Here is a 72,089-nt window from a genome sequence, read left to right as displayed (position 1 = left end):
GCTCGCTAGGGAGAAATATGGGCAGGGTGCGCGCCGTCTTCCCACGCCCGCAAGGGGGGGGGGGGAGCAGGGAGATCTCCGAGCGATAGGAGAGGGAGGGGTTCAAAGGGGATGGGCTAGTGTGCATCCCTTCTACTTCAACTGCGGCTGCTCAGCGCAGCCGTGCGCCTCATACTTTAGAGGCAATCTACGCTGGGTTCAAAGGCTAGCCGACCTGAGGTAGCTGATCGCTTCGTGTACGCTGTGCTCTCACGCACCTAGATCTCATAGAATCGACAGGCAACACGAAAGAGAATTCGCTCAATGCTGCTAATATTCTACATCATGCCAGTGTTTTGACAGCGAGTGCCCACGGTCATCGAGTGAGATGTGTCCGTGTTTGCGTGTCTGCGCTTGGCAACCTGCTTGTTAATTTCGACACTATGCGAATGTTTGCAGCAATTTATGCAGTTGATAAAACGACTGCCCTTACTTCGTATAGCTCTAGCAATCAATGCTTCGCCTGTCCAGCGAAACTGGAACTTTTAAAAAGAGTGGCAGAATTTCCATCATTGCTATCACATCGGGCACACCAACTTTTTTATGTTTAATGTTGAATTGAAAAGTATACAAGAGTTTCTTCAACGTCACCCATGCCGGCGGGTTATCAGCTCAATTTATTGCGCGCTAGTAAGTGATTCTCTTTATTTTGTTATATTTGAGCCAGACCATTCTTCTGCTATCTGCGTATGCAAGGTGCATGCTTTATACTGCCTGCTAGCTCGTCATCTCCTCCTCTCTGTATTTGTTTTCGTCTGCAAGCATAATAACAATAATAATGATAATAATGGGAAGAAGAATGCGAATCATATTTATATGTGTGTATTCATACATAATTAGATTTCTGCATTATTCGTACAAACATGTAATTTAGTTGCCACACTTCTGTAAGTACACAAAACAATCGCTTTTCTCGACCTCCACGCCCCCTCTAAGGGCTTTTCTTTTTTTACTACTCAGTATTTGTTGTGAAAAATACCGCGCTCTCTTAGGCAGATCGCTGTGATATTACTGCTCATTAATATTGCAGATCTCTAGATGACGCATTGTTTAGATGATAGGAGGAAACATCGACCCGACTCCCGAACGAGTCATGTCATGAAAAATAAGGACACTAGCAATGTCTGGCTGGTTTTACATTCATCATCATCATCATCAGCCTGGTTACGCCCACTGCAGGGCAAAGGCCTCTCCCATATTTCTCCAACAACCCCGGTCATGTACTAATTGGGGCCATGCCGTCCCTGCAAATTTCTTAATCTCATCCGCCCACCTAACTTTCTGCCGTCCCCTGCTACGCTTCCCTTCCCTTGGAATCCAGTCCGTAACCCTTAATGACCATCGGTTATCTTCCCTCCTCATTACATGTCCTGCCTATGCCCATTTCTTTTTCTTGATTTCAACTAAGATGTCATTAACTCGCGTTTGTTCCCTCACCCAATCTGCTCTTTTCTTATGCCTTAACGTTACACCTATCATTCTTCTTTCCATAACTCATTGCGTCGTCCTCAATTTGATCAGAACCCTTTTCGTAAGCCTCCAGGTTTCTGCCCCGTAGGTGAGTACTGGTAAGACACAGCTATTATACACTTTTCTTTTGAGGGATAATGGCAACCTGCTGTTCATGATCTGAGAATGCCTGCCAAACGCACCCCAGCCCATTCTTATTCTTCTGATTATTTCTGTCTCATGATCCGGATCCGCAGTCACTACCTGCCCTAAGTAGATGTATTCCCTTACGACTTCCAGTGCCTTGCTGCCTATTGTAAACTGCTGTTCTCTTCCGAGACTCTTAAACATTACTTTAGTTTTCTGCAGATTAATTTTTAGACCCACTCTTCTGCTTTGCCTCTCCAGGTCATTGAGCATGCATTGCAGTTGGTCCCCTGAGTTACTAAGCAAGGCAATATAGGTTTTACATTAAGAGCCACGAAAGCCTCATTTATCAGCAGTTCTGCATTCGGACGTAGGCATTTACTTACGCCGTTTCACGTCGCTACTTACAGTGATCGAAGAGGTGCGTTCGCCAACCGCTTACTGCATGAGCGCCCTGGGACCATACGCCGCATGCAGCAGTCATTATGCATGCTTTCTCGACGATCATAAAGGCTGCCGTAAATTAAGCTCTCTTCGATGTGCGTGTGACACCGGGCTTTGTGCAGTATGTGACTCACCCAGTGTTATTTGGCAGTGTTTGTTTTCACGTCCATAGGTCCTCTTTGCGCGTAAGTATTTTGCGCTGTCAGAGTCCGCAAACTCAGCCACGGAAATTTACGGGACACAAGAAATTCCAAGAAATACCTGAATTTATGCTGTGCTAACTCTTGGCGCTTCCTATTTGGTGGATCCCTGAGTAATTCGGAAATGGCAGTGCTGTATTGAACTTTGAATCTGGGTCTATGTGACCAGGCTTTACAAACATTGCGAATTTTCGCAAATTTTGTGTCCCGTAATCTCCCGTGACTGACTGCACTTCAAGTGCACGGGCTTTACGGGCATCTTTCTCCGGAAAGTTCCACTCGAGCGCTTTGAACGTTAAGAGGGATTAATTCAATTGCACTACAGCTAGCACAGCTATGAAACTACGATCACAAAGGAAGCTGCGAGGCATCTTAAGACTGAGAAACACACAGCGGCGGTCTCGAATGCGCCGCGAGTGCGCAGTTCACGCTAATATCAACTGAAAAATAACATTGCTCTGGCTTTGGTTCACCTTGGACAAAACGTGAGTGCCGCGCTGTCAGTGTCTACCACTAGAGGGCACGAATAGGCAGCTCTAGACAAACACTACATATACGTAAGAACTACATCGACAAACCTTTTGCGCGCACGAATCTATGTAAGCGTCGCGAGAGGACAGGGAAGGACACGCGTAATGTTTTCTCGTTGACGTGGTCAGAGCTTCTGCTTATAAATTAAACTCTGTTCTAATATTCCGCGTGATGGTGAGGCTCGTAAATCTCGCTCGCGATTTATGCTCGTGGTGTTGGTATTAACTACGACATTAATTATGACGATTAGCCTGATTGTACCGAGTCGATTGCGCTATGGGTCCAAAATGCCGTATAGACTCGTGTAAAGACCACACTGTTCTACGCAATTTCCACGTGGTGCGGCCCTTACATGGGACCGAAATTTTTGGCCAAATTGGTGCTGGCGCAGCGGGCGACTTCGGTACACCCCAAGTCCCTGGATGTACCACTTCATCAGAGGTCAACGCGCAGCTTTGACCGTTTAGTAGCTGCAGAGGGAAGTAAGTACTCAGTGCGCGACAATTACACAATGCGACATCGGGGCACCTAACGTGATCGCTTCTCCGTTGTCTCTTTTCTTTTCCCTATTCGGGCTTGCCAAGTCGAGGGAGCGGTCATTACACGTGTTCGGTCGTTACACGCGTGCAGCCCTTACCTGATTCTGTTGAGTATTTGTGAGCAAAGCTTTCGTGGTGCTTCCCGAAAAATGCATGAATTAGGTACTTGTAAACACTCAGTCATAATTTGTGACTTAAGAGGTTAAGCCGACGATCCTCTGCATTAGTCAGGCGACGCTCATTGCGACCGTCATTTTGGGGAATGGACACAAGCTGCTCTAGTAGTAGGTCGCCTGCCCCACGGCGCGCTGTGGGGCAGGCTGTTTGTGGCGTTTATCCTGTTTCACTGTAATTCGACATGCCGACCTACGGCAGCGTACCGCTACGCAAGCAGTGTGTGTACGCGCATTAGTACCGGTGGTATGGTATGCAATTATTGTGCCACATGCAATACAGCGCTCAATGCAGGACCTTCGCTGGTGAAGAACTCAGCCTACCCCCGGCAGTGTGGACCTTCCGCCATTATTTCTCACTAAATATAGCATGCAATTGTAGCAGCTCTCGTGCAGAATACAAAGGACAAATGGGGCTAGTTTTACGTTATTCAACTCCTGACAGCACTTCAATTCACTGCGCCAAAGCGGGAAGAAAACTATGCTTTCTATTAAATCCCGTTGCGGGGAAATGAGCTTTCGTTGGTGGCACCCTCATCAAGCCCGTGTAGTGCTGGTTTCCTTTTTTTAGTACGACTCGCCTGGCATACCGGATGTGGGGATTAATATTTGAATCGATTTGAGAGAGATGCGGCGAGCAGAATACGTCTAGGCGAGAACACCACAGCAAACTCCATGAGAGCTGTGGCAGAGCATGTGTTGTGCACAAACTCTATGAAGGCCCGGGCTCTCGCACGCGCTCTAGGGTTCGCAATTCTAGCGAGCACCCAATGTTACCCTTGCATTATGTTGCGTCATGCGAAAGTTCCAAATTTGAGGTATCCGGCCTAGGCAAACTACACACCTGACTGAATATCCTCGCTGCCGGCTGAACAATAAACTTGCAAAGTTATAGTGTTGAAACTCGATTTAACGAATTGATGACCACGCTCTAATTATTCCGTTGAATCGGGAAGTTCGTAAAAATGAGAAAGAAATGTTTCGGTCCTTCGAAATCAAAAATTGTAGCGTAGAGACACGCAAAGACTACTGCGCGGCATGGCATTTATCGCTAATCCAGCAAACTGTCGCATGAACCATGACCTAACCAAAGCAACCACCGCGACTCTTACCGAGGCGGTAATGAGTCGGCTGTTTCGTGGATGGGCAAGGCGTGCAGCCTTGTCAAAATAAGGTTAGGGATGTGATCCAGATGTTTTAACGCGGTAGCTTTACAGCACGTGCTCAACGAAGAATGTATCTGTGTCAGATTTAAGAAGAAATGACCACTTTTTTTACTCAACTATTTATGAAAAAACTTCGTTAAATTCAGTTCGGTCAAGCTTGTTTCATTATTTCCGGTCTATGATAACATTAAACCCAATTGGTACCTGCCGGGGAATGTACATTTCTTAGTTAGATTGAGTGTTTCGTAAAATCGGATTTCGTTAGTTCAAGTTTTAACTGTATCGCCTCGATTCCTCCATTTCCTCTCGCTGAATGTTCAGGTGTGGTTCTTGTTTTCGAGCTGCACATTGTCCCAGATGTATATCTCAGGGATGGTGATATTTTCTGTGATTCAGTGAATTAATGCAGCGCTTACGGAATTACACATCGCGTGTAGGCGAAGCGGCTTTCGCTATATCTCACACACCAAGAGGCTGTGGGTTTAATATCCGGCCGAGCTGACTGCATCTCGACGATAATTGAATCCAAGAGCTGTTGTGTAATAGGCACTGGGTGCACCTTACAGAATCCTAAAGTGGGCGAAATTGTAACAGAGCCCAGCGGTGCAGTGACTTTGAATCCTTGTTGTTCAGTGAGACTATACAGGTACATTAAACCATATGAGTCATTCAGTTGTTGAATTATTGAAATGCGCCACCTATTGAATTTGCCCCACATTTAATGGTCAGAGATAAAATACCTCCTTGTTTATTTGGATAAACAGTCACAATGTATGCGCATATGTAGATGGAAACGCGATGCAAATATAAAGGGTTGAAGAGCGTTAAGAGTCAAGAGCAAGGAAGGACAACGTCTCGGTAGGTTGACTCATCTTTATCAAAAGGGGTCTTACTGTTTTCAGCATGTAAGTTTTACGTGATTTTGTTTTGCTTAGCATTGTGACCACAAAAAACAATCCGGTATTGATCAAGCCTTCTTGAATAGAGGTGTGTCTACCCACGCAGAAAAGCTGGAAATGATTTATGAGACGATTTGGCTGTAATATGTATGCTGTGTATGTATTTATTTGAAGGTGTTATGTGAAACTGCGGCATATGCTGTTATATTCCCGAAGGCGCTCCTGGCACGCTATGGTATGACCTCGCTGTTGTCATATTTTCCACGCTGTCGCTTGTTTGGACCAAGATGACGGAGTATGTGATGATGGAACCTGCAAGCTTCAGACATCAAAACAACAATAAAGAGTTTGAATCAAACAAGAGCATATGGTCTTGAGGAGTTCGAGCAAAAATGCAGATTTTCAGAGCGTGTACACCTCACAGCACAACATACACAGCGACAGCAGGCCTATGCTTCCTGGTGCAGCTTTTTATGCACATGGCCAGCGGCTGCCATGCCATCGCTGGCTTCAACAGAAGCCCTGACGATTCATGATCATTCGAGGTTAGCCATAGTTCCAGAAGCTGTTGGTCTAACTTGTAACAATTTCGGTGCAAGAACGGGTTACACTTCAAAAAAATTATAGTATTTTATGGTATAACACCGCGTAGATAACTACGTACACTTTGTTGCGTAATGTGAGATGGCGAGATCATACGTAATAAAACACACGCAAGTTTTCTTTTACACGATGAGGCGGTCCATAATTTGAAATGTAGTGCACATGTTTGGTACAAGTATAAAAAATCAACATGTAAAGAATAAAAAAGGAAGCCCAGTCTACTCTCAGCTCCAAATAAACAATGTCACTATAGCTAACGCTGCTTCAACATTATCCGAAGCCGAATAATAAAGCACAGTAAAAAACGAAAGTAATAAAGCATATGACAGGTCTTACCGCACTTCATCACACCTACATGCCGCGTTGCATTTCTAGTCACAAATCATTGCAAATAGAGACTTGTGTGACGTCAGTGGAAGAAATGACCCACGCAGTTTTAAACCGCTGAGTCGGCCTCTTCTGCCTTGGTTGAAGCATGCTAGTGATGCCACAATGTTTTTATCAACATAAAATGATATTATCTATAAATTCCAGTCTCTCATTATGGTACAAAAGGATAGAAAGTTGGGTGAGTTGGCACGGTACCATGATCTTGGATTGCAGCGCGAAGTGACACGGACAGAGACTAGAAGCAGACAGGACGAGGGGTAACTCTCAACTAAATTTTTATTGAAACTAACAACATATATATAGGTGACTGCAAATACCGCAGCTTATGAACACGACAACGTCTAAAGGCATCAGTGATCTGTGCTTATGGTTCCACGAGGAGCACGTCTGTTTGCACTACTCGCCTAGGGCAAAGAAACCACTGCTTGAATTTTCTTCTTGTCATTCCCAACTTGTTAAACAGGGGATAGCATACTCAGATCTTAGGCCTCTCATTGCTAAGTCATGTCCACACAATATGCAACAAAGTTTTTCACAACAGATAGATAGGCTCGAGAAGGCTGGTTATCCTGTGCGTTTGTTATCACCAACCTGGGAAAAGCTTTCGAAATGGGTAAAAAGCCCCGCTAAGAAACAAGAAAAACAGAAAAAGGAAAAAACGGTTTGCTTCAGTGCCCTTTGTACATAGGTTATCCCATGCTTTACGAAATGTGGCCAATAGATATGACGTCAATATAGTTTTCTTGCCCCCCCCCGCAAATTGTCTATCATTTGCCTTATGATAAACCGGAAACTTGAACAGGGCGGCAAAAAAAGAAAAGATGATTGCAGTGTTAGACATGTGCCCTCTTTTGTGCCTTGTAACACTGATATAGTTTATCAGATTCCACTTCAGTGCAGGAAAACTTGCATTGGACATCGCGGCAGGTGCATTAATATTAGACTAAAAGAACACAAACACTTACCAACCCTAATGCTTCACATCTAGCGTCAAATTGTTTCATTTGTGATTGTAAACCTTAGTTTGAAGACAAAAAATATTCTTTCAAAACACAAATGCCGAAGCACACGGGAAATAATCGAGGCATTTCACACCAAAAGATTAGGAGATACTTGCGCTAGCGACGCCTCATTGTCTTTGTTAGAATGCGAATTCCAGTATTTTCACAGCACGTCTCTTCACCTCAAGTAGTGTCTTTTTGTTGTTTTCTTTTTTGCCTTTCCTACCGCTTGATATGTTCAACTGATGTCTTTAGACCTTGCCATGTTCATATGCTGTAGTACTTGTAATCACCTATGTATGTGTTGTTAGTTTCAATAAAAATTTTGTTGAGAGTTAGTGCTCCTCCTGTCTGCTTCTAGTCTCTGTGCGTGTCACTTCAAGCTACAATCCAAGATCATGTTCTCATTACGGTCTTGAATCGGCATGGCGATCACAGTCTGAGTTCACCTATATCGTTGACATGAGTCTTGTAGTTCAATTTATTAGACACAAGTTAATCCACTACAGTGAATCTTTAGTTACATTGTCTTGATTACCTCCCCAACTTCAGCCTGCCGCTGACGTCATTCTCATAGAATAATACGCTGTAATGTCACTGTGGTTCGTGTTTTCTGAGGTGCCCAATTCATACATGCGAATGTTCTGCTGTGTGAAGATTGTCTTATTGGCGTCGACTTTTCATATTAAGGAGCAGCCGTCCTTGTTGGGAACGCTATCGGCATTCACATCTGGTGTTCCTGTCTAGATTCTAGCGAGAATTTTTCAGAAGAACCATAAAATGCTCTCAAAGCGAGCCGGGCTTTCCAACGACTCGTCTGTTTTGAACAATATTATTAGAAAAGAACCTTACCGACACGAGAAGGGGCATGTTAAGAGTGAAAAAATTTCCCCCAGTTAAGAACATTTCGCCTGGACGAATAGAGCTGCGCAGATAGGCAACCTGCATCCAGAAAAAAAGAAATACGGGGTCATTAGAAGTGTGAAGCAAGCAACAGCTACAGCTATTGAAAGGGACAGCGACGCTCTGTTTCTATGAGATTTTGTATTTTCCTTACATTTTTCTCGGACATTTTATGTGACGATAGTCTTCTTTGCTGCCTTGACTTGCCTGAAGGATTGTTGCCTGTGGTGGTGCGTTTAACGGGTGCACATGTATTATTACTTCTGAGTTGTCATACGCCCATCGCCTTGTTTGGTGTTTTTTCTTCGTAAGCTGTTCTGTGCGCTACTCGGACCTGTAAGGCTAATTGGTGTAATCTGCTACTCAACCCTGGGGGAAAGTACAGTTCATGGGTATGATAGAGATATATAACAATATCATGTTAAAAGCTTTGAATCATTTTTGTTCACGGTGCTTTGTCCCAAAACAATAGGTGCACCTCTGTTTCAGTTATTAATGGACACCAGATCGCCCGTAGACCCTCCTGGAGCATGCGCTAAAAAACGAGGATGTTCTGGCAGTTCCATTGTGCCTGAATGACTCGTTACATTTATTTTCCTCCCGTGTTCTTGTTATCGCACTTTGTAGGGAGCACAATTTCTCTGATCAGAACCTTTTTTAAGGTTTAGGAAAACAGACATTTCGGTAACTTGGTTAAGCTTCGTCTTAAGAGCAGCGGAGAAAAAATACGGACACGAGGAAGATGACATGACGGACGCTGACTCCAAACTGAGAAGTTTGTTGAAAATGAACACACATATTATGCCCAATCATGTAACGTGCACTCCAAGACCGCTATACAAGAACAAGCGGGATGTGTAATCATGAGCATACTCACACAGCCCAGACGTCAACATTATCGCGCACGAATATGCCTTATCTTCGTAAGTTTATCGAAGAAAACTCAATTCGCTCTACGATAATGACACGGAAGGGTGACTGATGCGCGCGTCTTCTTGCGTTGCAAGTACAGGACGCTTCTACTATTTCCCTTATAAGCTTCTTACTATCAGGGTAAATGAAAGTGCATTGCTGAAAACAGGGTACGCTGCCCCATGTGCCACGACGCGCTCCGACGTGCGACAGCGTATCATTCTTGCTGGCCCTCTCGTGCTCTCTCAAGCGCACGCTGATAGGGCTCCCCGAAAGCTACTTGCCATATCATTCTGCGTTCAAATGATTTGCCACCTTCTTTTAGCAAACACATAATCTTACCGGAAGAACGGGTGAGAAAATGTGCCGGGTAGCTGGCATGTTTCAGCCTACCCACTGGCTGGTCGAAGCTCTCTTTAGTGGTGTCTGGGGACGACTTACACAAAGCCGCCTTTAAACACGAGGCTGCGATACCTCTATTAATAAGCTTACATTGCGCTGAAGTGCAGCATGAGTGGTTTTGTTGATCTAGGGGCATACATCTAAAGAAATTGTCCAATTTCAACTTCAAGTACCGAACTGCATAGCATCCACTTTTGGCATTTCAGACGTGATTTTCAAGCTGCTTCCACTTTCTTGTCCACTAGTTCAAAAAACTGTCGCCTATATTTTTCTGTCAGCAGAGCACGAACTAAACATAGAATCTATCTTTCAAGGAATATCTTTGTTGTCTGTATTTATCTGTCATCAGTTCCACAACGTTGCTGCTGGAATTTGTATTCACCAGTCCTCTTGTTCTGTGGAATGAAGTGTGCTGTATCAGTAATAACTGCATAGATTATTGAAATGTAACAAATCGATGGTAAATTAAGACAGGCAGGCCCTACCGTCGAACTAATAGCCATCGAACCTTCTCTTATTGAAATGTAGTCATCAGTATACAAAAAGCGTCATGATGCGAACGCTTCTTTTTGGCACAGGTTAGTTCAAAACAAACTAGAGCGTTGACAGGACGAAGCAATTTTTCACGAATCAGCAGTGCGTGCGCACGTCCACTTACCTGACGGAATTCCGCAGGTGAGTCATGGAACACAGCAGCCTTCGTCAGGCTCTCCTTCAGCTTTAGTGTCTTTATAGCATGGAGAAGCAGAAAACATAACCATAAAAATACACACTAGCTTGCTCACTGACAGCACGTAGGGAATATTTACGATGTGTGCCTCAATGAAAAAACACATTCTACATTTGGAAGAATAACAAAAAGTTCAGACAACGACCGGCCGCTTTTTCGCGCCCAAGTTATCTACTATACCCAAAAATCGGATAACGCCTTTCATACCGGACAGTTCAGGTAAGATTTGGTTACAGAAAATGGAACATAATGCATATCCGAAGTCACCTGTTATCAGCACAAAACACTCTCTCAATACTAACTCTTCCTGATTGCTTATAGATTTTCGCAGGTGTCATTCCATCCTTGGCGAGGAGTTCTCTAGTATTCTTCCAATAAAGAAAGCAGTCTACATGCGTATGCAAGGGGTAAAACGAAGAAATGGTTGAAGATTGAATTTTCCCCAGAAGATCTAATTAGTTTGCTACAACAAGACAGTTTATAGACGCAGATCGAACAACAAGCAAAGGCGGGAACCTCATCATGCGAGTTAGAGCACTAACCTCGTTTGCCATCTTCTGACTCAGCCGTGCGACATCAACGAAGTCGATGGTCGCATAGCCGCAGTATGACATGGTCAGCAGGAGTTGGTCTTTAGGCACACCTTCGTCGAACACGCTGTAGACGCATATGCAAGACACAATCAAGAGGACTACAGCGGAAGCCATGATTGAGAACTGCCAGGCCGAGTTGAGCACTCTCCTCAGATGCACGATCGAGGAAAGGTTCAGCCTCACCCTATCCAACTCCGAGATGAGCGTTGTGATCTTGAAGGTCCGTTTCTCGCCTACCGCGAGAATTCTTTTGAGCGTGTCCTGCTCCTGGTGAACGTAGCTTATAAGAACCTCGCAACAGGGCCTCAGAATGACGAAATGCATCATGTCGTACGCGAAGAAGAGAAAGTTGAACAAGAGCATGGTGCCCTTGAGCACGAACTCAAGGAAGGAGCCACCCTCGACGTTGAGCAGCCTGATGGTGATGTTGGCGTTGGCAACCAGGTGCGCGAAAAAGAAAATCGCAACGAAGAATCTGTGAAGAAATGACATTTTTCATATATTCTCTCTCGCAGTGCATTAGGAATGCTTAAAGGTACACTAAAGTGAAAAATCATCACTAAAGTGAAAATCTGCATCAGTAAATTACCGTTCTACAACACCAAAAACACCCCTCTTGCAACGATAAGACGTTTGGTAAGCCAGAAATAGCGCAAGAACGAAATACGGGTGGCGACGCCTACTTGAGTTCCCGCACCTGGGGGCTGTGACGTCATGGATTTTGATGGCATCTTCTAGGGCCTACTAATTATATATAGCGGTACAGATTGACTACATTGTGTTCTAAAGGAATGAAATATTAAACATGGCAAGTTTCGGGAACCTTTATTCAGCCAACGCGGCCCAAATGCGAAAACATACTTTGGAATCCCTGACGTCACGCTGACGTTGCGGCGTTGAGATTTCGGCGCGAAATTCAAATACTGATGCTTCAACCTCCATTTTCTCATTTAATAATCAAACTATTATTTTGAAATGACTGCCTGCGGGGTTCTCAAACAATACTCCATTAGTCTAAACTGATTTATTGTTTCCCTTTAGTGTCCCTTTAATAACAAAATGGCATACTGTGAACCCATTTCCTAGACATTTTATGACATGTTTCTCTAAGCTTGCGCTTTTCGCGGGACTTCTGTCAGATCGACTTGGCGTTTTATCACTAACCTGCTTAAATTTTACAGTTGGGTCATCGGCCATAAAGTAATAAGTCTTAGCGATTCTTAGCGCTTTTTGTGTTACACAGGCTCTAATTGTGGCCCTGGAGAAAGTTTTGAGCCCTCTTCCAACAAACGGGCAAAAACCTTCTCAGTGATATTTTGTTGAACTGCAGGATGAACGCACCTCAACGTGTAGCTGAGACGACAACTCCATTGGTATTTCTTCCACTCGAACGCTGTCCTCATCTCGTGTTCCGCCGATTTCTTGAAAAACTCCAGCATGGTCCACGAGCCGAACACGGCGCTTGTGATGTTCACGACCACCTTGAACGCCACGACTGTGGGGATTACTAACACGAGGGACTTCGTGAAAGAACGAACTGTGCTGAAGAGGCGGAGGGAGTTGTGCGCGACGAAGTACAGCTCGGCCAGTGTAAACGTCAGGAGGCAGCCGACTGAGTAGAGGGTGTACCAGGACTTCCAGCTGACCACCGCATCCTTCGCGCTTCCACACTGAAGATTTCTGATGAAGAAAACGCCGGCTGCCCGGCAGAGCCAGGCATACGGCTTGATCCGTGCAGCCATGGCGCTGACCATGATGGCTTAGCGTGACAGATGAAAGAGACAGCTAGTTCGCAGCGGTTTCGATGTGAACAGTCAGTCCTCAGCAATACCCAACAGCGCTCCTCCGAGAGTGGAAAACCCCGTCGACTCTGAGCAGAAGAGGTTAACGAGAAAAGCAGTCAGGCATTAGGTGGTTAGATAAGATTGCCTGGCAGTTGACACACAGCAGGTAAACAATAAAAGTGGGCACAGAAGAAGACACGCGCAATGCTGACTTAGAAGAAAATTTTAGTTTTGAAAAACATAACACGCACGAGCTAATAAGCCCAGCAGCAAATTGTAATGTGCTGTAAAGCAAATATTGTTTAATTTCATTGAAATACTACCTACGACTTAAGTAGGGTTCCATGAAACAGAGTTGTGAGTTTTCGTGAGCATAGACAATCTGAACTTGATATCTGTTGGACTACACATCACAATTTCCTGTCGGCTCTTTTAGTGTATATGCCATGCGTTTTAAATATTTGTGCAATACTTATATTGTAAGCTCGACCTGTGCGTGTTGCTCACTCGGCCCTGCTGCCCTGTTTGCTCTTCTTGTGAGTGCACAAATAGTCAAAATTTTCTACCAACAAGCTCAAGTGATCACGTGCCATGACATAACTAAAGTTGACTTCGTTGTCCTATTTATTAGCACAGTAAGTGAGATTTGAGGAAAAGCTTAATATCGGCAGACCACCTACCTACGCTCGAATTCAGCGTTTCTATCCGTAAAACAATTTTGCTGCTAGGCGACCCATGAAATTCCTCCACGCTTTGACAAAGCCGAATTTCTTACCTTTCCAGGAATCCGCGTCCATTCAGTTTTCAGGGCGGGCTGTACAGCTGTCGACTGCTGATACTGACGGCATTGTACTGAACTTGCCATGCATTCTTTTAACCGCAAGCACAAGTCACTGGAATGTTGTTACTCCAGCCGTCAAAAAAAACGTCATATGCCACGTATATACTCCAGCGGGCTTTCGGCGAATCACCAAGTTGTTGACAAAACCAAACACACGCCATCCCGCTTCACCATGTACTAAATCAAGGACCATTTAAATTGCCTCTTCGATATCAGTTCACAGAAGTATTGATTCACAAGTTTTAACGTTGCAAAGCAACACGTAAAATGAGGTTATGTACTGCGAAAACCGTACTGACTGCTCCGAATAATTGTGTGCAAGCTCGAGTTTGTTAACTTGCTCCCAATGTTGGATTGATGACCATCTTCGCATTGTACACAAGAAAATTCGGTCTGGCATTCGAACCCCCTATCTCCTGTTCAGCAGAAGAGCAAGACAACCACTAAGACTCCGCGGCGGGATATCTGGAGTCCTTCTCGAGGTATCGACCGGCAAGCAACGATAAAGTTGAGAACTAATCACATTGTGTTAATTGATCCAAAGTTAAGTCAACTAGAAACTACAGGTAAGTGAAAAAAATGTTGATTCATGTTTGCTGCTAAGGTCTGTTTTCCTTTCGTGAAACGTCGACGCATAAACCTTACACTACTTTCACTTTATACTCACAGATATTCAAAGTATTTTACCCGCTGTGACTCACCAGATCGCTTTGTTAACACCACGATTTCCTTGTTGCAGTGGGGAGACAGGAGCCAGCTACAGGCTTCAACACACTTACTTATTTAGGCGTGTAGCGCGCCGCAAGTTGGTACTGCAACTGCATAAAGCGCCACCTTCCCTCAAACGTGCGCTTCGTGAGGTCGATATTCGGGAGAGTGAGTGGTGCGGGCGTATATAAATTATGTCGAGAACCAGGAAATGCGAGGCAGGTGGCGAATGTTGTGGCTGCATGAATTTACTTTCTTTTTGCCGGGCAGATTGCGTGTTTGCGAGGAGCAACTGAGTGCTTTTTTGTCAAACTACGTATCGCAATCTAAATAATTCGACCAATTTATCGATGTATCTAGTCTTCATCTGTTTATTCATTTCAATGTCGGCCTTGTGCGATATGTCTTACCGGCTAACATGTAATACTTCATCTAGTTGTCCCCATTTCTGATGTTTCTTTTGATCGGCCCACCGTCTACAAGTCAAAACGATTTCATTGCCTCTACTTCGAGAAGTCTATTTTTCCTGAAGTGGAACCTGCCCTTCTATCCGCCTGTTTGTCACGTGTTTCTGTAATCAATGTGGTCAATTTCCAATTTACGTCCTTACCTCTCATCCGTCTATATTTTTCAGCCTATTCTTGAAGTTACCTCTCAGGACACGAATCAATTACGACTACTTGGACATTCCTTTCTGTCACTAGCTACACGTCTATCGCGCCTATTCTGAGCGTTGTGCTGGTCTTAGCGCACAAAGTATGTATCTATTCATTGTATCCCTGTCTACAAGCAGTGTGTTTTAGGGAACAAGGCACCATTTTGGTGGTTCTTTGAACAATATGTAATAAAATAACAACGCTTGCATATCCTACTCGTGATCGCATAACGGCAAGCCCATCAATCTTCCTACTAGCCTCTCCTGATGCTACAGCGCTTGAAAAGTTATGTAGCGTAGCTATCATTGTCATGGCACAATACCACTTGATAAGCATAATTCTGATATTTCAAATGTGTAGAAACCCATGGTGTGAGAAATGAAACAGGATACGCGTTTTCTTATTTGCAGTCAACCGCAAAGTTCACGGCCGATAGTTGATCTGATAAAAGCTGAATATCTGTGCAGCCTTGGAACGAAACCCAGTATTTGAAACTTATTAACGTTTTTAGGCAACACAGTCTTTTGTTACCAACGAGCCAAGATTAAAGGAGAAGGCAGTCCCACATTACTTCAATAAGTTTCTTTCCACTCGAAGACGCTGTAATTGAAGATAAAGAACACAAAGCACGCGCGACACCACCTATAGTTTTAGCAAGCATACAGCAATGTTACTATTATCAGGACAGATGTTGCACAGGAAGATATTCTGATATTCCATTCACTGATTACTATACGTAGTCAGCGACCTTTCCATTACTGGAGAAGCGCGACGTAAAACATACCCAGTTTTTCTATTTAAACAATGATTAGCAAATTCATGCTTGCTTTTCAATAACTCCTCAACCATACAAGTACCTAATTTAACTCTAGGAATTTTGAAACTGTGGAAGCTTGTCTGGCCATTAACTCTAGAGCCCTTCTTCTTGGTGTGGGAATTTACATAACATTGCTGCTCGCCACAGTAGCACAGAAATCACTTCAATATCAGTCTTACTTCATGTACGCAAAACCAATGCACAATAACTATTATAGGATTGTATCATAGAAAAATGTAGCTGCATTATAAGTCGAGCAGGTTGCATGTCTTGAAGTCGGCACAACGTACCAATCGACTCCCATACTTTCATTCGAACACTGCATGCCTGCTTAGTCAAATTCCGGTTACTCTGGAAGGTAACCCCAAGGAAGGCCCCCGCAGGGGCGTCTGCGTATGCAGGCGTTTCGTGTGTTGCGACACAACGTACCTGAGCACACGAGGCTTGGACCCTCCCGCGACTAACCGTGTGAGGCGTAGCTGTGTCCGAGGAAAGGGGGATCCTGGGGGTTGAGCCGATGCCGGGTCTTTGGACGTTTACGGCCCCTCGGTGGAGGCAACACACCTCTTTGGCCTCACCTTCACGTAAACGGCACCCCGGACTGACCCACCCGAGGAAACTGGTAGTTGCCTTTTCCTGTCCCCATCCCCATTCTGCGTCTTTCTCTCTACCTTTCAATATTTCCTGCCTACTGTCTTCTATTTACTTCCGACTTTCCTGGCAGTGAGGGTTAGCCTTGTGTCGGTGGCCAACCTTGGGTACTCCAGATTGGGTTATAGTAGCACCGTAACACTGGCGAGTGCTTGTCGTTCTCGTAATATTTGCTCCGTCCCCATGTTGGGCTAGGTGATGGGCGGTTGGCGCTGCTGCTGAACTCAAGACCCCTATAATATGACTTCTAGTGAACCACTTTTCCATGATCGCAAGCTAAAAAGAGGGCGCACTGATGCAACCTTTCAATTATTTTTTAAGAACAATGAAGAACACTTCCCTAAGTTCCATGTTATCCACAGGGAAGCCACGATCGTACGTAAATTATTCCTCTTCTTGGCGGCGAAGTGCCTCGCAAACACGATCGGACCTGGCTACAAAACCACAAATATGTCTAATGGAGACCTGCTGCTTCAATGGAAGGATAAATCTCAATATTACAACATGAATGACTTGAAATGCATTGGTGATGTAGCAGTCGCTGCGTCGGCACACCGAACCATGAATACGAGCCATGATGTAATCTCTGAAGACGACTTCTTGGACCTTACTAACGAAGAGCGGCTTGAAGGTTTTCAGGACCAAAATTTCATCAAGGTAGAAAGAATTCTAATCCGCAGGAATAACAAACTTCGAACAAAGCACATTATGCTAACCTTTGGTACTAGTGTGCTGTCTAGTACATTGGATACAGGCTATATCGAAGTGCGTGTTAGGACGTACATCCCAAATCCTCTACGATGCTTTAAGTGCCAGAGGTATGGGGATAGATCCCAGACATGCCGAAGAAGGCAGACATGCGCGATATGAAGCTCGAATGATCATCCATCAGACACTTGTGACTCATCTCCACATTGTGTGAACTGTGATGGAAGCCATCCAGCCTACTCCAGGACGTACCCTAAATGGAAGAAAAAAAATCAGTGCACTAAAAGTTTAAAAAATATATAACATTTCACGAAACAAGGAAACGCCTTTCGTACTTAGACCACACAAGCTTTTCCGCGGTGTCGCGACGGGGGGTAGCGTCGCAATTGCCTTGGGTGTCTACCGCGGGCACTGATAGTGGTCCGGTAATCACTCCGCCTGCCCCGCTGGTGGCAGCAGCAAGAGCTGCTCCAGCATCATCGAAGCAGAGCCTGCAGACCTCGGTTCCGCAGGTCCCAAAGCTAAACCGAACTCCACGGCCTGGGACGCAAGTTTCAGCGCCTAGTTCACGATCCTCCAGCACCTCCAAGAAGGTCATGGAGGATGGTCAAAGAACCCCGGCGTCATCGACAGCGAAAGATCAGCGCTCTCAGGAGCGCGCTAGGAGAGATAAAATTCATTTAACTGCTTTTAGAAAGGGACCGGTTATCTAAACGGTTACCGCCCTTGTATACATATCTCTTTTTACCACGGGCTCTTCAACACAGACAAAAATGTTCCTCAAATGTTCCTTTTTAAACCTTGACAGTAACCTGCTGAAATGGATTGAGTGTTTTCTTACTAACCGTCATCAATTTGTTACTGCGAATAATTACGATTCATCATTGACTGAGGTTCGTTCTGGTGTGCCTCAGGGATCAGTACTAGGGCCCCTACTGTTCCTGATTTATATTAATGACCTACCTTCTTCATTGAAATCTCACATTCACTTGTTTGCTGACGATTGCGTGATATATCGTGAAATAATTACTAACGACGACACTAATGCTCTTCAGTTTGACTTGGACTACGTGATTGATTGGTGTAACACTTGGCTTATGGAACTTAATATTAATAAATGTAAAGTTATGCGCGTGCAGAGGAACACCTCAAGTACTCTTCCTACTTACTATCTAAATAAAATTCCTTTAGAACCCGTTAACTCATACAAATACTTAGGAGTTCATATAACAGCAAAACTAACCTGGAACATTCACACTGAGTACATAATAAGTAAAGCTAATAGCATGCTCGGTTACTTACGCCACAAGTTTTCCAAAGCACCATCATCCTTAAAATTACTACTTTACCAGTCATTAGTGCGCCCTAAATTAGAATACGCTGCAGCTGTGTGGGACCCATACCATGAAAACCTTATTTCTTCACTCGAGCTTGTCCAAAATAACTCAGTCCGATTCATATTTTCAAATTATAACCGTACCGCTAGCATAACATCAATGAAGGACAATCTATCTCTTCCATCACTTGCATCTCGCAGAACAATAGCACGTTTGACACTGTTTCACAAATTTTATTACCATTCCTCCCTTCACAGTAACTTCATTTCTCAGCCTCATTACCTATCGAACCGCATCGATCATCGCCATAAGGTCGGACTTCAAACAGGCAACACTAACACTTTCAGTCAATCTTTCTTTCCCAGATCATCACGACAGTGGAACCACCTTCCCTGTGAAATTGTATCTATTGTCGACAACAAACTGTTTCGTAAGGCTTTAGCTAACATTGTATAATTAGAAATTATTAACATGTTATTTCATTTACTTGCCGTACTTACAGGCGACTAAGGACGACACTGGTTAACATTGTACTAACAGGAATTACCAAGTTGCTACTTTGTTTACATTGTCTGTCGTACTTACAAATATTGTGCAAGATATTACATAGTATTGTATAATTAGTAATTACTAACACACTGCATTGTTTATTTTCCGTACTTTATTGTTATACTTCCCGTTTTCCCACTCCCCTCTGTAATGCCTTCGGGCCTTGAGGGTACCATAAATAAATAAATAAATAAATGTGGCTACACAAATTATTCAGTGGAATACCAGGGGCTAATTTCGCAATCTAGATGATGTCAAAGGTCTACTATAGGAATAACAGCCACGACTTTTCTGTGTTCAAGAAACACATTTAATGTCGACCCACAAGAAGTTCTTAAAACAGTGCATAGTTTTCCGTAAAGATCAAAATAATGGTAATTCTTCTTCAGGTCGTGTGGCAATCATAGCCGAAAAGTCAATAGCATGCCGGCACGTATAACTCCAGACTTCATTTGGAGCAGTGGCTGTCAGTGGCTAGCTTGTCCTAGGCTCTTGGGGCAGCTCGGCTCCAGGCTCTGACGCAGTAACATATGAAATATTCAATAATGTGCCTGGTGAGACCCTAAACTGTATCTTAGGTCTTTAGAATACGATTCTTGCCTCAGGTCATATACCCTCATGTTGCAAGGAGGCAATAGTCCTGTCAATACTGAAACACGGCAAACACCCTTCCTTAGTTAACAGTCACAGACCAATTGCACTCACTAGCTCTTTACTTAAGGTATTTCGAAAAATGATTAACCATCGCCTTGTTTACTTTCCGGAATATAAAGGTGTTTTGGACCCTCACCAATCTGGCTTCCGAAGAGCGAAGTCTACAACACATAATATTGTTCTCCTTGAGTCGTATATACGTGATGCACTTGTACAGAGTCAATACTGTCTATCTGTATTCTTTGATCTTGAGAAGGCATATGATACTGCCTGGTGATACGGTATTGTGCAAGACCTGTGGTTTTATGGAATTTTTAGTAGTATGCTTAACATTTTGCAAAATTACTTATCTGAAAGGAAGTTCCGCGTAAGAATTGGCAATGTACTATCGTGCACTTTTGTTCAAGAAAACAGTGTACCACAGGGAGGAGTGCTAAGTTGCACACTTTTTATGATTAAAATGAACTATCTCCGCTCTGTTATGCCATCCACGGTGTCTTATTATATCTATGTGGGCGGCATCGAAATCAGCTTTAAATCTTGCAACCTGTCCAATATGAACGCCAGATACAGTTAAGTGTTAATGGGCTTGCCAAATCGGCAGACGAAGATGGGTTTGGATTCAGTGCAGAAAAGGCTACCTGGGTGCTGTTTCCCAGACGAAGAGGAGTATGTCCTGACCCTTGCATTACGAAGAATGGTAGAAGCCTGGTAAATAGAAAAGAACAAATATGTCTGGGTGTAATCTTCGATACTAAGCTAACCTTCATGCAGCATATAAAACAGTTGAAGCTGAAATGTCTCAAAACTATGAACCTTTTAATGATTTTATCTCACCAGTCATGGCAAACAGATAGTTATTGCCTCCAATCTCGTTTTAAAAGCCTTGTGTTGTCACGCATAGAATATGGATGTATTGTTTACCGGTCAGCTTCAAAGACAACACTTAGGCTACTCGATCCTCTCTATCACTTAGGTATCCGACTAGCACTTGGTGCCTTTCGTACGAGCCCTGTCCAAAGTCCCTATCCAGAGTCGGATCAGTGGCCCCTGGATTATCAGCGTACCTATCTCGGAGTCACCTTTGCAATAAGAACCATGTCGAAAAAACAACATCCGTGCAAAGCACTCATAAGTGATCAGTCCATAAATCAGTTGTACTTAAACAGACCGCACGCCCCGCCGGTCCCGTTAGCAGTAAAACCTGTCTCGGAAAAACTCGCAGTAGTTTTCACAGGTCTGCAGGAGAGCGACTACGTTGAACCCATCCCACCTTGGGAGCAATGTCCATTCACCTGTGACTTGTCCTTTACCGAGCTTAACAAAAAGAGTTGTCCAAGTGCCCTCACCCAGCAACGTGTTTTGGCCCTTGAACACAAGCATAGGTCTATGGCATTTTGTACTGATGCTTCAAAATCTATAGCTTCGGTATCATCTGCAGCCCATGACCCAAACTTTTTCAACTCTAAAACCTCGCGTAACCTTAGCAGCATCTTTACAGCGGAAGCGTACGGGATTCTGATCACTGTTTAGTGCATAGTACAGCACAAGATACAAAACTCTATAATATACACCGGCTCCTTGAGCGTTGTAACAGCCCTCTCCTGTGGCAAAGCAAGAGCCGAAACCCTGTATTAAACCAGCTCCTTAAATACATTCACGTAGCGTATAAACAAAACCTTGCTCTTGTTGAATGCTGGGTACCAGGCCCTCTGGGATTGCAGGCAATGAAATAGCGGACAAAAATGCTGGACAAGTGGCTCATCGGAATACAATTGATGTAAGCTTGATACCTGGTGTAGACATGAAACCTGCGGTACGAAAGGCGCTCCGTAATCATTGGCGAGCTGAATGGGACAAGGAAGTTGAAAATAAGCTGCACCTATTTAAACCACAGTAAAGCAAATCTTTCCCACTGAAGCTTGACAGACACACCGAAGTCACCCTGGCACGACTAAGGATAGGACACACTTATGGCACACACAAATACCTCTTGACTACAACTGACCCACCGACGTGCACACGCTGCGGTGAGAAGCTAACCGTCCTACATGTCCTCATTCAATGTCCTGAACTTCACCGAAAGCGATTGGCTCATTTTAGGGAACTTTACTCACACCATATACCACCCCATCCCTCGATGTTCTTATCAGAGGATGCACTTTTTAACTTTCAAAGAGGGCTTAATTATCTTGCACAAGTTAACTTTCTAGACATGTCATTCCATCCTATCAGATTGTGCCTCACAGGTGAGGTACAATCTGATGCACCAAAGTATGTCTGAGCTCTCGCACTTCTTGCGTAAGCAAGAATTGTACAGCAAGGGACTCGGACAATTCAGAATAATTTAACATATGTGCCTGTAGCTAATACATTGAAGGCCTTATATTTAGTTTAGTAATTATTTAAGAATATATGCATAATATTTATCTGTCTTACGTGTAGGCCTCTATGCAGCCTTTATTTCAAGTCATAGTCTAAACTCACAATTTTGGTAAATCAAAACACATGTCCTGGCACTCTATAGCCTTAGATGCCCTTGCGCCAATAAAGTTCAATATTTAATCAATCTATGAACCCCAAGGAAAGTATGACTGCCGACATGTTCAACTCCAACCTCTAAATAGTGCAGTTCAATTTTATAGACTACTGGCCTATTTTTGAATAAAGCAGCATACATTTAGTTTTTGTAGCATTGGCCTGAGTTCTATTAACTAATACCCAGTTAATAAGTTCATGTCATAGGAATGTGTTCTAAAGAGATAGGGAGAGCTCTTCAATGAATCCGCGAGATATGTCTGGTGCCGCGCCTTGCTTGTGACTCTAGATAGGTGCGATGAAAAATTATATAGTATTTACAGTGCACGTGAGACATATAGCACATTCAGAACCCAGAATAGAAAAATACACGTAGCATAGAAAATACTGCAAGACCATTGTCTCTAAGGATGTAGCCTACGAGACAGGGATGGGGGGGGGGGGGGGGGTGCGACATACAGACTCTATTAGTATACGCATACAACCTAGTGTCGCACATTTTACGCTCTCTGATTTGGGGTGGGTAAACTTTTGCGGTGGACTATACGCAAGTTTTAAGCGTCTATGTAGCATCCTTTCTGGTCCCTCATAAGTTGGGCTAGTTTTCCATTTCCAAACATTACCAGCTCGTTCGGAAATGACCTTTGCTAACACATGTATGTAACTTTCTTTTATTTTCACTTTTGGATGCATTCTTTTCAGTCTCTTCCGCAATATGACGATCACTAAGACAGACGTCACGGTTTTTTTAGGCTAATGGATACTTCAGCACTTCCCATAGCATATACCTTCTTGCAGGAAAAAAGATCCGTCGATTGCCGTGCCGTGTTGGCGCGTTGCATGCTGATTGACGTCATTATTCGATTCGCTTACATATACATGCTGTCACGAAATTACCCTAATGAGCTGTTCTATATTAAAGGACTCCCACGTCCGCTGTTACTGCGTTCCCAAAGTTTCTTTCCATCAATCGAAGAGGCATGCGTCACACAGCGTTTGTAACATGCGTCATGTTGGGAGCCCACGTGGGCGCAGCAAGCACTAAACATGCCGTCGTGAAGATCATTAGGTTCCTCTTATGTTAGGCCTAATTCTTTCGACACCACAAAACTGTGTGCGTGATCTCGCCAAAGCAATTAAAATGATGACGCGCCAATGACGCTCACAAATTCATATCCATCATTGCTTTCAATTTTTCATCTACAGGCATTGGAACACACAGAAAAGATCGAAGTTGACCTTTCCACTTTCATTTCGACTTGTTTATCATTACTTCATTTTTTAGGAACTAGAAATAATTTGCCCTAACTGTCATTGGTGTCATCGTTAGCTTCGTATGATTTGACTAATGATAATCGGGCGCCTTGGCTTCCGTTCTTCTCGTTCATTGCATAGCGAGGGTCTTGAGACAAAGATATTCACTAAAAACTGTTTATTACCCCCTTTGGGACACGTGTTGGAAAAAACAAAATTAATAATCAATGGGGACCTTGCTAAGCTCAAGTACGATAGGCGAAAACCTATCTATGATTGCCTCTGTTGCTGTTGTCTGAACTGCTCTGCGAACGGACGCCGCCGTGGCCGCGAGCATGGGATGAAATCACAGCCATGTGGCTGCGAGGTTCGTCGCCGATGTGCGCGCACACCCACGTGCATATGCGCGTTCTCCCACGCGCCCACTCGCACAGCGCTACTTGCACGGCGCCTCCTCTCCTTGCTCCCCTCTCCGGTGCTCACCGCTTTTCTGCGTCCACCACGGATTGCGCCCGGACACTCATGAGCCACTAAAGGCTAGCGCCTTAGAACCGAACTTTAGCGAAAATGCTAAGAACAGCGTCAGTTTCCAAATATGATTTTTTTAAGTTGTCTGCGAAGTACATTGGCGTTACAGTTACGTTTCCGGAAAGCATTTCTCGGTGAGCTCGGGGCCATGTGAACTGGAACACCAATGCATTTTGAGCCGGTTTTCAAAACGGGCGGCACGAAAGCGGGGCCTGCATGAGAATTTCTACTAAGCAGACACGAGTTGCTTACTGCTGGCCTTCGGCATCACCATTGCAACACGTCGTTTAAAGTGGAGTATTAGAAAGTTAATTTGCGAAATTTTTTTAGTAAGGTATACGTGGAAACTATGGGTTGCCATGAAAATATATTGCCCCCAACTGCAGGCATTCCACGTGAGTCACACGAATTCCATTAGAGATTTTAAAATATTTCAACAGCCACAAAATGGTGTTTCTTCCCACTTGTCTATATTTAGCGCGAGTTGCGTTCACCTCACTTCGTTTCTGAAATTTGCGATAACTCACGGTATGAAAATAGCGGGATGTGAGTATGTGCGGCAATACGTTTACAAAATGTCTACTCTCGACCTGGTTGTTCCCTGAAGGTCTGGTAGTTGCTTTGGCCGTCAGGAGCGCGTTTTAGACAAGTGTCTCCTTCCCCTTATGTACGCATTGGTGCCGATAAAGAATATAATAAAAGCAGCACCCTTAGTGCGACATTAATTTCTGTTTTATGTTTGCCTCATTGCAGGTATTCAACATTAGACACATTTCTGTACAGGGGACATATTCTGCGGTGATCACTTCCGTCTTCGGCACTGCGGCCTTCGCGTGACGTAGGGCTCAACCAGCCAATCAGCTCATCAGATATTGCTCAACGAGCCAATCAGCGCGTGCGAAATGACAATAGTATCGCTGAGGCGACGTTGTCAAAATTGATCGTCGCAGAATACGTCCCCACGTTGCGAAACTTGCAATACAACAGTCCTCTGTGTGTTTGCTGTTGATTGATGCTCAATATGTGGAAGAAATGTAGTGAATTGAACATGTGTGAACGATATTGCTGCACAAAGGAAACTTCCCTTCCGAACTCACTTTTCATAAGCGCAGAAACAAAGCCTATGTGTAACATAATCAATATTCGTGAATGCATGACGATCTAATTACTCTCTCATACACGCAGACGCAATTCAAAAAACGTGCTCCAGCAGTCATCAAAATGCCGCGTAATTATCAAAAGATCACAAATTGTGGTGCTCGCTGCTTTACCCGGGAGCGAAACAAAGAGAAGCAGTGTCTTGAAAAAAAATAAAACGATTTGGGATATGTTGGTATTCGTTTCCAAATAAGCCATATTAACGAACACTTGCAATCCATCGCACTTGCACTTCTGTCTTCGCAGCGGTTTTACTATATGCATGGTAAGATTTGGCAATCGTAGCTGTAGGGAGGACCTTGATTCTTCGTCGGAACTTAGGCGAGGATGAAGAGAACTTTGCTATGAAAAAGTGGAGGTTTATTTACATTATTTACAGAGAGAGGACCAAGAAATTAAAAGTCATAGAGCCATTACGGGCCGGCAGCAACTCAGACGCTGCGGCCCGTGGCAGGAAGCTCGAAAGAAATGAATGAAGCAGTGCTCCTCTTGCTGCTCCTGGTCTCTGGCTTTTAACCCTTTTGGTGTCTCGAAGTCACATCACGTTCGGCCAATCGGCGAATCCGCTCAGGTGGCGTCATTTTTGGCCAATATAGGCGCCCATGCGATTATGTGACACCCGGCGCAGAGGGTCGCTCCTTGGGCCCCAATTGTCCGAGTGCTTACTTCTCTCTGCGGTATTGCCTTCCCGATCTGCAACTACCGTCACAAAGGTGGACAGCGGTGATTGTTGCCAGGGCTTCACGGTGCATTACAGCCGTCTTACCTCTGGACCCACGTTACCTGGAACAGTGCCAGGCTCCCGCTACACTTTCGAGAAGAGTCTAGCAGTGAATAGCTCCACCTGCGGCGCATGAGGTGGAGGACGCCAACTCGTTTGCAGGTGCAGCGCCTCGGGAACGGGGTAGATGAGCTTCTGCGCTCCTTAATTAGCTGTGGCGCGATTCGATGTCATCTGGTGAACTCGAAGTAGGCTCAGGAAACGGTCCCGTATCTAACAGCATACAAGTTTCACAGTGAGGTTGCTTATTTCATGAACGGAAAATGTAACTTCATAGCAATTCCTAACAGTGGCGGGGTTCCGGCCCGTAGAATCCACTTATGTTTTCATTGCTCATTGCATAGCGAGAGCTTCGAACACGGTCCCCTTTATGCCACAGAGAAACATACGCAGGTTAAGTGGCCAATAACCTAATCCGAAACTTACGCACTAGATGAGATCCTACGGTTAAAAGGATGTTCCATATCCACCACTGTGGCCATGAGGTGCACTGGCTAATACTCCCTGGCCTAAGCTAGTGCACATAGACAAGTACCCAAGGAAGCTGTCTAGGGGGACGACCGCCGGTGCAACTTCATGGTTTAAACACCGCACTCGTAATGAGGGAGATCTAGCTTCGGTTCCTACAGGTGGAAACTCCCTTTTATCTCACTTTCCGTTTACCTGTACCTTATTATTTCTGCATTTCTATGACACATAACAATTTCCCTTGCGCTACACACACGTCTACACTGATGGATCAACTACATCAACCAGTTCCGGTGGCGCTGTAGTTATACCAACAATGAGAATAACCCAGCGGTTCAAGGCTTCCTATGTCACTACGTCTACAGCTGCCGAGCTGGTGGCTCACCGCGACACGCTTCATGTGATAAATGTCGAAAGTCCTAGAAAATGAGCTGTCTCCTACGATTCAAGGCCAGCCTTCAATGTGTGCAGTCGTTTCCCCGAAATGGAACTCATGATCAGCTCACGTGCGAAATCGTAGAACTTGTCCATCACTTAAGAGAAAAAGGCCATGATATCTTTTTTCAATGGAAACCAGGTCATTGCGGTATGATAAGAAATGATGACGCCGATAAGGCAGATTGGATGTCAAACGAAGAAGACCGCTGCGTCCCGATTCCTCTCTCAAGGACGGACGCCGCTAGACAACTTGCCATTCTAGCACGCACGATCTCCTTAGCAGAGTGGAATACCGCACATACGAGGTGCACAAGACTGCACAAACTAAACCCTTCACTTCAAATCAGACGTCCAGCTGGTCTGCACCGACGTGAAGTGTCTCTTCTGGGTCGGTTATGGCTTGGAGTTATCTTCACAAATGCCTACTCAGCACTAATTGGAATGGCTGATGAGGCAACAGAAGAATGCACGCGAGTTTGCAACGCTCGACAATTCAGCCTCGCATGGTTTACATTTGATGGTCCGGGTCATCTGCATCGGCACCTGCATTCAATTTTACATAACCTCCTCTTCGCAATTTCTGTTAGAACCCTGGCAAGGATAACTCGCACAACTCGCACGTGCCTACTTGCGGATAGCGCACACCCCTCGCTCTTCGAAGTGAGGAGTGTGCGCATGCTACATTTGAAAATTATCTCGAGATTACTTAGAAGTGGGGAAGCAAGCAGTTCCTTAAATGTCAGCCCCTTGCTCGGTGTAGTACAATAGACTTCTGGAAAGTGAATTTTTATGGAGTAAACGTCTTTTTTTATCACATCGGCAGGCCTGAATACTGGAATCTTAGGGCGAAAAGTGTTCGAAAAAAGCTGTGACACCTACAACCTTAGCAAAGGCTCAGCATGACATGAAAGGTTTATGCCATACAAAGCTCACAGGAACATAAAATTCAACTCTTTAGAAGTAATTGCTTACTTTAAAGGGTCAGTGTGTCTGATATCAGAACAAGTTGATGAACCGTGAAGCCAAATCACACCGCAGAAATGGTATAATTGCGTGATTGAACTCGCAGTAACTAATCAAAGTATAGTTTCCACGTAGAAGGCTCCGGCAGCTGCGCCTTGCTGGAAATAACTTGCCTAGTTACCTACATCGACATCTTGTATTCACTATGTGTGAGCGTACGTCTGGGCCTAAGTGCTCAAGTGTGTAATGTCAAACTAAGCAAACACACCTACTCCGTAGTAAGGCGTCGGTGAAAAACAGCTGTAGGGTATTAACGAGAGGTACAAGTCAGATAGCGAATGACGCACGGCATTTGATCGCAAGCTCACAGGACCTTCTCTTGGCTTATAGAGACCAGGGTTGACTTGCCCGAACATATCATAACGAAAATACTAACGAATTTAAGAACACGTTCTTTGCCCGACTAGGCGTTGTCTATGGAGGAACATTTAAGAAGGTGTTCTTAAATACGGTATTTTCGTTATTATATATCCGTGCAAGCCACCCCAGACAACTTCAGAACGATTGTAAAAGTAATTTATTCATAGAGGCATAATGTGCAGTTATACCATCAAAGTATTTTTGTCCGCAAGTTGTATTATTGCATCTATAAGGTGTGAAAGCGAATCGCCAGACGACAGCACCACAGTTTTTCCTCAAGTGTACGAACAGAGAAATGACATTTCGTCGAAAGTTCTGGTTATTTGTGATGACTACAGCCTTGATCTAGTTAAAGCTTCGGTGTTGTCCGACCCTGTTTTGCTCCGTGTTGTCACAGAGTCCGGCGTTGAGCAAAGATACGTAAGTATAGATGCCGATTCCTTATTTCCCACAGGTATCCTTCTGACGCATACGTTCGTGGATACCAAAATTAATTTATGCGCCAAAAATGTCTCTTTGTTGTGCTATGCTGAAGATGAACTTCATTTACTATATCGTAGTGTTGAATTGCAATTATGTTTAAAACCTCCTGTTTCTGCTATACCAGTGCTCTATGCTTTTTTTTTCTTAGTGCATTGTATATTTCAATTATACTTTTTTTCTGACATTAGGTGCAATTGTAATTCTGCATTGTGTACGATTCCTTTATTCATGATGTATGTGAAATTGTATTTTTTCCCTTCACTGCTGCCATTTTGTAAATGGGCCCCGGACCCCGTCAAGCTGCTTCAAGGCAGCTTTTTGGCCCGGGCATTTGTCTCTTGGAGAAATAAATGAATCTTGAATCCTAAACCCATGAACTCAGTCACACTAGCATACACGGAAGTACATTAATCATATATGTGGTGGTATGACCAACTATATTAGCTTCAGAAGAGCTTCACTTTGGCCTAGTTGGTGTTTACTGCATATCATATTGACCGCAACTAAAGACGGGGACAGAGGGAGAGAACACATAAGCAGCACGGGCGGTACCCTCTGTCCGCGTCTTTATTTGCGGTCAATACGATATCCAAATATATTAGTTTGCAGTGAGAAAGTTCACCTTAAGGTTGATGTAATCATCGGGAAAGGCATTTTTATCAGGACACAAATTGGCTGTATGTTGTGTGGCACCAAGGAAATACAATAAATCTATTGACCTTGTATACACTGGAGCAAGCGTATAAAATGTTCTGTGTTATACCAAAATAGACTAATTTTCACTGATAAAATTTAATTTAAAATTTATGATGAACCTCAACCTTAAAGTCATGCGTAAAAGACGCAATATGTTTATGCTACGTGGCACAAAATAAGTAGAAGAAATCTTTCGCACTAGTATACAACTGAAGCACATCTATCATATATTTGGCGTTACAACAAAATGCATTGGTTTTCATCGAGAAAGTTTCTCTTAGGTTGATGGGCCATATCATGAAAGGAACCTGTATCAGGACACTAGCAAGCAAGCATCATTAATTCTAAAACCTCTGAGAGATGGGCATTACCACGTAGTAAGTACGGCTCGTACACCTTTGTATCCCGGCCAGGTGAGGGTGAGTTAATTTACAGAAAGCGCACTGTGTCCGTACAGATCGGTCTTCTGAATTTTACGCATCGAATAGAGCCTCTCCTAAACCATGAAAGATCTTCAAGAAGCAGAGCGGCGCACAGAATATCAAAGGTTGTCCCAAGAAATGGACCACTCGACGCCGCTACCTCACTCGGTGAGTCGACAAGATTGTGAAATGAGAGCTTTATCGCAATGGTCAGCTTTAGGTAATCAACTTACGCTTACTGGGGATGAAATGTTTCGTGTGGTTCTGGGCAAAATAGAGTTTCAAGAAAAATATAAGTTGTCACATCCAGCGTAATGGAAAAGAAGAAATGTTTTCCAAAGGTAAGCTCCATTGTAAACAAAAAAAAATGACCACAGAGTTCGTCAGAAGGTTACGTAACGCAGCATGTGACATACCAGCATTATGCTCTCTCTGCCGCGTAGGCTGCTTAAAATTGAGGGTAAATGGGAAAATGTGAACTCCATTTAATAACCATAAATTTAGAACGTCATAAAAGCACAATCGTACCTTAAGCGTTAATCTACCTTTAGTGCAAACGAAAGTGCATTTTCGGTGTATCACCGTTGACCCGTTTTGTCTAATTATGAATTTTGCCGCTCGTACTTACGCATAGGCTTCGTTATTGCTCGCGCTTCACCAGGCGTGAAACTTACACTGGCAGCTATTTATTTATTTATTTATTCATTCATTCATTTATTTATTTATTATTCACATTACAATTAGGCTTCTACGATAGCGAATAATTTTAGGCCACTTTACAGCCATGTTACACCCCATCATCGTAACTCACCAACCAGCGCTTAACACAGCAGTATCAGTCATGGCGCTCTTTGGCCGTACCTGACCCTTGCGCCATTAAACAACACACATCCATCTATTATTCACATTACCTTACAGGCCCATTAAAGACCATTGAGTAAGAGGGGCAACAGTAATTGTACAACAGAAATATAGCAAAGTGCAACATCGTTATGCAATATTAACATGCAACCAATTCATGTTATCACGGAATGTTTCACGATTGGCGATTCATGCAAATTGATCCGGGAGGCTGTTCGAATGTAGTGGTGATAAGTGGTGATAAGTGGTGATAAGTGGTGATAAGTAGTGATAAGTGGTGATAAGTTAAACACCTGCACTTGGCTACGGATGCACATGAAACTCAATTCATTGTGAATGCGTCCCGGTCTGCGCGCAGGAGCATGAAGTGGCCAAGAGTGAAAGTTACTACTATAAATGTACCTGCAAAACAGACACAAAAGAACAATGACGCGTTGTTCTTCTGATGACTGAAATGCAAGGTCTTGTTTCATTCGGGTAATGCTCGAATGATAGTCGTAGTGGCCAGAGACGAATGTGGCTGCCCTATTTTGAACGGCTTCCAACATACGGATTAGATAATCTTGACATGGCGAGCATGTGCTTGAAGCGTATTCTAGTCGGGGACGAACATAAGTAAGACATGCTAATTTTCGTAATCAGAAGGCATGTCGCGCAAGTTTCTACGCAGGCAACCGAGAGATTGAGGAGCTTTGGATGAGGCAGTTCCTACACTTCTTGTCTAGTATAAGTCCGATGAAAGAAAAACGTCGAGATATTTATGAGAAGGGGCCGTCGAAACTGCGGCATTATTAATCGAGTAGTGAAACACTTGGCGTGCTTTCGACAAAATGAGATTAACTTGCATTGTGAGGCGTTAAATGACATCTGTTACATTGTTACAGGATGCACTGCGTCTTGCGAGTTTACAGACGACGTTTCACAGATAAGGCCGGCAACGGTAGTTCGACCAAAGCTCTACACTATAAAGACAGTTGCACCCTTTGGGGTGTATATTTGTCACACAACAATAATCGTCACCTGTCTTGCCCGCATTACCTGTCTTTAACGCTGCGAGCCCGGTACTTCCAAGTCATGAACGGCGTGCGCGTTATCAGCATGACAGAGCATTCTCGACAGGAACGTAACGAGTGCAGCGTTTTCAAGAAAGGAAATGAGGGCAAGACAGACGACGATTATTGCTGTGTGGCAAATATACGCTCCAAATGGTGTAAACGTTTCTTAGAATGTAGGAGCAACATATCTTCTAAACGCTCCCAAAACACTGACACTCTCTTTCTCGCATTGTGGGGAATGTTCACACGCCTTCTGAAAAAAGAAATGCTCTGGCTCATAAGGAATTCCACACAGAGCTCAAATATGAAAACACAAAAAATCAAGTTGAGCAGCTCCATGTCGTGAACATGGCTCAGTATATTGCGTGCCTATCTCGTGTTCTGTGCTAGAGCTTGAGAGGGTTCTATCGATGAGCGTATTACAATTTGGCGTATGCAACTTCCGTTGTTTTTTTGCGTATTCATTTATGTTTGTAAATGAAGTTGGCTAAAGAAAGCAGTTCGAGTCACTACGTAGTATTTGAAAGGCTAAATTAACCAAATTACCTAATAAAAATATTGTCACACTGATGAAAAGTATTTTTGCTTTGCAGGGGCAGGTGAAGACGAAATAGAGGCACCGACACCAGGTCAGTAAAGCCACGTTTCTTTTCATTTTACATAAAATCAAGCCGGGGACCGACATATGGAGTAGCGCACTGCGGTATAAGGGTTACAAACAGGAATAACGTGCCTCAGAAAAGCTCTCCAGCCTTTCTAAAGCAGACACTTGAGAAAACCAGCGAAAAAATTGAAACGCAAACACGACGGAAAAAGGAGACACCACAATGCTTGATGAAATAGCCATTACAAAAGAGACGCAAATTGACACACATACGCAAAAAACAACAGCTCGTTTGTCCTTCGTTCTCTCAGTGTGCGCGTCACTTGCGGTCTGTCTTCTTGTGGCTTCACAGGAAACACAATGGTTCGAAACACGGAGGTGGCAGAAGGTCTCAAAACATGGAGCAAGTACAAATGTTGGAAACACAGAGTACACACCAATGCAGTGGCCCATTGTCAACGCAGAGAAAGTACAAATGTTGATGTGGCTCCGGATTAATTTTCATCGTCTAAACTTTTCTTAATGGGTATCCAGTACATGAGCGTTAGTGGATTCCATACCCACTGAAAGCAGGAGAGTTGCGATCGGTATTGAATCAGCAAACGCGAGCTGAGCAGCGCATAGCCATAGCCACTGAACTGCCGTGGTGTCGTTTCCATCGAAAAGCAGTCGTTAGCCGAGGCATATTCACCTAAATGCCACTCTGAATAAAATTGGTCGGAGAAGCAGAAAGGCCCTACTAGTAGGTGTGTAGAATAGAAAAAATACAGAAAGAGAAAGAATTGCCCGTTTCGCTCAAAGGTGAACTATTGAAGGTGATAGCAAGGTTTGGCGTTGCGCTGAAGGCGGCTCAGTTTGATGGCATGATGAGAAGCGCCGCCAGTGGTAATGCAGGCCTCGCACCACAATTAGGCCGATGGAAAACTGTCAGCATTTCTTGGCGCACAATGGAAGTATTAGGTACATTTAGCTTGGCGTTCACTACTCGTTCCGCTCAGACCACTGTGTACAGCATGGTGTGGTATGCGCACTGCTGCTCAGGAGGAACGTTAATGTCTGTACGCGCAAGACCGGTAACCCAGCACCCACTTCAAAGTCAAGCAGCCTCGGTCGTGCTTCTCCATGTTCATCTCCAACATCGGTGTAGATTGCGTCTAAGTTGGCACTCGAGCAAGGCATTTGTTTATAGTTAGAGACTTCGCGAGGTGGAACTTCCCGCAACATGGACTTCCAGTCTGCTATTCGCGCAAAAGGAAAATCTTTGTGCACGCAGCGTTCAGTCGAAGCTGGTGACAGAGGATCTCCACAAGCTTCACTGACAGCGAGGCTTCAACTTTAGCGAAGCGCTATGTGCTCGCAGAACCAAACTCAAACTCCTAGTTACCTTCACCTAATTATACTTTTTATATAGCATTGGCATGTAATCTCAATCAAGTCTACCACAATGTCTGCATAACATGAGTAGCGTGCTACATTGACGTGTTGTTGTTGTTTAGTGTGTCGTTACGTTTACTGACGCTCTCAGCGGTAATAGACTTTCCAGGTGCTTATTACGGACCGTACTTTGTCTTTTCAGCTTCTGCGTTGTTTGATTTTTCAGATGTAGAAGAGAGGGCTCCACTGGTAAACTTCACCATCGAATTATATGCCATCAGCGACAACAAACACGCTACACATTTTGGGAGTCGAATAGATGAGCATGTTGAATACTTGGCGGCTTTCTGGAACTCGGTAAGCGTTGTGGGATACTTTTCAAATATATTTCCGCACAAAGGAATTATATCGATAAGTTTTATACTGCTGATATATCGATGCCACGTGCTATATTAAACAAGTATCATTAGGGCTATCTTTCCGAAATAGGTGCCGGTGAAGACATCAGTCAATGTGTTGCAAAGTTTATTCAAATGGCTTCATCTGCAGGTAGTCGAATGTGACTTGAATCGTGATGACTATGATCCAAAAAACGTTCACAGAAAAGCTTGTTGAAGTAGATGTAGAATGGAAAACTTCCGATGTCTGCATAGGACAAAACGCTATTCACAAAATAAACCTTCTTGCAAAACGTTGCATTCCAATCGCTTCGTGAAAGCTGTTACAGATTATGTATTTGTTTATCAACCTGTGAATATCTATTTTGGGCACATGACCCTATCAAAAGGCGATAAATGCATTGAAGTTTTGCTCGAATGCGATGGTAGAATACTTAGTTCCAACTAGAATAGACGACACATTTGTAAAAGCTATAGCTTGTTGGCCCGAAATTTACGCAGCTGAAAGTGAACGATGTGCGTGTCTGAATAACTCTGTAAAGAACGACCATTTGAGCCTACAGATTGGTACGTACGAAAATCAATTAAAATATAAAGTACAAATGTCATCCCTAAGTTATTATAATAATCAGTGCCGTAGAAATAGTCGTGTTGCAAGACTACTGCGGCGCGGAATTTTGATGGGGAGGTAATATTTGCAGGTCAGCCTACGATTTCAGCAACTCGTTCCTCCTGGGTTCATAGCACTCATAGCGATCGAGACATCCTCAACTGTAAGTGAAATGCCTCTGAATTGTTCGTTCTTTTTCATAAGACAGTTATATTTTTTTTCAGGGAACAGAGCCTTATCTAGATCAGCGTCCCGATGGCAAACTCGTCTCCAATGCAACCCTATTGAAGTTACAGCAATACACCTGGAGAAACCGTTCAATAAGGGTTGCAGACGTCATCTTCCTGGTTACCGCGTGGGTAATCCCTAAGCTCCGTAATACAAGATCGAGCACACACTAGTAAAATGGATGTAGCCTAGTAGCCGCAGTTCTTGGATGAGAACTATTCGTGGAAAACGAAAAAAAAATCAGTTTGACGGTGACTGAAGTAATATACATAGACTACCGTAGTAAAAATAATGTGCAGAACCCAACGACGATGATGGTCAATGTATTGAAAAGGTGAGCTCTTCTAGGAAGCTATCCGCTTTGTTAAAAGAGGCGTACATTTGGTGTACGGATAATATTAGCGTTTTCTGTGTGGTAATTCTTTGGAGAATAGAGCTATTAAGCAGCCCATCTGTGATAGCGGTAGCGTATATCTTTCAGCGCATGTGTCTGAAACAGCCCCCGTAATTCGGTCACGCGAGAGCAGGCACCCTTGGCACTGGTATCTTTGAATCGGCGGCAAAAGTCTGACCACCGACCATGACGATCCCAGCTCAAAGTGCTAAAGAAAGCTATTCACCTCCTTCATATTCGACACTAGTCCACACGCTTCACAGGTCATTGCTCTGTCAAAAGCTTTCGCTGGCCCCACGAGAGTGTGGCAGAGGACTGCTTTGTGTAATCCCTTAGACACAAAGGTTGCAGCAGTGAACACAACGAATGATAGTCGAGCCTTCTTGGATGCCTTGAACTCACAATATGTGGTCACAAGACTGTAAGAAGCCTCGTTGGCTCCTACGCCGATGTGTGAATGTAGCCGCGGAAGAAAATATGGCAAAACTCAAATTGCTTAACTTTTTAGAAGTGTGTAACGCACGCTTGCTGTATTTGTCTACAGTGACAAGCCATGTTATAGTAATTGCAGTGCAGCCTTGTTGTCTGAAAAGAGAACAAGCTGCTTAACGTAGTACTTCTGTTTACGCAAAGCTGCTTCAATGGCTACACTTCTGTAGTCATCATCGCCCATCATGCTCCTGTCTTTTTCTCTTTCTTTCCCTCTTCCCCCAGCAGAGAGTAGTTGGCTGGAGGAACGTAGTTGAGGCCAAACCCCCAGCATTTCATCTAGGTAAACTTTTCTCTCCCTCTGCAATTTCAAATGCTGTAGAGCACGCAGTCAAGAGTAGCAGCGGATTACACCTCGAAACCCAAAATAATGTAAGCTACTGCACAAGCTCAATTCTGATTAACGACAAAAACATCGACAGCGTGAATCATAAAAGGGCGACATTCACGCTGTCGATGTTTTTGTGAGGTCAGTGAGATCACAACCCACCCCTTTGAAGATATGGGTGTTAGCTTCATGAACGCCCGGTCACAGTGCCCATATGCACCTACCTGCATGTTGCCGGTCATTACATGCTGCAGTACAAAGATTTGTAGTGATGGTTTATGAACAATACCGCTCATGTGGATTATTACTTTTCCTATTACCAATCACTAATATTTAACTACTGTTTTGCATACTATATAATTTGTATTGTTGAATGGTATTTCAGCTTTGCACACATTATTTTGGAATTCGTTCCTGCTATTTCGTGAGACATAGACCATGTTTGAATTTTGCTTAGTGACGTTGTAAGCATTATGGGGAACATATTGTAAATATGCTGCAACCGTATGTGCTTGCACTATTGAGGGGAGGCTGGGCTTTTTCAGGTGATGCAAAACACCGTGAGCCGAATCTTCCTCAGTTTGTAATGTGTGCTGTGAAAAGGCTGAAAAGGTGTTGCTGTTGTTTTCTAGTAATTAGTTTTTTTTTTTCAGATGCCTTCACTCTTCGTGTTTATTCAGTTATAAGCCTAAAAACAATCTTCAGGGGTGGAGGAGACAGTACAACAATATTTTTTGCAAAAATATAAGATTTCAGCAAGCATAAGACATGATCACAGCTGTTAAATTTCTTAACCGACAATATTGTATCTACGCAATGGCACAACTATTCACATAACATTAGTGCATGCATATTTTCAAATCTGAAGTTATTGCTAGAAAGGCTGTGCATTCTACGAATGACAAAGAGTTTCCAGAAAGCTATGTAGATGAAGGAAACGAAGTCCGTTCAGGTCATGAGCCAACAACATTCAGTAAAGATGTATTTACAGAAATAAGGCTTTCAGAAGTTGAGATAGTTTAGCGAACAAATTAAATGAAAGCAATTATGTAAGCACTCAGAATTGGTTACTCAAAGTTAACTAAGAAACACAGAATGTATTTATCTTGCACCTCTTTACAGCGTAACGTTAATCGCGGCCACGTGATCACGGCATCTTGCAGGGGCGTTACGAAAGCGCAGTAGTTAGTATTTCTAGCGATATCTTCAAGAAGACGATCTTCTTCACGTATTGTTCAATATATAAATGAGAATTGTAGAATATTAGGTCGTGTGAATCAATGGCTCTAAGTATTCTGTTTGTATAGGAGACGAAAAATGTATTTTTTGAGCTGTAGGTGTTGAAGAACAGTTTGCATCGAAAGGCCACTGATCGCCGTTGAAGCAAAATCTCGTTGCTCTCTGCGAACCTTCGTGGATACCATCAGTCAGCTCATAGAAAGAAGCCAGACAGGTTCACGCATTTGAATATACTTTGGTGAAAATAAACCTTAAAAGTGGCAGAAGGTATTGTTGTGGTCATTGTAAAGGGATTGATAGCGTGTAGGCAGGGCTTTAGAGCCTCCATTTTGGCAGTACATGTATGCTGTTTTTCCATTCCAGTGGACTTAAAGAACAAACGGTACCCTCTCGCTTAACTATCATCTCTCTTATTAATCCTGCGTAAGATTTTTGCTAGGTAACCCGATTTCTTTCTAGTGGCGCTTTCATAACAGGTTACTCGTGTCTGGCATCGTGGCTGAACGACTTACCTTCGAGGCTGTCTTTATGCCATTTTTTAGGTCAAGTGTATACGTGCACTACAAGATCCACAAATGGTGATGACGTTGGGTCGTGAAAGTTCGAAAGAAAAATGTCCCCTCTCCCCCTTCGATGAGATCTGATCTTTAAGCTTGCTAAAAGGTTATAGAATTCGAGTGCATATTGAATATTCCAACATAGCTTTTTTCTTGCTTGCTTTCAGACGAGACATAGTGGACCTAGTTCCTGGGGGCATAAGTACCGGCGCAGCAGGTAAGAATGACAATGGTGCCTATGGAGACCTAAGGCTGCAGATTCCAGCAGTATACCTAGCCTATACCTAGCATTGACATTGGGAAGCCGTGACTGGGTGTTCAGTTTGCCGCAACATAATAATTAATTATGGGGTTTTACGTGCCAAAACAGTGCTCTGATTATGAGGCACGCCGTAGTGGAGGACTCCGGAATTTCTAACACCTGGGGTTCTCTAACTTGTACCTAAATCTAAGTACACGGGTGTTCTCGCATTTCGCCCCCATCGAAATGCGGCCGCCGTGGCCGGGATTCGGTCCCGCGCTCTCGTGCTCAGCAGCCCAACACCATAGCCACTGAGCAACCACGGCGGGTTGCCGCAACTTAGGCATTGCAAGTGTCTTACTGAAAGACTGATTAACCACAGTTTTCCGCGTTGTGAAATTCTTAAGTCATAGCAATCAATCACGTCCTGGGCCAGTTCGCCGTACGTGTGATTATGCGCTCCACGCTGAAACGCCAAGTATAGCCACACGCAATCACGGTTTCACCGGTAGTTGGTTCGCAATATACACTGCAAGGTGCTTGAACCCGCCACCTCCCATCGAAGATGGGAGGTGAAGCCGTGAATATGTGCAGCTATACTTTCCGTCTCTGCGTGGAGCGCATAATTAGCCGCATGGCGAACTAGCCCAGGACGTGATTGAGTCATAGCAAATATTATGTTTTTTTCACCGGAGAGATCATGTACTCACATCTTTTATTACGCAATAAAGTGATTACTATATGGACACAGAAAGTGAGACTTCATTTTTGTGTTTTTATTGATTAGTTTCGAGACATGTAAGTAACGATACTCGCCGCGGCCACTCTCATACGTTTGTAATAAAAGAAGCTTCACACAATTTCTTATGCATTTATTACTTACCTTTATTAAGAAGGGGCGGGTGTAAGTAGAATGACCGGACAATGCTATTGACTGCAAAAGATATTAAAGGCCAGGAAGCGTGCCATCACGTACTTAGGCACGTTATAGATACGCTGGCGGTCAAAATAAAGGCGGAGTCCCCCACTATGATGTGCTTCATAGTGAAATCATGGTTTTGACACTTAAAACTCCAGAAAAAAAATCACGTACTTGGATTAAGGAGCACGTTAAGGAACCTCAGACAGTTAAAAGTAATCTTGAGTTTCCCATTAGGGCGTGTCTCCAAATCATGTGACGGTTTTGGCACGTGAAACCTCACAATTTAATTAGTAGCAATTCGTTAACAGAACGTGTGATCACAGCTGTCAGGATATATAAGCACTTTGTCTTGTCGTTTTTATTATTGAAATTGGGATTTTTCAATTTGTGACACGTCGCGCACTTCCATGTTCACCTCTCTATTCGGCAAATTAGTTTAATCGTTTCACAATAATAACGTTGTCTCAACATGCTGGAATTAAAAAAAAGAAACGCGTAAATACGCATGTTTATGACGGTGTTTAATAACGGAGGTTTGGTTGGTGTCCGATATTACGTTGCCGCCATGAAGTACACCATGGTGGTGTTGTGCAGGTGTAGCCTATCTGGGTAAAGCTTGCGGAATAAACAAAGTCGGCATTGGAGAGGACGATCCGGGTCAGTTTTCTGGCGTAAACGTTGCTGCTCACGAAATCGCACATCTGTAAGTACCTTTAGCATCAGCCAATTAGATGGGACAATAGTGATCATAACAGCAATCTTTGGTCTGTACATCAATAATGTCTCGCTACTTCACACTTGCGCCTTAAGAAAATGCGTACGAAATTTTGTGAAACAGAGAGCGCAGCATGATGACGCACTATGCTGGTGAGGGCTGTTACCACATAGACACATATGTTAAAATGATTGGTAGTCGTCACTGGACATGTTATTATGCAAATTAACCTAATTATCTTTCTAACCAAAATGGTCAGGTGACTGTCGTAGTTACAAGACTTGGCGTCCATCCTCCGATCTCGTAATTTGTTCCTGACATAAAAAGATGACCATGCCAATTTCAGCACGCAGCGTAATGAATTCTGGGTGGTTCAATCGATAAAACCAGGACCGTGCAGGCGAAAAGCCCATTGTTCACGCCCCCAGGGGGCGGACAAGGGCGGTGTGAACGTTGTTCCTTTACCAACCGCCGGACGAAATTGAAGCGAGTATCTTCGTAAAGCCGCGATCTCGCCTGCTTCATGGTCACTCTAGTGCGAGCATCATAAACAGTCGCATCATTCGTGGCCGTCTGCTATAAGGTTGTCACATGTGCACTCTTTAACAGTTGAATTTCGGATCACTGGCTCGAATTCATTACACTGCACCCAGACAGTGGCAGCAGCATCTTTTCGCATGTGTAATAGAACCTGTTACAAACTTCTCAGATACGAAAAGTTCCAAGTCTTGCATTGTAGAAGCAATCGTCTGGCTCTTTGATCTAGAAGTTATTACTCTAATTTGCCCAATTACTTTCCTAGTTTATTATCGCGAGTCATTTGAAAATCTATGCTTCTGTCCTAAGCGCCATTACATGAAAGTCGCCTAATTATCTCATCTCCCCTATTTCAAAAGTACAAGTATTAGCACATTACTACAAAATTGCTCCGTGGTTCCATCCTACAACGTAATTTTTTTCCCCAACCCATAGTGAAGATATCCCAAGGTCGTAATATCGCCTTCAGTTACGGTCTAGAGATTTCTACATGCGACTTTCTTTTGCGAGTTTTGGTGAACCGTGGCAACAACAAGAAAAATCTAGAGCTCAACTTACGTTGAATGACAGTGTCATGAGAAATTAGCATTCAAGCACTGTAGCAATACACCGCATTGCAGCCGCAGGGACACGTTATACATGAGGCATGTGTGCAACCGGGTTACGCTACCGCGCTTCCCACTGAGCTCACCACATCATCTAGTAGCACTGCAGTGAAGTGCGTGCGTGGCGCCAGTGCGAATCTACATTCAAACAAGATTCAGTGCATATGACGCGCACCGAATTCCGCCAAGCAAAATACAATTTTAGAGCGCAGCTCTTTGGCGTCCGTTCCTGGGTTTCGCGTCGTCGTCGGCATTGTCGTCGGCCTCGTAACCAGCTCCGCCCCCCTTTCATCCCCCCAGCGCTAGCAGCGACCGACTGATACCGCTGGATGCCGCTGACGCCGCTAGAGAGTCAAGATAACGTGACTGCATAGAACACCGTCGCCGCCATGCAGAAAGAGGAGGAAAGGGTCCCCCCCTCCCTGTTCTTGTGTGGCGGATAGGGTGCTCTTCAGTTGCCGACGCGCCGGTTATTTCACGTAGGCCCCGGCACGTCGACGAATACGTGACCACCTTCCCACGGCTAGACCTGGTTCTTAGCGCTGCGGAAGCGAGGGTATCATATTGTTTGTGTCGGCATCGGCGGCGTTGTCCCTGAAACCAACTCCGCAGCTGGGGTTGACTCACTATCGGCGTCAGCGGCATCAGTCAGTCGCTGCTATCTCTTCCCTCCTCCCTTTATCGTGTTGTCCGCTTGCTGCGCGCGCTTCTGCCCCCATCGTTTGCCGCTGGGTGTACACGCCGCCCCCCTCCCCCCTCTTCCTGCGAGTCTCCGGTTGTCAAAGCGCCGGCGCGAACTTAATTCCTTTCTTCGCTCCTCCTCCAATGCAACCCCTGTGCGGTGGCAATCAGAGAGCCAGATCGGTGGCGGCGGATCTGTATATGTGCACCGCCCGAGCCGAAATTGCCGCTGCCGTTCGCCCTGTGCGGTGGCAGTCAGAGAGCCAGATCGGTGGCGGCGGATCTGTATATGTGCACCGCCCGAGCCGAAATTGCCGCTGCCGTTCGCCACTGCGAAATTATCTGCCAGTTCTTTCTGAGCCATGAGCGAGACGACCGATGGAAGTCCTCCGTCTGCTGCTGCTGCTGCTGCTGCTGCTGCTGCTGCTAAACGAGCTGCCAGAGCAGAGGCCCAGCACCGTCACCGTCAGAATCCAGAGGTGCGTGCCGCCGAAGCAGAAGCTTACCGTCGCCGCCGTCGAGATGATCCAGGAGTACGCGTCGCCGAAGCAGAGGCTAAGCGCCGCCGCCGAGAAGACCCTGCCGTTCGCGCCGCCGAAGCGGAGGCTCATCGCCGCCGTCGAGAGCAACCAGCAAGGCTGAAGCAGAAGCTCATCGCCGCCTCCGAGAAGACCCTGCAGTTCGCGCCGCCGAAGCGGAGGCTCATCGCCGCCGTCGAGAGCAACCAGCAGTAAGCGAGGCTGAAGCAGAAGCTCATCGCCGCCGCCGAGAAGACCCTGCCGTTCGCACCGCCGAAGCGGAGGCTCATCGCCGCCGTCGAGAGCAACCAGCAGTAAGCGAGGCTGAAGCAGAAGCTCATCGCCGCCGCCGAGAAGACCCTGCAGTTCGCGCCGCCGAAGCGGAGGCTCATCGCCGCCGTCGAGAGCAACCAGCAGTAAGCGAGGCTGAAGCAGAAGCTCATCGCCGCCGCCGAGAAGACCCTGCAGTTAGCGCCGCCGAAGCGGAGGCTCATCGCCGCCGTCGAGAGCAACCAGCAGTAAGCGAGGCTGAAGCAGAAGCTCATCGCCGCCGCCGAGAAGACCCTGCCGTTCGCACCGCCGAAGCGGAGGCTCATCGCCGCCGTCGAGAGCAACCAGCAGTAAGCGAGGCTGAAGCAGAAGCTCATCGCCGCCGCCGAGAAGACCCTGCCGTTCGCACCGCCGAAGCGGAGGCTCATCGCCGCCGTCGAGAGCAACCAGCAGTATGCGAGGCTGAAGCAGAAGCTCATCGCCGCCGCCGAGAAGACCCTGCAGTTCGCGCCGCCGAAGCGGAGGCTCATCGCCGCCGTCGAGAGCAACCAGCAGTAAGCGAGGCTGAAGCAGAAGCTCATCGCCGCCGCCGAGAAGACCCTGCCGTTCGCACCGCCGAAGCGGAGGCTCATCGCCGCCGTCGAGAGCAACCAGCAGTAAGCGAGGCTGAAGCAGAAGCTCATCGCCGTCGCAGAGAAGACTCTACCGTTCGCGCGGCCGAGGCCGAGGCCAAACGCAAACAAAGGCTCGCAAACAGTCAGGGTATTTGCTGCGCTCAAATTTCGCATTAGGAAGTAACGTAATCGTCGGTAAATTTTTTTATTTATTCATTCTTTAGTTCGGGAGTAGGTACCCAGGGACCCAACATGGTGTCAAAGAAGTTCACTGAAGAGCGGCACACGCCCTGTGACACATATCTAGTGACACAAGTTGGCCGGATGGTTGGTTCCCAACGCTGTTCCTTCAGCACAGCAGCCTGATGCTACACCCAGTAGGCTAGGAGCCACCGATTGGCCCATGTTGACGGGAAAATGATTAGACAGACTGGAAGATAGCACCCTTAAGCAGCGTGAACTTTCCGAAGAATGCTAATGGCACAAAAGACAGAAAGACAGAAATAAACTGATATTTCCCTTTAACGTAAAAATGAACACTCAGTTAAAAAATACACAAAACATGGTTCAAGCACTTAGAGCGTTTTTCAATCCGGGGTGTCTGCAGTGCCTGCGGACAAAACTATTCTCCTCTGTCACAATTATCGACAGTTCATCATAACTCCTAATCGAGAGATATATGAGCGGTCGTCTCCTTAGTTCTAAGACAATTTACCTTGAGAATAAGTTTTCCGTTACCTTGACAACGCGCGCATTATTCGGTACATGTTCTTTTCTACGAAGTGCTGTCATTTTGGAACCATCTTTAGCCACATGATAAAAAAAGAGTATTCCTTCATTTCTTACTTTCAAAAACGAGCTGCTCTCACGACAGTTGTTTAGTCTGTGAAATTATCGTCTAATAATCAGGGATTTATTGGGCTTAATTTTGCTGCGTATGCTTTTTTTCCCTTTCCGATCTAATTATTGCACCACAACATTGCATTCTCTTAGCTGAGGTTTTGGTAGCTGTTCGCTACTCCTATAAATACCATGATGGAGGCATTCCTATAACATTGAGCTCAGAAAGATTACGTTAATTCACCTGTATATTCCCTTTCATTCGTTATATCAAGGTGATTGATTCATACTCATCTTGACGGCCTGACATTAGTTCCAAAGAATTGCACGCGCAGAATCCGCTGCATCGTGGGTTGAGCGAGACGTGTAGCGTTAATTGATCGATGTACAGTTTAAGATTAAACGGTGTATAAGGAAAATTCAATTCGCTTTTTGCAGACTATCATCCCCACATGACGGCGAAGGCACCTCAAGTCGTTGCCGGGCGTCAGACGGCTACATCATGAATCCATCAACCGCTGGAAGTAATATTTTTCATTTCTCCGATTGCAGCAAGAACGCCATTGCTACATTCCTGAAGTAAGTAGCGTCAGAAGTAATGCAGCGTACTAAAGTTTAGAAGCACGCAATGCCAGCTGGATGAATAGGCAATAAGGACGCTTATCTCCAATCGCCTGCTACCTAGCGAACTATAAACTAACATAAGAAGGCGCTCTGGTTTTGAGAGTGAACGACATGCAATGGGGATCACTTCTAGATCACTGATGTTCTCTATTTTAAATGTGTTCCCAGAAACATGCGCTTGGAAACGCGCTTATCACATTTGTGATACGTTGACCCCATGTCGTGAAGTTTAAGACTGCGCGTATATTCATAATATGGGGAATGCAGGATATGGAAACTCAAGATGATGAGCAACCTGATAACAAGGTGAGAGCAGGCGCCAATGTTGCGACTAGTGGACTTGTTTTTTTCATATGTTGCTTATGTCGCGTTGAGAAAAAGAAGTCCATTTGTCGAAACGTTCGTTCCTGCTCTCACCCTGTCGTGTTGCTCATCGTTTACTGATAAGTGTTTGTGATTTACTCGGCATCCCGAGAGGAACGTGACTATACACAAAAAGAATTCGCAGTCAATTAACCATTAAACATGGTATTTGTGACATGACAAGGTTGGTAGCATGGTGGATAAAACCTGAGACTTCCGAAGACACAAGCTATGCTTCGTATGGCATGGTTGTCAAGACAACTCTCTTGCTATGTAGGGCGCATTAAGGTCTAAAATAATCTATTTATGTCATGGGAAGTTAAGGAATTTCATGATCCGGCTAGAGGAGCCTAGACACAGCGACTACACATGGGGGTAAAAAGACGGGAAGGCTGTTATTCTAGTGAGCTTTATTAAACAAGTTTCGCATGAAGAAATCATACTATTGCCATTGTGCGCAGGTCTCCTCAGTCTTACTGCTTAAGGGACACCAACAAAAACAGACATATCGTTTATTTGCCCGACAAGTTTAAGAAGCTCCCTGGAGAACTGATGAGTGGCGAGCAATACTGCCAACACTACTTTCCAAAACACCTGCAAGTCACCTATATCAAGGTAAAGCAGTTCCTTCCTAGACACTTTATCATATAAGCATTGCATCTATCTTTGTTTGAAAGTTTGTTGCGCAAATATACGGTGTGTTCTAAAACCCAGTAAACGAAGGAAGATCCGCGAAAACGTTTGAGCAGAGACAACTGGGCTACTTGGTCTGATTTTGATATATGTAACTGCATCGTGCTCAAGTGACGCGCACATAGATAAAAGGGCAGGGATGGTGCGCCAAATTTGGCCACAGAGTTTACAGATAGCGCACTTTTCCTTGTATATTAGTATCCGCGTCTCTTATGGACCATATGGTCTCGCGTATCAGGCAAAACCGATGACTTCCCTTTCTAATGAGTTCATCCGATGAGTTAATTGGCCATACATGAGGCGCAGCTTGCTGTCTCCCCTTTTTCTACGTTTTCGCACTCTTTTCGTCCTGCATTTGCCAAACGCTTAAGTCAACTGAACCCGAGAATATTTTCTACGATAAAACGTTCTGGGATCGCGGTCCCAAAGGGCGCTGGCACTGATGCGCAACCGGTATTTTTTTAGTACACCAGCCTCCGTGACCATTTTTACGGTCTTACGATTGTTCCACGTCGGTTAATATACGATGTGCATTATTCTTGTGAAAGCGTTTCACTGAGTTGTTGGAAAATATGTGGACCAAGACTTAGATGTTTCGCGCACTTAGTGACTCTTGCGTGGAATAATCTTCAGAGTCGTGTACACGCGGCCGCACGATATTACGGAAATCTGAGAAAAGGCTGAATATTTCCGCAACCTCGCATCGCAGCGTGGTATTTGCATTTCTGGCCTCGACTAGAATATGCTATCATTTTCGCATGCAGTTTTACTGGCTACTGCTACAGGCTGATCGAGAATTCAACATTTTCTGAGACACCGTGTTCCGTAAACATTTGTCGCTGCGTGCGCATTAACAGTGACAAGAAGCCCGAGCGTGCAGGAAGCGCCTGCGCTTAAGAATATTTGCTCCACGTAGAGGTTCACTTTGCGTGAATGCTGCTCTTTGTAAATAAGTTCCTCTTACTTTGTGGAACTTATGCAGAATGAGATTAGGAGTATAGTCCTCCTGCGCGTTTCCTCTCTGCTTTCTGGCCCCTTTTCCTCCTTTTCTGGTTAGCTGTGAACGCCGCTGAGGAGACAAGGCATGAAGCAAAGAAAAAATTACCGACGATTACGTTACTTCCTAATGCGAAATTTGAGCGCAGCAAATAAGCTGTTTCACCTTTTCGATAGATTGAGGCAAAGAAATCGAGCAACACATGTATGCGCTATCACAGAATTTTTTTTTTTCACACGTATTCCTTTAACAAAGACTCCACTAACAGTTCTTGATAGTCATGAAGGAAGCTTTGTGGTCGGAGAAATAGACTGATATATGTTCGACTTGGTACACCAATGCTTGATTCTCAAAGACGAGATCTATACAAGTGCCTCGCGAGGTTGTCACAGCCGTGGGACGCGTTACGAGCGAGAGGAACGGGATGTTCTCCCGCATAAGTGTTAGGAAATTGCTGTTTGTCTTTATGTCAACATTAAAGTCCCCCACTACTAACATCGGTGTGGATCGATGGACGGCTAATGCGAGTTGCAGGAAGTGCACGACGTCTTTCGTGAGTGCGGTAGCGGACTCACGAAAGCGGTATCAGTCGGTCGCTGCTAGCGCTGGGGGGATGAAAGGGGGGCGGAGCTGGTTACGAGGCCGACGACAACGCCGACGCGAAACCCAGGAACGGACGCCAAAGAGCCATTTGTGTAGCCAGCCCTCCTCCACAGTCTCTCCTCCTCCCTTCCATCATCCTCTCTCGCCCGGAGAGCCGACAGCGCGCATGCGCGGCGGCGGAGCAGATTCGTCGGCGAGCTGGTTACGAGGCCGACGACGACGCAAAACCCAGGAACGGACGCCAAAGAGCCATTTGTGTAGCCAGCCCTCCTCCACAGTCTCTCCTCCTCCCTTCCATCATCCTCCCTCGCCCGGAGAGCCGACAGCGCGCATGCGCGGCGGCGGCGGAGCAGATTCGTCGGCGAGCTGGTTACGAGGCCGACGACAACGCCGACAACGACGACGCCGACGACGACGCGAAACCCAGGAACGGACGCCAAAGAGCTGCGCTCTAAAATGCAGTAATGAAATCGGCAGACCACACCTTCACAAGATCAGGTTCTTCGCGATGCACACAACGTTGTCGTCGTGCACTGCAGTACTGCATGTTGCGACCTCTGAAATACACGCACATAAGTTCAACTTTCAGATTATGCGTGATACCTAACACAACATGCAAAAAAAATCGAAGTTGCGCCCGAAAGGCGCAGCACTATTGCGATAGCCAATGTTTAGAATGGTATACGCAGTAAGGTTAGCAGTGTTATCAGGTGTACTAACTGCTGTAAACATTCATTTACTAACTAAATTAAGAAGCGTCGTGTCTTATGCAAACGCGGCTCGCATGGGTAAACAAACACATCTCACTCGATTACCGCACACACTCGCTGTTAAAACGCTAGCTTCATGAAGAGTGGCAGCAGCGGCGAGCAAATTGCCCTTAGCGCCCCCTCTCGCTTCTATGTGAACTAGCCAGGCGAGAACAACACAGCGCAGACAAAGCCGCCAGATTAGATTCACAGATTAGACATACATGACCGCAGTCAGCCACCGCAACTGAAGTAGTGTAGGGGATGTGCGTTGACGTGCCCCCTTTCTTACTCTTAGAGTCTGCACAACTCCCCGCTTCCCCCTTGCGCACGTAAGATGCCGCGCATACCCTCACCACCTTCATCCCATGCGAGCGCATCAAGCCACCATCCTTCTCGACTCGCCCTCGCAAGCTATCACACGTACCTACACAAACGGTGCGCGGCATTGAGCTATGCGTACTTCGACTTTAAGCAGAACATCACGGTTACACCACTGCCGACGGCAACGACAACGGGGTAACTTCGCCGACTATGTCCACATAATCGCAATAAAAATTGGAGGATGCTTAAGCTTCGCCTTCAAGAGTGGAACGCGACAGCGTTCCCGTCGACCCGCCAAGGGGTGTAAGACAATGGGCTACAGGGCAGCCATCACTTACGAGGCACCCCGCATCGGACGCGGTGAGCGTCGAGCCATATGGTCGAGCAACGCGGCGTTCGGCGCAGCAACGAAACGTGCGCTTGAGCAAGCGGAATGAACCGAAGAACTCGGTATCTCGGAGGGGGAAATGATGCACGCCAGCCAAACGTCGTGATCGGCACGGGCAGAGACCTAGACAGATAGCGATCTAAAGAAAGGAAGGACGCTTGATTCTGCAGAGGGACCAAGGCGAAGCGTTGTCAGGGGAGACAGTCCGCGCCGCGAACCGCCTCGCACCGGTCCTCGCAGCTCCAATGTGCGCGTGGCGCGCCATCTGTCGGGGCAGCGCCCTACATGGAGAGGAGGGGGTCTTCTGCGTTTGCCGCAAGATGGCTCTGCGTGTGCGGGAAGCGCAGAAGAAATGCAGCGGAAACGCACTTCGCTACTCGTGTAATTGCGACTTCTGTAAGTTACATGTTCATAATTACCGATATACACCGCAGTATGACTTTCCACGGCTCTTTTCGAAGGCAACACCGCATTCACTAGAGGCGCGTTTGTACCGCTTCAAAGCATCGAACTCGTGGCTGAGTGGTAGCGTCTCCGTCTCACACTCCGGAGACCCTGGTTCGATTCCCACCCAGCACATCTTGGAAGTTGCTTTTTATTTATGAAGTGCCTGCCGTGATTTATCGCTCACGGTCAACACCGCGGACGCCGACACCGACGCCGACACCAACGCCGACGACACCGGCTTTTCTGCGACACGAGCTCCTTAACGCTATCGCGTTAAAATTCTCATGACTTCGAAGAACAGTTAGCAGCCAAGCCATCCTCCGAGGTGGATTAGGGGCTACGGTGTTGCGCTCCTAAGCACAATGTCGCGGGATCAAATACCGACCACGGCGGCCGCATTTCGATGGGGCAGAAATTTAGAAGCGCCCGTGCATTGGGTGAACGTTAAATAACAAGAGGTGATCAAAATTATTGGAGTCCTCACTATGACGAGCCTCATCATCAGGTCGTGGTTTTGCCACATAAAACTCCAACATATTGTTTCAATTTACACACGAAGCTGTGAATAATTATTGTTTTAAATGTAGTAACAAATTGAAAGCCAGTGTATATAGCGTCTGCCGTGAAAATGTGACACGGCAAGTTGAGCGTGAGAGTAGTAGAAATTCAAGAAAGCGACTAGCTAAGCATGCCAAAGTCTAGTCTATTCAGAAAGACGCATGCATCGCGTGACATAATTTCATGCGGTCAGTAGTAAGTGTTGAAAGGGTAGCCAGTTCATGCTCAACCATTTAAGACCATAACATCTATTGCCACACTCACTGAGAGCCTGTTGCGAGAGCAGTAATGCGTAAAGCATTTTTAGTATGCTGTGCAGTGCATGTTTTTATATTTGGATTTCATTGTAAGCAGAATAAAAAGTCGTATGTTAGCGCACTCCTTCTCTTCACCTCTACTTATGTACATCCTTGCGCTAAGGGGCCATGGGTATGATGGTCTAAAATTATCCTAAATGGTCATATGTGTTTATATAGAAACATAATGGCTTTCGTACTGCAACCAATTTACTCGTACTGGATTATGGACACTGGCCGATTGGGGCACAGGATATCTTTCGGTATGGTATGATCTCAAATGACAGCAGTTGTTTTGCCAGACGTCACTAAAAAACCGCGAACAACCGATAATACTTCAAGTTATATAGCCTAGAAAAGCGGCAGTATGAATTAGCGTGCTGATATTCTACATAATTATTTTCTAAACTAGCCAGTATGCTGATTACCTTGACAATCTTAGGGGGGTAAAGTGGAGTGCGAAAGTGACACGTATGTCAGATAACGAGTTGTATGATAATGCGCCACCGTGAATAACAAGGAAATGAAAACGCATTAGATAAAGGGACTAGACGTTTTCTCGTAAGACAGGGAAGGTTATATTCAATAGCAAAGAGTCGGCTCACAACGCACAGTTGTCATTGAATATTTGCGGGAGAGGCCTGAGTGCGACAGTGAACGTAAACATAATTATGGTCATCACTGATGACCCTGCAGCATATGTGGTTCTGCTTAACTTTCTCCTGTTCAGCCTTAACAAATGGCATTTCAGAAGACAACAGTACTATTCAGGGGACTATTTTAGTTCATTTGTATTAAAGCGAAATATACTAAGCTGTATTGAACGCTTCTTTGGACCATCAACAATTTTACTAATTTCGGACTATAATTATAGCCATCCCCAAGTTTTGAAAGTCCAGCCAAAGTATTTCTACACTTCCATGAATGCAGGCCGTTGTACATTGATGAGGAATGTTGACTGCAGTGGTAATGAACTATGCAAATAAGATCAACACTATCTCTGCAGAGGCGTCAGCGTTAGCAGCCTTTTAGTTGGTTGTGACACCATGGACCCGAGCACATGAGGGTCCATGAGGGCGTGTAACCAGGCGCGGCTTAGCCAAGTCCGGGGGGAGTTGAGCCAATGCCGGGTGTTTGGATCTTCCAGGCACCTGGGTTGAGGCAACACTCCTCTTTATCATCTGCTTCTCGCAGACGACACCCTCGGACTTACCTACCCGGGAGAAATCGGCACTGTCCTTTTCCTGTAGACCTCCTCACTCTTTTTCTTCGCACTTCTCTTTCATAACTGACCTGTCTTTTTTTTATCTTCTATTTATTTCCTACTTTTCTTGGTGGTAACCGAGAGCCCCCTTATGTAGTTAACTTGTCTTGACGATGTCATATTTGGCTATACCAGCGGTGAACAACTGGTGTCGGCAGGACTTGCAGAAGCTCCAGACATGTCCCTTTGTTGGGCTCGGTGATGGGCGGCTTGCATCGCAGCCGAAATTAACTAATGATTTATGCCATCATCTTCATTCTTGAAGCTACCTGATCGTCTTTTTTTCCAAAGAGGCCGCACCAAGGAAACGTTGAATTCTCTTCCCAGCGTAAGGAAATCATTCCCCGCTAAAGCATCATACATGGAAAAAAAAGTTTGAGCCTGTTTCTTATTTGTCGCTGCTAAGTTCTTTACCGACACATTGGGTCGCGGCTACAAGGTCACAAAAAAAATTACCGACGATTACGTTACTTCCTAATGCGAAATTTGAGCGCAGCAAATAAGCTGTTTCACCTTTTCGATAGATTGAGGCAAAGAAATCGAGCAACACATGTATGCGCTATCACAGAATTTTTTTTTATTTTTCACACGTATTCCTTTAACAAAGACTCCATTAACAGTTCTTGACAGTCATGAAGGAAGCTTTGTGGTCGGAGAAATAGACTGATATATGTTCGACTTGGTACACCAATGCTTGATTCTCAAAGACGAGATCTATACAAGTGCCTCGCGAGGTTGTCACAGCCGTGGGACGCGTTACGAGCGAGAGGAACGGGATGTTCTCCCGCATAAGTGTTAGGAAATTGCTGTTTGTCTTTATGTCAACATTAAAGTCCCCCACTACTAACATCGGTGTGGATCGATGGACGGTTAATGCGAGTTGCAGGAAGTGCACGACGTCTTTCGTGAGTGCGGTAGCGGACTCACGAAAGCGGTATCAGTCGGTCGCTGCTAGCGCTGGGGGGATGAAAGGGGGGCGGAGCTGGTTATGAGGCCGACGACAACGCGAAACCCAGGAACGGACGCCAAAGAGCCATTTGTGTAGCCAGCCCTCCTCCACAGTCTCTCCTCCTCCCTTCCATCATCCTCCCTCGCCCGGAGAGCCGACAGCGCGCATGCGCGGCGGCGGAGCAGCGGCGCATGCGCGGCGGCGGAGCGCGGCGGCGGAGGCGAGCTGGTTACGAGGCCGACGACAACGCCGACAACGCCGACGCCGACGACGACGACGACGACGACGCCGACGCGAAACCCAGGAACGGACGCCAAAGAGCTGCGCTCTAAAATGGCTTGCGACGACATCTCGTTCGAGGTTCGCGACAAGCGTCAATGTGGAAATGTCTGAAAGCTTATGACATTTGGTGACATTCCAAATGCATGACAGGACATCGATCAGTGAGTACATCCAGAGGAGTCACTTCGGACAGTGTTCTCTTCAGCTTGAGTGAAGAGGAGCTTCTATATGGCTGGAAGAACGAAAATGTTATCCAAGTGCAGCGAATAATCCTCAAGCCTGAAAACAACTTCGAACAAAGCATTTGATACTAACTTTTCCGACGAGTGTACTGTCATTATTTTGCAAATGGCAAGAGTAAGGATACACATTCCCAACTCACGCAGATGGTTCAAGTGCCGAATATTCTGTGATCGCTCGTAAAACGTCCAAGTCAACTTGCTTGTGCGAAATGTCGAGACATTAGACAGAACTCTGGCAACTGTAGTGGTACGCTGCAATGTCTGAACAGCGACGGTGAGTATGCAGCACCCTCACGATCATATGCTACGTGGAAAAAAGAAAAAGGGTATAATAAATATCAAAATAAAAGAGAACATTGATTTCCAAGAAGCATGCAAGCGTGTTTTACTCCTTCATACAGTAGGGTATGCTGATGCGGCGCGTTAGAGGGCAGTGCCGCAGCAGACTCTGGGATTTTCCCTGCCTACAAAGAGTGTGGCAGCGGCAGTTACAGCAGGTCCCTTGGTTAAGCAACCAGCGCTGCTTCGCCATACCTCAAACAGGGCCTAACGACCTCCGAGTTGGTAGGCACCACGGCTTCGTCTCTTGAGACGAGGCCTTCACGACACACACACGGCTCACTCGAGCCGACGCCGAGCGCCTCCTACGACCAGACAACCAGACAGTGCAGCCAACGGCTGAAGGCTGCCACCAGTCTAAGGACCATGGCAAGAAAGATAAATACCTATATTACAAGGCCGGGAAGGGGCCCTGTAAGCTAAGTTTTCTTGTCTAAACACATATCGCCAATTTTTCTCAATATGGACACACAAATATTACAATGACGCGTGCGACTCCACAGTCAAGACGATGTTTAGGAACTCCTTCGTAAATTCAGTCCGAAGGTGCTTTATGTTCAGGAACCACTCTTAAAATCAACTGCAACTTTGAAAGGCAAAATACCACTTTCCGCAAAGACTGTGACGACGCTGTTGCTTCGTTCGTAGGTGTAGCAATAGTTGTAGGTTATTTGGTTGCTTCCCAGAGTCATTCTCTCCGCACGCCCTTTTAGGCGATGTCTGTGCGAGCTATTATTGTCTTTAACAAGTTAATAACTACCTGCTGCAATTACATATCACCACAGTAAAACAGAATTCTAGATGCTGATTGACCAGCTCCCGGAACCATACATTATTGCCTTGGATTTTATGGTTCACACTAGTTTGTGGGGAGAGTTGATCTGTGATGCCATGGGTCGACTTACGGAAAACTTTCTAGTAACCTCAGGTGCTTGCCTCAATTATAAAAAAGAGCCCACCTACTATATTATGCACCTCTATTCATATTCTTCCATGGATGTAACCAATTAGAACTGCGCCCCTCCTCCCCTAAGTAAAATGGAATGTCTTAAAGAACCCATTAGGGAGTACCACTTGCCTGTAACATTGAACTTGATACAGCAACATAGTCTACCGTCCGTCCCACATTAAAAAAAACATCGGCTCACTGGAACCGCTTTAAGTGTCAACCTTTTTAACACGATATTTTGTCAATGATTTTAGTTTTGATGACGCAGTATCGCATTTTACCGCTTTTGTTCTTGACGCAGCTGAAAAATTAATTCGCAAATAAATGGCGTCTCACGTAAAAGACATATCCCCTGTTTAAATGAGGACTGCAGACAGGCGCGAAAGAAACAAAAGAAAGCGTGGAGCATGCTGCGTTGCTCCCGAATGGCATAAAATCTTGTAGAACTTAAAATTCTAAAATTACAGCGAAAGTGGACACGATGACTAGCAAGGAGGGCTAGCTCGGAGAGGATTGTCTCTGGAATAACATCTTGCACACAGCAATCCAAAGTATCGAATGATCTTTACAGGCTAAAAGGTCAGGAAACTCGTCCCTTACCCCTGGTCAATAAACAAAGAAACAGCTTAGAAGACCAGGCCAACGCTATTGGCGGAAACTTACAGAGTTAGTCTAGCTCAGTCTACTATTCTGAACCTTTTTAACACAAAAATTTGCCGAACGTAAGGCACTCGACCATTAATGAACACATAATAGCCCTTATAACATTGCTTTTAATGTCACCGATCTGAGAGCTTCCTTGAACGTATGCAAGAGTTCTGCCCCGGTTCCTAACAGAATCACGGAAGACATGATTAAACAGCTCTACGCTGACACTCATACGATGCTAATCGCACTTTTCAATGCTATATGGGTGGCCTGGTACCTTCCATGTGCAATGAAAGAATCCATTACTATTCCAGCTTTGACACAGGGTAGAGACCCCTCATTAGTAACAATTCATCGCCCAATAGCCCTCACAAGTTGTATCTGCAAACTCTTCGAAAGAATGGCTAATTGTCTTCTGCATTTTTCTGGAATATAACTTCTTGACCTGTGTCAGTGTGGTATTAGACAAGGCCGATTGACGTCTGACCATCTTGTATGCAATGACGGAAACATTCGCGATGCCTTCATTCAGAAACAATCCCATGATAAATTGCATGATATGGAAGAATTCACAAAACATTATTTGATATAGAAATGCCATACGACACCATCTGGCGTTACTGAATACTACAGGAACTTTCGGCAATGATAATCCATGGAAATATGTTAAACTTAATTGAAATAAACATTTCCAATCATAAATCATAAACACCTTGTCTAGGCAATGTTTACAAGAACTTTGAGTACTGCAGGCTGGCGCACTTAGCTAGGATTCAAGTAACCTATCTATATGTGAGCCACATGTTGAGCTAGGCCTGAACAAACTTTCAAAATGGGCTAAACAAAATGGATTTAAGCTAAATTCCAAAAAAACAGATTCTGCGTCCTGTTTCCATAAAAGATATGCCTAGACCCACAGCCTAATATCGAGCTCTGTGCAGAGCGAGCACCGGTGCATGCAGAACACAGATAATTAGGTATCATACCAGACGAAAGATTACTTTTCTTTCCCACTTTATGTATGTTGCCAGCAAATGCTTAAGCACACTGAGTATCCTTAAATTCCTGTAGCAGATAAGATGGGGTAGTGACAGGTAGTGCCTCGTCACTCTGCACAAGTCTTTTGAGCTCGCGTTTGGACTACGGCTCTGTACTTTATCAGTCTGCTACACCATGCGTCCCCACGATCGCAACAGCTTTGCACCATATTTGTATCCGTCTCATGACCGGTGCCTCAGCAATAAGTCCCATACAGAGCCTCAACGTATAATCAAATGACTGGTCCCTTGACCTGAAGAGGACAGAATTTTCCATACTTCCTGAACGTAAGTTCGTACGGTGACCGCTCATGTTACTCTACGATATACGATGCGCCTACTACATTTGTCCACAAATGAGTTTCTGTGAGAGAGCTCTTCTCGTTGCATGTCAGAAAAATGAGGGGCATTTGGGTGTTCCCACCCTTACAAATAAAATAGTGGTTTCACTGAAGCTATTTCGCCAAGGCTGTGGCAGGTGATAGCGTCACAGGTTATTTGTCGATATCACTACATATACTCCCTATATACACATTCGCATGCACTTCCTTTATATACAGTGGAACTATTCCTGTCCGTAATTTTACATGGGCGCATTAAAGTGAAGCTCCGGCGTCTCATATGCAGCTGCTGGTCCATCTTTTACAGAATCAGACGTTCTGCAACCGGGAATCAGCATCTTCATTGCAGAAGCCTATGCAGTGATTGTGGCTCTGAAACACATTAGGAAAACAAAGTTACAATATTCACAGACTATTTAAGTGTAGTGAAAGCTTTGAAATCTATGCACAAAGATCAAAAGTCCTATAATCAATGTATACGCGCTGCTGTGCACAACCTGTACATCTAACCAAGACGTCGTAACATGCCGGTTGCCTGGGCACAGAGGGATAGAGGGAAATTGACCAAGCTATAGCAATGAAAGGTAGCAATCAGTCAGTAGCAGTTCGTGCCACATGAAGTAACCTGTTGCCTGGGCACAGAGGTATAGAGGGAAATTGCCAAAGCCATAGCAAGGAAAGGTAGCAATCAGTCAATAGCAGTTCGTGCCACATGAAGTAACCTATACATAAATAACTGAGGAGCTTTTGGTAACAGTTGTGGGATGTCGAAATCTTGAATAACCTCCGCCTAAGTAAACCCCATTTAACGAATTGGCCATCAATATCGAATTCGCGACGCTGCGACATACTGTTTTGTCGACTTAGAATAGGGTAAAATTAGCCCATTCTCTTTTAACTGGTGCTGAACTTCCCAACTGTGCTAGATGTTCCGGCAGGCTGAGTGTGCTCCACGTCTTGCTGAAGGGTTGGGAAGGAGAACTTGAACGAAAAAATCACTTTCCTGTTAAACACGCATAGCATGCTCCCCTTCATCCTGCACTGTTTCTCGGCACAGAACCATTCTTCGAGACGAAATCAGTGCTTATTTTTATTTGATGTTGTATGCACGCTATCAGCCCAAGAGAATCGTAGCGAGCCCTCTCTCTAGAGGGTGCTGCTCCGATTGCACTGCTGTAAGGCGCATCTATTTAGGTCCTGGTACTCAAGGGTCCCATTGAGGTGGTCGTCCTACGGGCACTGACACGTTTTATTGTATTATCTACTTGTAGTAAATCTCTGTTGGTCATAGCCCACATCACTTGTCATTTTATTATTCCGAATCATTTTACGCCATTTACAGTTAATGTTATTAGGAATCTATACAGTCATGTTACATTTATGAGTTGTCATTTACAGCTCTATAAAATGCTTCACACTATCTTTCTTGGCGCTGTTTAAGAACGAGAAGAAAGGGGGTTAACCTAGGGGCCGATGTTTAATCATACCATGTGAAGCATATGAACAAATAACACCAAGGAAAATGTAGAGGAAATTACTTGTACGTACTAATTGAATTCAAGAAAGGATAAATTAATGGCAATTAAAGCGGATGAAAAAACAACTTGCCGATGGTGGGGAACGATCCCACGACTTCGCATTACACCTGCGACGCTCTAACCAACTGAGCTACCAGGGCGCGGTTTCCCCATCCGATTTCTTGGGTATTTATGTGTTACTGCTAGAATTAACCTTCGGAGTGTTAGCCAGCGCCACCACTCACAAACCTTGGCGGCGAATGTGGAACATCCTTTCTGCCGCAGGCGTCAGGAGTACGTGATCATTCTGGATGAAGGCAACAAATAAACCCGCTTATGCTACGTGAAGACATCAATGTTGCCGGATTCGAGACCCGCGTTATGTAAGAATGAGAACAGGGGGGGGGGGGAGTTAACCGAGGGGCCGGATTTTTTAATCATGTCATGACAAGTCTACAAAGACACCAAGAAAAACATAGCGGAAATTACTTGTACTTGTATTTATCATTTCTTTAATTGAATTAGTAAGTACAAGTAATTCCCCCTATGTCTTCCTTGGTGTCTTTGTTTACTGGCTCCTTATGATATCTTTAAAAAATCAAACCCCTTGGTTAACCCCCTTTATTCTCGTTCTTACATAACGCAGATCTCGGATCCAGCCACACTTATGCCTTCAGGTAGCATGTGCGGGTTTATTGACCAGTTGGCTTCACCCAGAGAGATCACGTACTCGTGGCGCCTGCGGCAGACAGAATGTTCCACATTCACCGCCGAGGTTTGTGAGTCGTAGCGCTGGCTAATACTCCCAAGGTTAATTCTAGTAGTAAAACACAAAATACCTAAGAAAATGGATGGGGAAACCACATCGTTGTAGCTCAATAGGTTAGAGGATCGCACGCGTAATGCGAAGACGTGGGATCGTTCCCCACCTGCGGCAAGTTGTTTTTTCATCCACTTTCATTGCCATTAATTAGATCATTTCTTTAATTCAATTATTAAGTACAAGTAAGCTACTCTATGTTTTCCTTGGTGTCTGTTCGTTGACTTCTAAAAATATGGCGATCTTTGGCCATTCCTAGCCCTTGCACCTATAAAGCCCATATATCATCAAGATCAACACTTACTGTTGATTCATTCTTCTCTTCGAAAAAGAATAATGTGGATGCGTATTGAACAACCCTCGTTGTTCTGTCTGAAAGCTATCTCACAGAATTTCTTTATCAAATATCACTTTTATTGTTGGTATGTTTGCTTCAAGTTGCCATCAAATTAAACTGGGTAATTTTTCATATATTACAGTGGGACTCGGATCTCCGGAAGTGCAAGTTTCGCTGCCAATTGGGTGTGAAAGCAGATGGGCAACCAAATTATGCCATTAGAACTGCAATAGATGGAACTCCTTGTGACCGGCATAAACCCAATATGGTAACTGACTACATCTCTCGATGAGCAAAACGAGAACAAGTTGAAAGCAGGAGCCCACGTTTCGACAAGTGGACTTGTCTTCTTCAAGGTAGCAAGTCCACTTGTCGAAACGTTTGCTACCCGCTATGGTTTCTCCGTGGCTATGGTGTCGTGCTGCTATCCACGAGGTCAAAGGGTCGAGTCCCCGTCACGGCGGCCACATTTCGATGGGGGGTGAAACGCGAAAACACCCGTGTACTTAGATTTAGGTGCATGTTAAAGAACCCCAGGTGGTAGAAATTTCCGGAGTCCACCACTATGGCGTGCCTCATAATGGGAATAGTTTTGGCGCGTAAAACTAGAGATTTTTTTTAAACATTGGCTCTTGCTTTCACCTTGTTCTCGTTTTTCTCATTCTCTTGAATTTCCATCTCCCGCCTTCCCCGTACTCTTCCTAGTATTACTACATCTCTCTTGAGAGTAAGCTTTAGCTTGGGGCCCATTTCGACTTTTCGATCAGACTGTATATAGAACACAAAAGCATCTTCTGGACAAATATGAAAGAAATTTGTTACATTTGAGAGGGAAAGCTAAACTCAAGTACCTGCGAAAGCATAATATTAAATCAAGGCTTCACAGTTTTAATACAAGCTTCCGAAAGTTGGTATGTTACAAAATTGTAGCAGGACATTTAGAAATCCGTATTTTTTTTTCATGTAGATGCTGAAACGTCGAAAAGAAACGACGTCAGAGCTGACCATCTCGAACTTCAAAAATTGTTGCTCGAGCATTATGGGTGCCATATGTGTGCCCTATTCTCAGTCAACGAAATAGGAGATCACATCATCGTGAATTTTACAGTGACGGCCCCTTCCCGAAGTGGCTTTAATTATATGGAGCTTATTCAATCTTCTAACCATGAAATGCTTTTAGGTCCCGTTTTCAGCGGTCTTCAAGTGACCTTGAGTCGAAAGCAGTAGCTGTTATGCTGGCCCGCAAACGGGAACATGCGGCCTAGTTGCGAGAACGAGTTCATGCGAGCAACCACTAAAACTTAGGGTTGAGGGCCAGAGACCGCATTCTCCTATGTACTGGACCGCATTACATACGCCAGTTACTGCCCAAACACGTTACATAAAATATTGCTTCCGAGTTCCTCCTAATGTTTGTTCACAATATCCCTCAAGCTGTAACTGTATTAATGGTTAACAGCGCACACAGACGGGGATAGAGGGAGCAACAGCAGGACACAGCGCTGATTACAACTAGTACTTTATTGGAAGAGGTAGCATATATGTCACCCGCCGTGGTTGCTCAGTGGCTATGGTGTTAGGCTGAGCATGAGGTCGCGGGATCGAATCCCGGCCACGGCGGCCGCATTTCGATGGGGGCGAAATGCGAAAACACCCGTGTACTTAGATTTAGGTGCACGTTAAAGAACCCCAGGTGGTCAAAATTTCCGGAGTCCCCCACTACGGCGTGCCTCATAATCAGAATATGGTTTTGGCACGTAAAACCCCATATATTATTATTGTTATTAGCATATATGTAGGCTGAAACAGCCTGTGGGAAAGCTAACAAAGCCAAATATCTAAAAACTAAAAAGAATTCGGACTCACCATATCACTCTCTGCCCTTTACAAAGCGCCATCCAGACATTCAATTTCCTTTTTTTGTTATGCAAAATAGAAGTGAGGCGTGCAGACAGGACACAAGAGTACAGAAGTGGACAACACGAACGCCGACTATCAACTGAAGGGAGCACTGAGGCGAAAAAAGAAAGACACAAAACTCATCTGCGCATGCTCAGGAATGGTAACACCACGTGTCAATCGGGTGCACGTGCCGTTCTACGTGAGAGATAACTGTTAAGGCACTTAATCTCTTCCTCAGGTAAAGTAATCGAAGGCTGACTCACGCACGCATTTCCACCATTATAGATGTGCCATGCCTCTACCATAAGATGCGTATCTTCATTCTTATGCCTGTACAATATCGCGCATTCATCTAACTCTGGCGTGCAGTTACAATGTCGGCAATGTAGCGAAAGATTAGAAGGCGATCCACCAGTTAACGACCTTTTATGTTCCATTAACCTCTGATTGATACACCATCCCGTTTGCCCTACGTAGAACTGGCCACAGCTAAGGGGAATTTTATACACCACACCCATACGACAGTCAGTAAAACTGTTGTTCTTATTGTGCTTTACTGGACAAATATCTGTTCGTTTTTTGCCTTTTACCCGCTCCTTTTTATTCTGTACGGCAGCGCATATCTTACCTAGCTTATTGGGAGCAGTGAAAGCAGCATTAACATCATATCTACTAGCAACTTTTTTAAGCCTGTGCGACACTGAATGAATATACGGAATAGCCACTACTCTTTTTTTTTGCTATTACTGCTTTCTGTAATCACGTCCGTCCCTCTCGAAACCGACTTTAGGCGCTAAGCCACAGTGGCCACCGCTACACTATAGATAACCTGCTACTAATAGGCGCCGGACCTGCGCATTAAAACTGGCGCTCATTTTGTGCATGCAGGATCTGGTGAGGGAAGACTTAAGGCACGACATGGCAATTCCGTTTTTTACTAATTTAGAATGCTTGGATTGAAAGTTTAGCAACGGCTTCGAACATCTTGGGGAGTACTGCCAACAAACATGATTTTGTTCGGAGATCAAGGAAATGTCAAGAAACTGAAATACGCGTCGCTGAGGAAATTCATTGGTAAACTTTTATCCTCCCCCATAAAGTTTAAATTGCTCACTTACTGAGGTAGCGGCGGAATCGAATTCTTCCCTATTGCAGCAAATCAGGTAATCATCAACGCAACGAAATATCTTGATAACGCTATCACCTAAGGCTTTCTCTAAGCAGTTGTCAACATTACTCAGGTAAATGTTGCTAAGAATAGGGGTAACCTTTGAGCCAATACAAATGCCTGATTTCTGCAGAAAAACGCAATCTCTCCACCCAATCAGCGTCGACTTCAAGTACTTCAAGAATTTCTAGAAAAGCTCCCGTGGAAGCACCGCATCTGTCAATAAAATCCGACTCTTGCACTTGTTCTTTAATGCACTCATTTACGGAATTTAGCAACCCGTAATGCGGCAAGGAATAATACAGGCCTTCGATATCCATACTAAAAGCTGTACAATCACCAGGATTTTCCTCTCTCAAATACTGAACTAGTGCCTGAGAATTACGTAGGCAAAAGGGGTCTGATAAAACTAGTGAAGCTAGGCAGTTCTGTAGGTAACTATCGACACAGACCTGCCACGTACCTTTCTCTGACACTCTAGCACAAAAAGGAATTTCTTGTTTATGGGTCTTGGCCGAGAAAAACAGTTCTAAGGTGAGGGATTTAGCTTTCTTGACATTACAGACAGGCCTATCAAGATTATGCCTTGACAAGAGGTCAACCGCACGTTGCTTAACTACCGAAGGCTTGAGGTTTACTGGCTGCAAATTCTTTTCTATGGCTGAAATTGCTTTTTCTGAAAACATGTCATCTGGCATAATTACAAAATAACCTCCCTTGTCAGATATTACTGGTCTAAGTTTATGCTCAACAAGGTAATCAACTAACGGTCGGACAGGGTCAGGCGTCTTAAAATGAGAATTTGATTGTTTAATGCTAGCAATGCCATCCGAAATACAGCGTGAGCGTTCTTCGTCCGGGACGAAGCTGGTTATGCAGCGCGGTATGCTTAAAACGTCAACGGGTTTTATGTTAGGCTTAAAACAGTGCTTAGGACCTAAAGCAAGGGTTCTTCTATGGTTATCAGTTACGATGGCGTCTCCAAGAACCAGTACGTTATTTGACGGTGAATTATTAGAAATGTGTTTCCCCTTACTTTGTTGAAGCTCCAGAAGTTTCATCCTCCGTAGGAAGTCCGCATGTTGCACGGCTAACTTATTCCAATCGGCGTAGGGGCGATTCCAATGGCGACCGTCTCCCAAGGCCGCGCAACGGACCCTTAGACACTCCTGGTAGTATCTAACTTGGTGCCATGATTCAGCGGAAAGAATAGCTCCAATCCTCCTGGCATGCCCAGTTCATGATTGAAGAAAGCCGCACATCATTTGAACTTCCAATGGGATGACACAATTACGACTAAACCACCACATGGTTCTAGCGCGGAACATACATGTCGCAATTAGGGAATCTAACGAAGCAGGATTGTGCAGATAAGTAGGGGAACATGGAAAAGGGCTCAGAGTACTAGAAATGAAGCTTAGAAGGACAGAAAGCTGAGCTAGTTGGAAAGGATTCATTATGCAAAATAGATTTTGCATAATGAATCCTTACCAACTAGCTCAGCTTTCTGTCGTTCTAAGTTCCTTTTTTGACAGCGCAATAATGTTTATCATGATGGATTTCATATGCTTCGATCACTTCAGGTGTTAGCTTATCCTTCTCTTTCTTAATCACTGTACACTCCCCGTAGACCGGTTCACATGTAAAGCTTCTGCAGTGTAGGGACAGGTGGCCTGCAATCTTTAAAATCAGATTCTTGTGCTCCCTAAGCCTGTCGTTCTCACACATACCCGACTGGCCGATATGCCTTTTCCGATGTGCAAGGGTAGAGCATAAATTACACCTTCCTCGCAATTAACACACTGAACCCTTTGATTTGTTGAGCATCCTACATTCTTTGTGGCATCAAGAATGACCATCGAAAACTTTTTTTCAAGGTTTGTTGGAGGCAGAGAAGATAACGTCTACACCATCGCGCACACCTATTTTCTTGAGATTGTGTGCGATTCTGTGCATATAGGTCACTACAACGAATCTTCCATTTTTATTTGCCAACTGTCTGTCCTTGTCACCACGTTTTAATTCTTTCAGCAAGCCGCTAGCCACTGATATAAGCAGATGAAGCGGGTAGACAGCCGACATCAGGCAAGAAACCTGACGTAAAAAGCTGCTGTCTGCCAAATGAAAACATGATTTGAGAAAACAATTTCCTAAACAAGACAAGATTATGCCCCTTTTCACAAGCTTTGTGGGATTGGAGGTGTACGGGGGCAGCGGTTACTGGCCGTAGGCTCAAACAACCAACAAGCATATGCTTTAGCGAAATGAAACCTCAAGTCAGCAAGCTTGCGCTAGTCATCCACCGGAACGTCATGTTTATCTGCAGTGGCTTCAGACGCTCGCTAAAAATGGCCAGAACACGCAGTAGAGTTACTTGAAAGTTGGCTACACCAGGTATTAAAATGATGACATAGTCGTCCACGTCCCTAAAGACGTCTCACATTCGCCACTTCTGAGCACTCCCTTAAAATGCGATCGTGGAAGGCAAGATGAATTTCCCTTAAGAGGGGTGCGATGCATGAACCGTCGCAAATGCCATTTTTTGTGTGAAAGTGCTATCTTGCCATGTAATGAACCTTAACGTCAGATAAAAATTTTTAAGTTCTAAAAAACGGCCCTCAGTGATACTAACAGCATTCAGGAAGCCCACTGCACTATGCTGATCAATAGCGCTTTGAACGCAGGACTGTTTTTGCAGAGTCGAGTAAAACAGGTCCTTCATATCTACAAAAAAAGCTGAGAAACCATTGTTGTCAGTTTTTTTTAAATTCAATTACCTGGTCAGAGTTTCTAATCAAAAAAAGTCGTCAGCTGTTAGAAACTTCGGTTTGTGTTGCAAGAACGTAGCAAGGAGCTTTTGCCACGCTCCATTCTCGGAAATGATCGCACGAAATGGGAAACCTATCTTGTGTGTTTTTACTGAAAAGAAGAGTTTCAGGCTTACGTTTACTTTGTGTGCAATAGCGCGCTCAAGCAGCATGGGGTTTCATGCTGTAGCAAGGACGCAGGGCCTCTTCATTGACACGGCATAGCTTTACGTCACCTCGTCTGTAAAACAGTGTTGTCTTCGGTAGCTTTTGACTTATACTCGCTCAGAGGACTTTGGCAGCCAACATTAGTACACTAAAGTTTAATTTGTCATTTCCAAGAGTGACGTTCAGGCACATACAGCGAGCCATCGGCTTCATTGTCGTATTTCGACAATTAGACAGGGTTGCCAGCGATCCTTGTTCAGCGGTACAAGTTTCACGTCGCCTAGAGAGATGGCGCCACGCAGCACGGCACGTTCTTCAGGAAATTTTGTTCTCCTAGCTGGGCAGGTCGCGCTGTCTGCCTGGCGTCTGTCGCTGCCTGGGGTATCGCCTTCTGCCGGTTTTCTTCTAGCTGGGCAACGTCCATGTCGACCAGCACACAATATGACGTAGTGCAGGGAGTTGTGCACCATACCGATCTTAGGATTGAGGTTGCTATCATCTCCAACCAACCTGCTTTGCCTGTTGCCATTTCGTGCTTACATCTACTCTCAATTACAGGAGAACCAGCAATTTTTCTGCCTCCTAATGCTATATATTATATAATAACAGGAGGAATATTATATTACATCATCATCATCAGCCGGGTTACTCCCGCTGCAGGGCAAAGGCCTCTCCCATACTTCTCCAACAACCCCGGTCATGTAATAATTGTGGCCATGCCGTCCCTGCAAACTTCTTAATCTCATCCGCCCACCTAACTTTCTGCCGCCCCCTGCTACGCTTCCCTTCCCTTGGGATCCACTCCGTAACCCTTAATGACCATCGGTTATCTTCCCTCCTCATTACATGTCCTGCCCATGCCCATTTCTTTTTCTTGATTTCAACTAAGATGTCATTAACTCGCGTTTGTTCCCTCACCCAAACTGCTCTTTTCTTATCCCTTGACGTTACACCTATCATTCTTCTTTCCATAGCTCGTTGCGTCGTCCTCACTAGTTACACTAGTTGCCTAATAAAGACAAATCATTGTTTTGGTTGTACAAATCATTCCGCAAACATAGTTGCAAGTTTCACTAGCGCCAAGAGCTCGCATTATATTTTTGATCTAAACCTAACATTGATGGCACAGTCAGTAATGTGGTGTGCAGTGGTGTAGTCGAGACAACTGAGATCAATCTAACCCATAGCCATCCCTCTAGTTCTAGCACACTGATCTGACAAAAAATAAGCGTCCCACAGCGCTTTTCCCGTTTCCATGTTTCAGCAGTATAATAGAGCTTCCCACAAACCAATGCTCACGTAGAATATAGCTGCTATTCCAATATAACATTGTGCATAAACTTAAAGGCTTAATAGTCTAATCTGCAATTGAGGCTTACATGCGATCATGCCTTTTGCAAAATGTTCTCGAGTGCTTCTTGGAGAATTTTATGCCTCACATTTTCCTCTACTGGGACGTTCCAGCTTCTACCTGAATGTCTTTTCAACGTTATCTTTAAGGCGAAATATTGCGTGAAAAATAATTTTCGCTTTTCTTCCACTTCTTTCAGAAATGCAAGAACACCCTCTGTGTGGAACCGTAGGTAATCAGTGGCATTACAACACAACTAATGTGTCATCTCGCCTAATTGTAGAAAAGCCCTCAGATACTCACTACGGTATCCTAGAATGATGAGAGGTTGACACATTGTTTGGAAATCTGTGCTGCCAAGGCGTCAAATATTTGAAGGCTCAAATCCCTGGAACGTATCTTCTTTATCCCAGAATTTAGGTGCGAAACTCCGCGTAGATAATCCACATATTTTTGCAATTATAAACGTAGGCATGGTTCATCACTGCGGCACGTTTTTCAAGGCATCGTTATCTGGCATGGAACATTTTCAAGAAATGTTTTAAACCGTGACTGTGTCTAAATTTCCCGCCATAAACGGCATGGCCCCTGTTTTCTCATAAAAAATTCAACAAAAGATTTTGTTAGGCAGTCTTATGACACTCACATAATTAGCGGCAGAGTAGGTCCGCCTTGACATACAACGCCTCCACGGAAACATTACAAAAAATATGTATAGCTTCAATAAACTATTTCTTCTATTCACCACTGTGTATGTAAATTCCTAAATGTCTTTAATGAACGTGGTGAAACACCATCACGGTAAGAATGTGATCCTTCATGCTCCCAAAAAGTTATCTAGCTCTTCAACACCACTCAGAAGTGTTTTGGTGGTGAGGGCAAAATGCGAAAATACCTGTGTACTTAGATTTAGGTGCACGTTAAAGAACCCGAGGTGGTAAAAATTTCCGTAGTCCTCCACTACGGGGTGCCTCATAATCAGAAAGTGGTTTTGGCAAGTAAAACCCCATAATTTAAAAAATATGTCTTGGTTATGGAGCAAATTCGTCCTGCAAGTAATCATTTTTAAACGAATAAAAAGTGTGGGGAATAAAGTGGATTTTACTAAATTCCGGCCATGTAGGCACACCAATCTAGGACAGCCAAAATCAGTAAAATAGTTTGCACACCTTAATCATATGCCATCAAATATCCGGTGACGCCGAATAAAAATATTGTTGCTTAATATGCACCCGGAAACACTACTCACGTGATATTTTGTTCCTGCGAGGTCACTGGATATTTAGGAAAGAAGGGCTTCTACTGAAATTGCTCCGTTATACTGAGGTGGAGCGCGAACGCGAACTGTGTTTCGGATAACATATGCGGCATGCAGTGGAGAAAGAGAAAGAAAATTTGGGCTTAACTCATCCACGATGAGTTAAGTACGCTATGAGCATTCTTTTGAGAATCAAATGAACTTATTGCGCACTGAAATGGCTTTTTCGGGTTTTGTGCATACTTCATGCGCTTTGTACACTTTATTAGCGATCTATCTTATCACGGACGAGTAACTGATCCTGTTTTATAAGTTATGATTATTATTATGCATAGCGACACACATTCAGCAACCTTAGTTCGCGTCAAGGAGGTTCATGAAAGTGTAACTTATATTTTTGGGTTAGATATATGGATAGCGGGAAAGAAAGCGGGCCTTTCAATACCAATAATGAAGAATGCTACTCGCAGTAATAATCTTTAAGCAGAGATGCACGCGAGCGTGCGTAGCTCTTCTGCTACAAAATGGGCCATGCCCTCAGTTAAGGCATCTTGAGGCCTAAACTGCCCTTCTCGATCGAGCGACCAGTTCGAGCTCGTACGTCGACAGCCTTGTCCATAAAGCTGGACAGCGCTGTTTCCCATTTCCGCACGGTGAAATGGTTTATAAATATGAGCTTGGGAGTGGTTGTACACGCCCATACGGTGTGGTAGAGAATTGCGAATTCACCGCATTGGCTGCATTTGTTGGAGTGTGGCGGAGGGATTATGTTGTAGCGGGTGGCAGAGTGACGGAGACGATCCAAGAGCACGTACCGCACTGTTTTATTTCAGCGACAGCGAACTAGATATATAGGCTGCTTGCCTATGACGTAACATAAAGACAACGAATCATGTTTGACACGTGTGGCACAGCACTTCATATCAGATTACATCATGGTACAGACTCGAGTGTGGGCACGTGTTTGTATTTTTGGCCGTACTGCGGCTTCCTCTAACGTTACAGCATCGCGCCGCGGTGGTAGCGTCCTTCGTGACAGGTGGTAGCGTTGTAGGATGCGCGTTTAGGGTAGCGGTAACATCTCGGGATTGAACTCCTCGCGTCCCTCTGGAGGCTCCCGGTGTGTGCGTGCTTGGGCGCAGGTGTGTGCCTTCTCATTGCCATGTAAGGACTCGTGTGGACATGGAGAGGATGGCGCGCAGTCTTGTGCCCTAGTTTGAGTGCAGCCTCGCCATTAGCCTTGGTTTGCGTTTGTGCTACAGAATGTCCTTGTAATACTATATTATTTAGAGAACAAAAAATGGAACTAGTTGTCCAGTGATCATAACTAAAAAGCAGCGCGAAATTACGACTGACGTTTAATGAGGATGTTCTTCTGACTTTGTGTACATTTCTTGCTTAGGGCTCGGCTGCTTTTGTTTTCTTCGCAGCTTTACAGGTATTGCCTTCAGTGCAATAACCACGACTGTTGGTAGTTAGCGTTGCATCCTTCTCTTCTCGCCTGTCCTGCTTATGCAAGTTTAAACTTTGCGAAAAAAACGAGTACAAAGACATCACGGGCAAGGAGGAACTGCGCTGGTGCGGTGTGCGTGTATATTTGTCCTCGTCTTCCCACCACCCGCCGTGGTTGCTCAGTGGCTATGGTGTTAGGCTGCTGAGCACTAGGTCGCGGGACCGAATCCCGGCCACGGCGGCCGCATTTCTATGGGGGCGAAATGCGAAAACACCCGTGTACCTAGATTTAGGTGCACGTTAAAGAACCCCAGGTGGTCGAAATTTCCGGAGTCCTCCACTACGGCGTGCCTCATAATGAGAAAGTAGTTTTGGCACGTAAAACCCCATAATTTCATTTCATTTTTTTTTTCATTTCGTCTTCCCACGCTGTTTATATTTTCAGTGACTCACCCAACGTGCCCAAACTAAAGAACTTCTGTTTATACTACTGCTCTTTTCTCACTTTATATGACGAGTATCAGCAGATGTATGTTGACGGGATTAGGACCCTACCACACTCTATAAGTGGCAGACGGTTGACACAAGCACTGGAGTAGTAGCCCAGTGGGTATGACGCCTAACTCTGCTTCGGGGCTCGATTTTGGAAGGCTGCAAGGAGCAACATATGATCAACTTCAAACCAATTAAGCAGAGGGGTGACGGGAAATAAATCGAGAAAAATCACCTTATCACTTTTGGTTCAAGTGTGCTGCCCGAGACAATCGAGGCAGGCTATGTAAAGATCCGGGTGAGAGCGTATGTCCCAAACCCTCTGCGATTCCTTAAATGCCAACTATTTGGCCAGAGTTCACACAACTACCCAGGCCGCCAAACGTAGGCAAAATTCAGTGTTCGCGAACACTCCTCTGAAAACTGATAACTCTCCGCTGTGGGAAGTGTGATGGGGAGCATGCCGCATACTCGTGATGATGCCCATCATGGGAAAGTGGAAAAGAAAGTATAATAATCAAAGTAAAGGGGAACATTTATTTTGGGAAGCACGCAGGAGGGTTTTGTACCTGCGAAAGGACAGCTTTGCCGATGTGACTCGCCAGGGGGCAGCTACATTAAGGCTTCCGGCGGCTGTCCTGTCTACACGCAATGAGCCGCCCGTGACATCATCCGCCCAGCTGAAGCAGCTGAAGCTAACGCTCCTCCACCGCCCCAGCCAAAGAGACCATCGACCTCCAGGCTAGTGGCCTCAAAGGTCTCGTTCGACGTTACGAGCCCTTTACCTCGAACAGAGCGGTCGCACGAGGCAATGGACACAAAAGCCAGCCAGATGGCGCCGACAGCGCCTAAGGAGCGTCGAGAATCTCTAGACTGTTCAAAAAAAAGAGAGAAACTGCATCGCGGGGCGCACAAAGGGCTCTGTAAGCTAAATTCCTTTTGAAAACACATGGCGCAAAACTCTTTATTATGGGCACCCAAATGCCGCAATGGAACGTTAAAGGTCCCCTTCACAATCTTGATGACGTTAAAGTGCTTCTTCACAAATTTAGTCCCAGGGTGCTATGTGTTCAGGAAACACACCTCAAACATACGCAAAAAAAGTTCTTCCACAGTATATTTTTCATAAAGACTGCGATGACGCCACTGTGTCATCCGATGATGGGGCTATCATAATCGACAGCGATGTTGGCTGCGGGGAACTATAAAACTCCGTACGCCCCTAGGACCAGTTGCGGTCTGAGGGGTGTTGTTCGACAAGGTAGGCACTATGAGCTGTACATACATCCCTCCCAATTATCAACCTTATAAAGCTGTATTTCAGCAGAACATCCGCTGCCATACATTGTCAGAGATGTAAACGCACGTAACATCTTGTGGGGAGACTTGTTGCCATGTGAGAGGCCGCTTAATTGAAAATATTCTCTTCTCCACAGGAACATGGTATACTTATAAGATAGAGCCAACGCACTACAGTGTGCACATAACACATACTCCTCTATAGATTTGAGCATGGTGTCGAATACACTATAATACCGTACCTTTGGTGGTCCGTTCTCAAGAACCCGTTTGGGAGCGACCACTTCCCAATTATGTTAAGCTTAAAGGGACACTTAAGCGAAACAATAAATCAGTTTAGGCTAATGAAGCATTGGTTGAGAACCCTGCAGGTAGTCATTTCAAAAAAATAGTTTGATTATTAGATGAGAAAATGAAGGTCCAAGTATCAGTATTTGAATTTCGCGCCGAAACCATAACGCCGGTACGTCAGCGTGACATCAGGGATTCCAAAGTATTTTTTTCGCATTTGGGCCGCGTTGGCTGAATAAAGGTTCCCGAAACTTGCCATGTTTAATATTTGGTTCCTTTGGAACACAATGTAGTCAATCTGTACCGCTGTATATAATTAGTAGGCCCTAGAAGATGCCATCAAAATCCATGACTTCACAGCCCCCAGGTGCGGGAACTTAAGTAGGCGTCGCCACCCGTATTTCGTACTTGCGCTTTTTCTGGCTTACCAAACGTCTTATTTTTGTAAGAGCGGTGTTTTTGGTGTTGTATAACGGTAATTTACTGATGCAAAAGAAATCATTTTGCACTTTAGTGTCCCTTTAACAAACTAAGATACATGCTCGCCACACGTTCCCCGATGGATGGTTGACTCAGCTAATCGGGAACTTTTCCAAGAGCTGACATATTTAAGTCGGGATGATATCGCCTCTTTTAATATAGACCATGCTGTGCCGTAGAAACCAGGCCTTATACTTTAGGCTGTAAGAAAATGCATCGGCAAACTAACGGACTGGCGAATAAGCGTCGTAACGCATGGTGGAAGAAAGAACGTAAAAAAGAACAAACTAAACCAAAGCTTGGGGATAACTTCGCTACTCTCCAACCACCGAAAACTTGATTATCTTTAAACAAATAAAGTCCCAGGGTAGAAGAACACGTCGACAAGTTAAAAGAAAGAGTTTGGGAAAGTGAATGCCCGTTTAAAAATTTTAACCGGAGGATAAGAAAGTTCGGAATAAGTTAAATACATTAGTAGGCCGGCAGACACATCCCCTGCCCTTAGTAGGTAGCCAAGGTGATAGCCTATAAGATCAGGCGAATTGTCTAGGCGAACACCTTTACTACGTCTCGAGTGCATCGCACTACACAAATTTTCC

At 44.9% G+C, this 72,089-nt stretch overlaps 2 protein-coding genes across 2 annotated transcripts; one reads left to right on the top strand and one right to left on the bottom strand.

Moving 5' to 3' along the window:
* Window positions 1-5,770: 5,770 nt before the first annotated feature.
* On the bottom strand, window positions 5,771-12,875 carry LOC135915838 (uncharacterized). The gene is made up of 5 exons (XM_065449024.1): window positions 12,463-12,875; window positions 11,071-11,596; window positions 10,457-10,525; window positions 8,434-8,523; window positions 5,771-5,906 (listed from the first exon to the last, which is right to left on the bottom strand). The coding sequence occupies exons 1-5, from the start codon at window positions 12,873-12,875 to the stop codon at window positions 5,790-5,792; spliced, it is 1,215 nt and encodes a 404-aa protein (XP_065305096.1). The 3' UTR covers window positions 5,771-5,789.
* A 10,094-nt stretch (window positions 12,876-22,969) lies between these two features.
* Window positions 22,970-66,876, top strand: LOC135915837 (venom metalloproteinase antarease-like TserMP_B). The gene is made up of 11 exons (XM_070527406.1): window positions 22,970-23,020; window positions 32,485-32,520; window positions 34,072-34,226; window positions 34,969-35,040; window positions 35,102-35,232; window positions 38,280-38,329; window positions 39,870-39,978; window positions 44,494-44,634; window positions 45,504-45,657; window positions 58,965-59,090; window positions 66,418-66,876. Exons 1-11 carry the CDS (start codon window positions 23,002-23,004, stop codon window positions 66,448-66,450), a joined length of 1,026 nt encoding a protein of 341 aa, XP_070383507.1. The 5' UTR covers window positions 22,970-23,001; the 3' UTR covers window positions 66,451-66,876.
* The last annotated feature ends 5,213 nt before the right edge of the window (window positions 66,877-72,089 follow it).

This window comes from Dermacentor albipictus, chromosome 10 (genome assembly GCF_038994185.2).
Source record: "Dermacentor albipictus isolate Rhodes 1998 colony chromosome 10, USDA_Dalb.pri_finalv2, whole genome shotgun sequence".
In the NCBI taxonomy this organism is placed as follows: domain Eukaryota; kingdom Metazoa; phylum Arthropoda; class Arachnida; order Ixodida; family Ixodidae; genus Dermacentor; species Dermacentor albipictus.
Note: the sequence above shows the minus strand (reverse complement) of the source record. Positions and strands in the feature narration are given on the sequence as shown.

Excerpts from the sequence above, each read along its gene's own strand:
- LOC135915838 (XM_065449024.1), bottom strand. The coding sequence starts at position 12,875 with ATGGTCAGCGCCATGGCTGCACGGATCAAGCCGTATGCCTGGCTCTGC. Across the intron at positions 11,597-12,462 it reads CGTCTCAGCTACACGTTGAG|ATTCTTCGTTGCGATTTTCT; the intron begins GTGCGTTCATCC and ends ATTTCTTCACAG. Across the intron at positions 10,526-11,070 it reads GTCAGAAGATGGCAAACGAG|ACACTAAAGCTGAAGGAGAG; the intron begins GTTAGTGCTCTA and ends CATGCTATAAAG.
- LOC135915837 (XM_070527406.1), top strand. Across the intron at positions 35,041-35,101 it reads CGATCGAGACATCCTCAACT|GGAACAGAGCCTTATCTAGA; the intron begins GTAAGTGAAATG and ends ATTTTTTTTCAG. Across the intron at positions 45,658-58,964 it reads TGCAAGTCACCTATATCAAG|TGGGACTCGGATCTCCGGAA; the intron begins GTAAAGCAGTTC and ends CATATATTACAG.